The sequence below is a fragment of the Vipera ursinii genome (assembly GCF_947247035.1).
Source record: "Vipera ursinii genome assembly, chromosome: 9".
NCBI lineage: Eukaryota > Metazoa > Chordata > Lepidosauria > Squamata > Viperidae > Vipera > Vipera ursinii.
The window spans coordinates 1027446-1098270 of NC_139523.1; the positions used below are offsets into that span (position 1 = coordinate 1027446).

The following is a 70825-nucleotide window of genomic DNA, read 5'->3' on the forward strand; positions in this document are numbered from 1 at the left end:
GGAAAAGTTGGATTGTGCAAAAGGAAGCTTAGAAGACAACTTCAAAATGTAGAGCAAATAAATGGGAATTCATAATGGGTATAAATGGGTTTTCAAATCTTTTATTTTAAGAGTTTTATGCTGTTTTCAGAACCAAAGTGCACTAGTCCCCCAAAGCAGTTTGTATCCATTTGTAATTTTGTCAAGTGCAGATAGGTCCTCTGTAGAGCAGGGCTTTTCAACTGGTGGTACTCTGGCACCTGGCAGGTGGTATGCGGCCCTGTCCAGCCTATCCAAGTGTAGCGGGGGAGATAACGAGCCAAAGCAGCGCAGTGCAGGACTTGCCACGAGAGAGTCCTCAGGAACTGCAGGGGCGAGACAAAGGCCCCAGTATCAGCACTTCCGGCTCACTAGGAAGAAAAAGGAGGGGGTTGGAAGGGATATAAAAGGAGGCAGTTTTGGCGGGAGAGGAAAAGAAATAGACGCTGGAGAAAGGCAGAAAAGAAAAGGCTTTTGTCAGAGAAGTGGGATATGTGTGTGTGTGAGAGAGAGAAAGAGAGGGCTTTTGGAGGGATGTGTGCATGAGAATGGGAAAGTTTTTGGAGGGACATGTGCATGAGAATGGGGAGGATTTTGCAGGGATGTGTGTGAGAAAGAGAGAAAAGGCGTTTTGTGAGAGAAGCCACGAGAAGAGAAGGAGAAGAGAAGGAAGGAGATGCGAATGAGAAAGGGGGAGGGGGGAGGGAAGGAGACGTTCCCTGACCTGAGTGATGACCTGAGCAACATAGAGCTGGCCACCCAGCCCTACTCTCCCCCCACAATACTGATGTGGCCCTCAATGAAATCAAGTTTGACACCCTGATGTAAAAGGACAAAGGGGGGAGAGGAGAGAATATAAAAAGAGGGGGAGAGAGGAGAGGATATAAAAGAAGCAGTGAGAAATTTGTTAAATGAGATTTCTCCCATTTTACGACTTTTCTTGCCACATTTGTTAAGTGAATCACTGCAGTTGTTAAATTAGTAACACGGTTGTTAAATGAATCTGGCTTTCCCTATCAACTTTGCTTGTCAAAAGGTTGCATGATCCCAGGACACTGCAATCGTCATAAATATGAATCAGTTGCCAAGGATGCAAATGTAAATCACATTACCCTGGGGATGCTGCAATGGTCATAAATGTGAAAAATGGTCATAAGTCACTTTTTCCAGTGCCGTTGTAACTTCGAACAGTCATTAAGTGACTGTTGTAAGTTGAGTACTACCTGTACTTTATCACTTTTTTCCTTTTTTTTCCGGCAATCAAGTTTTTGACACCTTACTGGGCGGCTGGCGGTACTCGGATATTGCCACATCTTAAAAGTGAATGGGTGAAAAGGCTGAAAAGCCCTGCTGTAGAGGATGGGAAGGACATTCCTGCAGACTCCCTTTCCAGCCCCCATCCTGCTTGCTTACTCTTCAGTGCTCTTTGAATTTAAATAAAACAAGTTGCAAGAGAATAGCAGGATCTTTCCATTATCATTGTTTAAAATGTAACTCACGAGCACTGTATTTGGGTCCTGAGAGTGAGAAATAAGGTTCATCCAAGCATCTTTAAAATGCCTTGGTAAGACCACACTTGCAGTACTGCATCCAGTTTTTGTCATCACAATATAAAAATGATGATACTCTGGAAAGAAGGCAGAGAAGAGCAACAAAAATGATTAGGAGACTGGAGGCTAAAACATACAAAGAACAGTTGCAATAATTGGGTATGTCTAGTCTAGTGAAAAGGAGGACTAGGGACGACAGGATAGAAGTGTTCCAACATCTGAGGGGCTGCTACAAAGAAGAAGAGATCAGCCTGTTTTCCAAAGCACCAGAAGACAAGAGAAGAAATAATGGTTGGAAACTAATCAAGAAGAGAAGCAACCTGGAACTAAGAAGAAATTTCCTGCTAATGAGAATAATTATCCAGTGGAGCAGCTTGCCCTCAGAAGATGTGCTCCATCACTGGAGGTTTTTCAGAAGCGATTAGACAGCTACTTGTCAGCTTACTGTGTAGTGGGTTGGACTAGAAGACCTTTAAGGTCCCTGCCAACTCTGTTATTCTGTTATTTTGTCTTTCACATTAAAGACCCTCCCCGTGGGCTCCTCTGTTTCTTCTCAGTCCCCTTAGCAAAGAAGAGGAAAGCTGAACCAGAGGGTGGAGTTTAATGAAAGGCGAGTTTAGACAGGTGGTGGCCTTGCCCGGAAAAGGTTTCCTTCCCTTCCGAGAGCCCGGCCAGTTTGTCTGAGGAAGAAGGAGGGTTTCTGTCGAAGTTGACTTAACGCTTCTCAACTCCTCACTCTCTTTTTTGTGAGCTGCTGGGCAGAAGGTTCTATGTCCCTTTTTGTGCCTCTGGAGGTGGGGAAAGGCCCTATAGATTTTGTGAAGTGGCAAGTCAAAGGGACAAAAACCAGCTCTCCTCCTCCTGCCCCCCACCCCCACCCCAGGCCTGGGCTTCATTTAGAATTCCAATGAGCTATGAAAGAACAGGGTAAAGATGGGTGGTGGATTTAACCAACAAACTTTGTTCCAATCGTGCCTCCCAACCAGATACAATTAGAGCTTGTTCTCTTGTTGTCCCTGCAATTGTCTTCAGTAGAGATTTCTTCCTCTCCTTCCAGAGTACCAGAAAACACACCTTGTTTGGCTGCAGTTCTAAACAGACTGAATTTGGAGGGCAGAAATGTCCCCCTCCCAATTCTCAGATGGTTGCTTTGGTGCAAGTCAGATTGCTGGAGTCTGGACCGGTCTGAGTTGCACAGGAAAGGAGGCTAAGTGTGTACTAAGTTTCCAGAATAATGTGGCTACATTGCCCTGGTCACTCTTGAGGCTGAGAAGCAATTTCTCAGACATGCCCCAGTTTGCTCTCTCAGGAAAGTAGGACTCGTGACTCCATTTAATTGAAGCAAAGGAACTTTTACCGAAAGAAACTGGTTGCAGCAAAGTCAAGCGGAATCTGGTGTTCCTGCGGAAAATACAAAGCTATTCTTTTCCTTTCCCACTCCCTCCCACCCTAACCCTACCTCCCCCCACCCAGCCAGCCAATGTGATGCCGGTATCATGTTTTGAGAAACTCTTGTGTTATCAAACTGGTAACATTCCATTCTCAGGGCAAACAGCCTTGAAGATCCTGGTACAAGCCAGTTTGGTGATCTGGTCTTCTTCTGTTGTCATTTCCCCATCCCCATCCCCCCACCACCACCTCCCCATTTATTTATTTTTATTTATTTTATTACATTTATATACCGCCCTTTCCCGGAGGACTCAGGACTCAGAAATCCTCCTTTCCCGGAGGATTTCCCACCATTAGATACACAGGTGTGGATTCCTCCCTACCCCTTTGATGGCAGGAGCCCAGCAAGGTGCCAGCAAGATCCTGTCATGCTGCCCTCCTTGACAGGGACATTGGTCCTGTAAAAGAAGAGACAGAGAGAGAACAAGGATAACCAGGCTTAGATAATTGTGTTTGTCATTTTGTTCGTTGTTTGTAGAACCGCTTAAGGCAGACTTCCCCAACCTTTCCAGCTTGGCAGCCCAGAAGGAAAGGGAGCAGCAGGGAAATGTGGGCCACACACACCCACGGCGCATGGGCTCATGCATGTGCATGCACAAATGGGCCACATGCGCCCATGGCATACCCACTGGTGCCCGCTCTCATGTGCAAATGACCTGCAGGCACCCACGTGATGGTGCTTGCATCCCAGTGCATGCACAAATGGGGCCAACTAGTGCCTGTAGAATGGTGCTACCAGGGCTCACCAGCTATTGCCGGGGCCCAATGGCCAACAGACTGTGGCCCGGTACTGGGCTGTGAACCATACGTTGGGTGCCCCTGGATTAAGGAGTTTGGCGGCTTTAGCATGTTTGAGGTCCACCCTCAAGTCTTTCCATGCCACAGGATTTTCCTGTAGTGTTTGCGGGAATCCAGGATGTTTTTTACTTCCAAGTGCTGCTCCCCTTCAATTGTGAGGGGCTCAGGGGGAGGGGGTGGCATCAGGCGCAAGGGGAAGGGCATCTCAGGTTTCAGCAGACTGCAGTGGAAGACTGGGTGTATGCACCTGAGTGATTTGGGGAGTTCGAATTCTACTGGACTGGGTTAATCAGGCATTTAATGGGAAATGGTCCAACATACTTGGGCCCCAGGTTTTTTTTGGGGGGGGGGTTGCCTGGATTGCAAATACTTGGTAGATAAATACACCCAATCCCCTACATTAAAGTCCTTAGGCTTCATGCAGTTTTTGTCTGCTTGCTTTTTATAGCGGTTTTCTAGCCACGGACCAGATGTTTTGTAATTGGGTCACTCAATCTTTGAGAGAGGAGACAGAGGGGGTGACCACAGGTAATTCAAGTAATGAGGCAAAGTCTTGGCCCATGGCCACTTTGAATGGGGTGAAGCCTGTGCTGCTATGGATGGAATTATTGTAAGTTACTTGGGCAAACAGGAGGAGCTCTATCTAGTTGTCTTGCTGGTTGTTTATATAACACCTGTTAAATAGCGGGTTATTTGGCGCAGGAAAGAAGATGCATAGCTGAATACAAGGTAACTCATAGTTTATTTCGTGCAGAAACTGTACTAGGGAAATGGCTGCAACTAACCGCAATATAAAGTCTAGCCCCTAGGCGGCAGCCAATAGGTTTGAATCAACCATTGCCGCCTGGAGATAGCCAATTGCAGCACAGGAGACTTGTAGTCTGCGTTCCTGGAGAGCCGTTAGCTGCTCTAGCAACCCATGTGTTATTCCTCAAGAGCCCAGTACATAACAACACCTGAGGTACTGCCTAGAACCCTATTGGCTCTTCCACATACTTCATTAGTTTGGGGGTGATGACCGGAGCTTAGTCCCAGAAATTCCTGCCAAAACCTCAAGGTGAATTGGACTCTGTAATCGGAGATTATCGTTGCGGAGCCCCATGCAGTCTATAGACATGTTGAATGAAAAGTTTAGCCAAGGCATGGGCAGACAGAATTTTTTGGCAGGGCACGAAATGTACTTGTTTGGAGAATAGGTCTGTTATGACCCAGATCACTGTATTTCCTGAGCTCTCAGGGAGTTCTACAATAAAGTCCATGGAGACTTCCTTCAGTGGAGCACTAGGCTCTCCAGTACTGTTTGAAGGAGCCCTGGTGCTTCCCCTTTCCGTCATTTGGCTGAGGCACATACTGGGCAGCTTGCCACATACCCTTCAATGTCCTTTTTCAGCGATGGCCACCAAAACTGTTATTTGACCAAATGGAGAATTTTAATGAACTTGAAATGTCCCACAGTTTTATAGTCATGGCTTTTCTCTAGAATTAACCGTTTGTGGCTTTGGAGAATATTAAAGGGGACAGTGAGGGCCTCTCTATAGGCACCTACCTGGTCAGTTTAAGGGTTTGGCTTTAACATCTGTGATCTTTTACTACTCAGTTATAGATTTGTAAGTTTGCGCTTTAAGGAGTTTTACTCTGTTACTGTGCTGCATTTGGTTACTTAAGTGCAATAAAGCTGTAATAGTCCTCAATAGTAGACTAATAACATCTGATGAAAAAGAGAAGAGGGAGAAGAGTATCAGACTAGAGGTCCAAATGCACAAATACTACCCAAAGGGGACATAGTATTTCTTAACTCACAGAGTGGCTCTAGAATTGGAACAGATCATAATTTTGCTCCTTTCAGTCACTCTTTTTGCATCTTGCTGTGCCTGTGTCAGGAGATCAGCAGGAAAACACATTCAGTGTTCCTGATGTTTGAGTTTGGAGATGCATTTCCTGTCTTATGAGCCATAAGCCATTCCAGAATTTGGTAAAGCCATCGACACATAACTTAGGGTCAGGAGCAGGTATGTAGAACCCCTTCTGGCAGTGCCAAGGTTGACTTTACAAGGCATCTGATGGCTACCAGGGAAAACTGAATCCAGCCTTAGGGTTGGATCAAGGCACTTTTCAGCAGTTGTAGAAGTTAATATCTGGTTTGGGATGCTCACATGCCTTGAAGAAAGAGGTCACAAGCTTCCACCTACTTCTTCTGGGACCCTTGGTTCATACAAGTTGAGACATGTTTTGTTCAGCTATGGTTTACTGAAAATCACAATTAGCTGGATTTACATAATATGCAAACCAAAACCAAGCTCACCACAGTACATCTTAAACCCAGCCTTGAGCTGTCTCTTGGCTCAAGTGAAGTGCTGACCATTCTACTTGAGTATTCAAGTTTCTGCACACAGTTGCACACTCTGTTCAGCTCATTTAATTAGTTGTTTGCCACTGCTTGAATCACAGAAACAGATCTTGATACCTGTTGATTCCTCCATCTTTTTTTTTTGTTTGCAGAAGGAGAAGAAATCGATGTGGTGACCGTTGAAAAGAGGCAGGCTTTGGGGACAAGGAAGCCAGTCACCATCACAGTGCGGGATGACCCCCTGGATCCCTGCACAAAGCACTTCCACATCGCCATCCATCAACAGCAGCACAACTATGCTGCCCGCTCCCCACCTGAGGCTCATTCCATTGAGGGGCCTCTGGAGAAGAGCAGCCCTGATGCTGGGGACAATGAGCCACAGTTGCCTGGGCAAGGGGTGGAACGTTTCCCTCCTGCGGCTTCCCTCCCCAAGGCTGGGAGCGCTCCTGGCTCAGACAGTGAGGATGTGACCAAGAGGAAAAACCACAACTACTTGGAGCGCAAGAGGCGGAATGACCTTCGTTCGCGTTTCCTGGCACTGAGGGACCAGTTGCCTGGACTCGCATCTCACCCCAAAACCCCCAAAGTGGTGGTCCTGAGCAAAGCCTCCGAGTATCTGCAGCTGCTTCTCAGCACTGAGCAGCAAATGGTGGCTGAGAAGAAGCTGCTGAAACTGCACCAGCTTCAGCTACGGAAACAGATTTCATACCTGCAGGGCACACAGTAGCTGGGTTTTCGGTCGCATCAGCACTTTTTGGTTGGTTTTGGGTTGCAGGCTGCTAATGGACTGTCATTCCCAGCATGCACTGCCACTGCACATCACACAAGGCTTGTCCTTATTCTGCTACTCCCATCTGATTTCTGTTCCTCCTTCCAGGTGAGGGAGGGGGGCTCCAGCTACCAAAATGCGGCTTTTGCTGCACAATGTTGGATTATGGCAAAGACCCACAGCTGTCCCCTTCTTGGTGGGCCCTGCTTGACCCAGACTGCTGTTTCTCCAGAGGGACCCTGGAACATACCAGACAAGACCCTCATCACAATTGGTGGGTGTTTTCAAGAGGGCCCTGAGCAGCATTTCTCAGTGGAGGTCAGGGGTGCATGGTGCATTTGTCATTTGTGGAGCTCCTTAGGAGGGTGGATCTTTCTGCTATTTGTTGCTTTTTCATCATGTGATGGTAGTTGAATCCTTTGTCTCATCCCCTTGCTCACAGTCCAAGACTTGGTTAGAATTGGCTTTTTCTGTTTCGGCAACAAATTGTGGATGGGTCCTTTGCACAAAGTGTTATTTCACAACTGGAGTTCAGGAGCTGAGACCTCCCTGGGAAGGCAGCAAGGAGCAGCCTGCAGGGAAGCTTCTGGTTGGAAGGAAACCTAATTTCAATGGAGTCCACCTGCCCAGGAGGAAGTCCATATATCAAGGGCTTGGTGCAAAAGGCACTTCTGCTACGATACCATCTGTCCTTTCAGAGTTTTTCCAATTCACATGGGGGTTGGGGCTTAAAAAAAAAACCACACACCCTTACCCCATCACTAGAACAGCACTGCAATCACCTTGAATTTGATTTACCTCATTCTTTTTCCATTTAATGACAAACCAGGGCTTATCTTGGTGTTTGTATAACTTGGAACCTAATGTAGTGACTGCCTGATTCTTTGTACTGGACTGCTTTTTAAAGATTTATACTGTATTTTTGTACTTTTTTTTGTTTTTGTAAAATGCTGGCTCTTCCCCCTTCCCTTTGTTTCTATATCCAAATATGCTGCCTGCAGTCAGGGCGGTGGGCCACCTCCGTGGTTTGCAAGGGAGTGATTCAGATTGACTCCCTTGGGAACAGGCTTCTTTCCAAAAACTGGGATGACTGGAAATTCTTCTCGCAGGGAAGAGGCTGGTTCCAGCTTGCAAGTGCCAACAGCAGATGTCCCAGGGGCCTGTCTGGTGGAAAACAGAGCCGACCCTGCATGCTCAAGCCAATTCCAAAATGGGGTTTGTTTCCCAGGTGTAGCAGGAAAGGGCTGCTTTTGTACTGGGCTTATATGGGCTATTAGCCCACCTGTGGGGCAGATCTTCAGGGCAGCAAAGCAGATGGGGTGCAACTTGTGGCTTGTAGAAGCATTGAGAACATCTTGGTGACAACAAGGAGGCTGGCGAGTCTCATGAAAGGGCAGGGGGCACGGCAGGTGAAAGAAAGCTGTGCGCTTGCTTTTCATGTGCTGCATGAAACTCGCTGGGTGAGATGGATGCCTAAAGCAGGGGTCTCCAAACTTGACAACTTTTATGACTTCTGAACTTCATCTCCCAGAGTTCCTCAACCAGCATGAGGAAGTTAAAAGTTCTGGGAGTTGAAGTTCAGAAGTCTGTCCTTCTGCACAAGGCCACTGCGCTGGCTCCCTTTCCTCTTCAGTGAAAGAGCCACCCTAAGATCCTTGCTGGTGGGAAAGATGTTTATCCACTGCAATTATTTGTCGTATTTTCTTCTAGGATGGGAAGGCAGCCTTTGCTAACAGGGGGGCTGAGCAGCATCTCCCTCTGCTTTTGTTGAGCTTCCCCAGAGCTGCTCCCTCCTTCTGCAAACTCCCATCCATCCTCCCCCATCTCGGGAGGAGCCAGAGTGATGGGCCTCCTTGCTGGCATAGTGCAAAGTCCACCATGCAGAGACAGCCGGGACCTTCCTCAGCCAGCCCCAGCAAGGCTTCCAGGTTGGGTGGGTCAGACCTAGCACTTTGTTATCTCACATTTCTGAAATAAATTAATGGCAAATGGGCAAACCAATGTGGTGTCTTTTTCTCTTGGGGGGGGCAGATGCTTACCTGGGGGGAAGGCTTCATGTTGTGTTGAATCTAGCTGAAAATTAAATGGCTGTTGGTAGTGAGAGCAGAAATTACTTCTGTGCTATAATGGAAATTCCTCAAGACCGGCCATCTTGAACTGTGCAGCACCTTCCTTTGAACTCCTGAAGTGCCCGGACACTTGTGGGCAGCATCTGACCAATTTGGGGTATTGTGATGATTGTCACCCCATTCCACCCCCTCTGCAAATGGAGACGTATTCTAATTCGGGAGGAGCAACCTCAAAGTTATGCAGCCAAGTTGATTCTTTGTAGGATAAGGACTTATTTTTGGCTTTTTGGCATCCAAAAAAAATCCAGAGCTGCCTTCTTAATCCAACAAAGTGCTTCAGGATTTTGCTTGTTCTGAGTGAGGAGTGGCCAAGGGCTTGTACTCCAACTTGACAGATGCAAGAAAAAGATGAGCTGGTTTTCCCAACACTAGAACTGGATTTGCATTGAAATTCAAAGGTAATTAAAGTGTTTGATTCAAGAGGTTTTATCAGACCAACAAGATGACCAGGATGGAAGATACTGGTTAGGCCCACCCTCATTGTGACTGTGGTACATGATATCAAAAGAGAAGCATGAAATCCCTCTGGGGCAGAGACATAAGGCTCTGCCAAGCCCAATTAAGTATTTCTGTGCTCAAGAGAGAGGCCTCTTTAGCTTGGGGCATGAATGTGAAATGCTAGCAGTTGTACAAATGCACTGGATTCACACAACATATTAAACCCATGTTAACAGTGCAATTTGGTTTTCACATGTCTGAAGACAAACATATGACTTGCAAAGCAAGTCTGTGGCTGCTCCATGGTTCCAGAACAAGGGATGAGCAGTCCCCTAGCCTGTCTATATCATCAGGAGCTGTCTCCCTAGTCACGCTGCTGTAAATAGTTTATAAACCATTTGATTTTTCCACTTTACATGAAGAAACTAACATAGATGTGCTAAGACTTCACTCCAAAGGGTTCCCAAAATAGGCCCAAATCTCAGTCCTACCTATAGACTGTCATTCGCAGACCATCTGATGTAACTTGTATAGGCTTCAAAGATTAAAATAGCAATAAATGACAATTGCAGCTATAAGGCAAAAATGCACCATCTGTTCTGCAAAATGATGCCCTTAAAACCCCTTCCAAAGTGTAAGCTTTTATTTGGAGAGGTTAATCTTGCAGTGGCATGCTCAGTCTTTTCTGCATAATAAAAGGAAAGTTGGCAACTGCAGAAATGCTTCGGGCAGCGTCATGAAAGTTACAGCTGGCAGTAGAATCTCTGGCCTCCTGACTCGCAATCGGGCCCCAGAACTGGGACTCAGTGGGCATTCCTCAGGACTCAGCCAGGCCCACTGTGTAGATGAGGGATGGAAATGCCCTCCTAAGATGCCAGGTAAGGAACAGCAGGCACAGGACTCTTCTCCAAACTTAACCTGGGAGTTTCTACACCTCCAGTTTGTGATCTGCCCATCTTCCCCTGCCATGTGTCTTCTGTGCTGCTATCCCACACAGTCCTTTGGTTGTATTCATGTGATACGCTTATCCTGGTCAGTTGCAAATATAGTTGCTGCATTCCACAGCCTCCCAACCTTGGTTAGTTTTAATAATTTTCATTCTTGGGAGGAAGAGTTTTGTTTGTAGCATGAGGACAGGCTCATGCTTTGGGTGCAGCATGAATCAATGTATTGTGCAAATCCTGAAAACTGATCAACTTACTTGTTGGGTTAAGCATCCTATGTAGATACATTTTCTGTACAGGTAGTCCTTGACCCCTGACCATAATTGTGACCAGAACTTTGATTGCTAATGCAGTTGTTAAGTAAGTTATGCCTGATTTTAGGACCCTTTTTGCTATGATCATTAAACAAATCACATGGTCATTAAGTGAATATGGCTTCGTCCATTAACTTTGCTTGTTGGATGCCCCCTGGGAAAGTTGCAAATGGTGATTACTTGATCCCAGGACAGTGCAATAGTTGTAAATACAAACTGGTTACTAAGAAGCTGAATTTTGAACATGTGACCATGGAGATGCTGTGATGGTCATAAGTGTGAGGACTGATTGTAAGTCATTTCTTTCAGCAATGGGATAACTTTGGATGGTCATTAAAAGAAAGGTGGTACTACCTCTATATGTGCATGTGTGTGGCTAGGTATGCCTACAAAATTGAATTCGAATTTTCCCCCCACAACATTTGACCATGTAAGGAAAAGAAACAAGCTCTCTCTTTTTCAACAAGAGTGCAGGTATGCTACTTTCAACTATGAAGAGTATAACAAAGTATTGACATTGAGACTGAGATTGACCAAAACATGTTTATGGAACACTCTTTTACTTTGAATGCATCGTCTCCATATTTGGTAAGTATTTTTCTTACCTTTTCATCTGATAAAAAATAACAAATGTAGCAGAGGACCCAGGACTGACCCTGGTAGCACTTCACATAATACTTTCATGAGAAACCAATGATAAGCAAGCACAATTTGCAACCTAGCTGGCTATTTCCCTAATATTCATGCTCACAGGTAACTACAGTAGCTTGCTAAACCACATATCATGGGGTTTTTTAACAAATGTTTTGCTGAAATCAAAATATATTGTGTCTGTAGCATTACCACAAACTATTAAGGACTTCTCTGATAAAAAAGAAATAAGTTTATTAATACTGCAAATGACATAAAAGTTGACTAAGTTTGCTAACGGTGTAAAAATCAAGGAATCCTTCAGAGGTTATAGACAACTAGGTTAAAATAACTTTTTTTAAACAGAGTTAAACTAAGAACAGAAGTCAAATGTAGAAGTAGAAGATGGTGTTCATCTAGCTTGGTAACATTGTAATAAAAAAGATCCTTGTAAGTCCTTGTCACCTAAGTAGGAGTCAGCAGCAGGCAAAAAGTGTAAATGCAATTTTTGGTTGCTTCAACAGTATATTTCCAAATCACTGAAAATAATTATTTCCCCCTTTTTTGTATATTGGTCAGACCCCACCTCAAATATTATGTCCAGTTCTAGAAACCACACCTTTAAAATGCATTTGGGGACATCAGAAACAGCTCAACGAAATCCAGTGAGAATTCTGAAGAGTTCCAAATACAAATCCAGAATTCAAGGGAGTTGAAGTCCACAAGTCTTAAGGTTGCCAAGTTTGGAGAACCCTGCTATAGAGAGACTGGAAGGGCAGGGATGTTAAGTGTTGGGAAAAGAGAATTGTTCTCCATTACTCAAAAGGCTCTGGCAGAGACCTCTCCTGGGTCTCCCAGGACATGAAGTTGCAGATCTAGATCTCAAAAGGCAGAGGCCAGGTGAAGGTGGCTGAGGTTTCTTTTCAACTGGAAGAACAGCTGGACTGGAACTGATCACGGAGGGAGATGGGCTTTACTCTGAGCAGAAGTACGGATTAAAGTCTAGGCATCACAGCTTTTTGCTCTATTTTGCTTATCAAGCATTTCCTCTTATGCTACAATGTAGCCTTGTGGGGCTTTTTTGTTTGTTTTTAATCTAGTTTTGTAAAAGTTCCATGGGTGAAGGACGGTTAGTTCATGGCTGGGTTAGTAAAGCCTCCTTTAATCCCATCTCCTCCAATTATATTGCCTACTCTCCCTGTTGCTATGGCAGGAGATGTGAGTTGCTAGGGGAAAAGACATCTCCCCCTCCCTTTGTTGCTATGGCAGAACATTGCTGATCCGTTCTGCTACCTTGGCAATAGCTTCCATCTCCTTGGTAACTGTCTCTCCATCCTTTTTCTTCTCTTTTTGTTGCTACGGCAACAATCCTTTTCTCTTGTCTTTGGTCACAAGATCATCTCTTTATCCATCCCTAGGGCATCTGCTCCTCCAAATGGTTGCTATGGCAATCTCCCTCTCCCAACTTTGCTCACCCAATATTTTTTCTTCTTCTCCCGTGTGCTTGGCTCTCCCCCCATGTACATCAGCCCTGGCACCAGATGTGACATGGTAAGGGAAGACCCCTAGTCCAAGGGCCAGCCTCTTCTTAACCTGTAGCTTCTTGATGGGTGAAGACTCCAGCTCCCATCATTCTTGACTTGGAGGGCCCTAGCTGTGGCAAGTTGGAGGGACTGTCACAGATATCCAGCAAACCCAGGTGATTTACCATGGCTTCAGAGCTAACTGAATGACACAGAACATACTGTACATTGCATCTGACTGTTGCTCTAATTAAGCAAACCATAGTTATTGGATTTGCATAAGACTGATCCCAAACCAATCATGATGTAGCAATACAATATGCAAATTCCCTGATATTAGGGTCAGAGAGAGGCAAATGGCCAAGATGCAAGTTAGCGGAAGACTGGGATCCCAAATACTGTGGTACACCTTCTATTCAATGTAATATGTAGCTAACCAACTATGGTGTAATTAAAGCATCCAAGATAAACCATGAGTTGGAAGAATTGGAAGGGACCTTGGAGGTCTTCTAGTCCAATCCCCTGCACGAGCAGGAAACCCTATACTATTCTGGACAAATGGCTGTCCAGTCTCTTCTTAAAAAAACCTCCAGTGATGGAGTACCCACAACTTCTTGAGGGAAGCCATTCCACTGGTTAATTGTTCTCACTGTCAGGAAGTTTCTTCTTAGTTCCAGGTTGCTTCTCTCCTTGATGAGTTTCCATCTGTTGCTTCTTGTCCTGCCTTCAGATGCTTTGGAGAATAGCTTGACTCCCTCTTCTATGTGGCAGCCCCTGAGATATTGGAAGACTGCTATCATGTCACCCCTTGTCCTTCTCTTCATTAAGAAGAGGGGTTGTTCCTCTGTCCTAGTCCTATTAGACCTCTCAGCGGCTTTTGATACCATCGACCATGGTATCCTACTGCGGCGTCTCAGGGGGTTGGGAGTGGGGGGCACTGTTTTACAGTGGTTCTCCTCCTACCTCCTGGGCCGCTCGCAGTCGGTGTTGACGAGAGGGCAGAGGTCCGCCCCGAGGCCTCTCGTTTGTGGAGTTCCTCAGGGGATGGTCCTCGCTCCCCTCTTGTTCAACATCTATATGAAGCTGCTGGGTGAGCTCATTCGTGGTTTCGGGGTGGGGTATCATCAGTATGCTGATGATACCCAGCTTTTTCTTTCCACCCCGAACCAACCCAGTGATGCCCTCGATGTGATGTCCCGTTGCCTGGAGGCGGTCCGGGTTTGGATGGGGAGAAACAGGCTTCGTCTCAATCCTGCCAAGACTGAGTGGCTGTGCATACCGGCATCTCAGACTAACCAATCTTTTCCATCGTTAACTATGGGGGGTGAGGTGTTACCCCCCGTTCATAGGGCCTGCAACTTGGGCGTCCTCCTGGATTCACGGCTCAGTTTGGAAGATCATATAGGAGCCGTGGCCAGCGGAGCTTTTGCCCAGGTTTGCCTGGTGCGCCAGTTACGGCCCTATCTGGACCGAGATGCCCTACGCACAGTCACCCATGCGCTCGTGACCTCCCGGCTAGACTACTGCAATGCTCTCTACATGGGGCTGCCCCTGAGGACCACTCGGAGGCTTCAGCTGGTGCAGAATGCAGCCGCGCAAGTTGTGATGGGAGTCTCCCGATATTCCCATGTAACACCTCTTTTCCGCGAGCTGCATTGGCTCCCAGTTGCCCTCCGGGTGAGATTCAAGGTGCTGGTGATGACCTATAAAGCCCTAAATGGCATGGGCCCGGATTATCTGAGGGAGCACCTGCTGCCAGCATCAATTTCCCATCGTCCTGTGCGCTCCCACAGGGAGGGCCTCCTCCGGGCGATCCCCAGGGGGAGGGCGTTCTCTGTGGGGCGCCTGCCCTATTGAATCAACTGCCAACGGAACTCCGGACTGCCCCCGACCTTCGTTCATTTCGCCGGGACCTAAAAATCTGGCTCTTTGAGCTATCTGGTCTGGACTGAGGGGTTTAATGTTTTTAAATTGTGATTTTATTTTTTGCGGCTAGACTTAATTTAATTTAATTTTAATTTTATATTGTATTGTTTTTAAATTTTGCCTTGTAAACCGCCCTGAGTCCTTTGGGAGTAGGGCGGTATATAAACCGAATTAATAAATAATAATAATAAATAAATTAGACATACCCAGTTCCAGCAGCCGTTGTTCTTTGCATGCTTTAGCTTCCAGGCCCCCCCCATCAGTCTTGTTGCTCTTCTGTGCACTCTTGCCAGAATCTCAACATCTTTTTATAATATGGTGACTAAAACGATGCAATATTCCAAGTTTGGTCTTACCAAGGCCTAACAGTACTTCACCTGATCTTGATTCTATCCACAATGTTTAATTGCAGAGGGAATATCAGAAATCTCAGGCAACTCCAGGGGATTTCACAGGTCTAATCCTGGGAAACTATTATTCCAAAGTGAGAATGAGAATCCAAGTTTGGGACCCTGAAAAAGAAAAGCCTAAGATCAGGGAGACGCTCTAAAAGCAGAAGTAGGAGAGATGCTGGAATCCAAGTCTTGGTCTGACTTTCTTGCCAAGCCAAGATTTCCTGAAAAGGGCTAAGTTGTACTTTGACAATAAAGGTTTATTATTATTAAGCCATGAATCAGTGCCCGAGCGCTCACACCTTGGGACCCCAGCACGCCTTGTGCAATCTTGGCCCAAACCCCGAAAGCGGCAAATTGCTGCGGCCCGTAAGGAATTTTGGGCTCCCGGGACCGCCGGCGCCGCGCGCGCGCTCTCCCCCACCGCCCAGCGCGCGCCCCCGCGGCGGCCCCGCCTCCCGCCCCCTCTCCGGCCCGCCCGGCGGGCTTCCCCTCCTCTTCCTCCTCCTCTTCCTCTGGCCGGCTATGGCGCGCTCGGCGGCGGCGGCGGCGGGGCGGCTGCCCTTGGTGGTGGTGGTGCTGGGCGCGACGGGCACCGGCAAGTCGCGGCTGGCGCTGCAGCTCGGGCTGCGCTTCGGCGGCGAGATCGTCAGCGCCGACTCCATGCAGGTGCGCGGTCCCCGCGGGGGAAGCCGGGCAGAGGCCGGGCGCGCAGCGGCTCCGCTTCCCGCAGGCCCGGCTGTCCAGGGCGGCCGAGGGCGGGCGCCGCGTCAAGCGGGCTGGGCTGCTCGTGGCGCGGGCCCTCGCCCTTCGCCGGGCCTTCCGCCGCGGACCTTCCCGGCCTGGCCTCTCCACGCCCGCCGCTCGGCCGGCCCGGGAAGCTTCCGGCCAGCCCTTCTGAGTATTGGCGGCCGCCCCGATGGCTCTGGCTTTTATCGTTTTAGGTTGCATGTCTCGTTTATATGTAAAATGGACTTTTAAAAAGGAGGCATGGCATCTGTCGATCAGTCGGTCATTCTGGGGGGGGAGGCTGTCCTCAACCCACGATGGTAAAGTGGCTTTTTGCCAACTATTTGGTAGCCTGGGGTGCGTCTGTATGTCTGCACGTGTGTGAAAATACAAAATAATATCACAATAAGGCTTTGTTCTTTCTTGTCTAACTTAAGTTGCAACAAGAAGGGGATTGCCCATTGCAGGTTGGGCTTGCTCTCTAGGACGGGGTCTAAACAGCCTCTTCGTGTTTTTTGTGCAACAGTTTTTCCCTCTAGGAACCCTTCAGACCTGTTGAACTAGCAGTCCCATCTTCTCCAATCAGCATGACCAGAGTGGACAATGCTCTTGTTGGGCAGGTGTCATCTCCTCCACCCCAGGATGATGGCATTTTAACCACCAATTTTGCCTAACAAAAGTTTTGCTTGGTGCCTGAATGCTGCATCTGTTCAGATTAGGAGTGAGAGGCCTAGAGAAGAATCTGTTTCTTAGATTGGGCATCTTCCTCACACCAATATAAGGAACATCTAGATCAGTGTTTCTCAGTCTTGGCAGTTTGAAGATGTGTGGACTTCAACTTCCACTGGCTTGGAGTTCAAATCCATTCATTTTCAATTTGCCAAGGTTGAGAAACCTGGCTTGAGCTGACAGGCACGCATGGAGCTGAGACTCTGGTAGCCTTGATAGATGATCTGGGCTATCACTTGGCTGGGAGGGTGCCCCACAGAGTTCCATATTGTCCCTCTTGAGATGACCCTGGCTGCCAGGAAAGGATCACCAGGCCGAGAGCTGCAACCACCAGGCTTGGCTTTGTTCCCTATTTTCTCTTCCTTCAGCAGAGCAGCCAGGATGCCTCTCTGTCATCAGAGTTTTAATTGCTGCTGATGTCTAGCCTTTAAACTCTCCTTGTATTCTTGTATTTTATTGAGTGATTACTGTCTTGGGTCCCCTCCTTGAGCAGACCAACAGAGTTGCTTTGTTCTTGCGATTTCTGCCTGACCAGAAAGTCCTGGCCAAATTGGGTTTCTCCAGGTTTCATGAAGCAAGCAAAGGTGCGGAATGGATTTCTAGAAAACATTTCAGACTACAGGAACCATTTGCACTTCAGTTTGAGATTCAGATCACACAGACTCATCCCCAACAGCCTGCGCCTGTCTTCAACCGTTTAGGGACCCAGGTGTTCTGTACCAGCCTGCTACTGGCCCTGCAGAAAAGGCAGGGACAACCCCTTTTACAAGAAGGCAAGAGGCTGGAATTACGCCTGCCAAATTTATTGCTACAAAAACAAACGGAACAAGACAAACCAAGAAACAGGAGCTTTAAGAAACAGGAACTATCCAAGCGGTTGCCTTCAGCAAACCAACCCTCCCACACATTCCCCTTATATAGAGTTCAGGGCGTGGCTTCTCTCTGCCTCCTTTCGAGGAGCCCCATTGCCTTCCTCTGTTTACTCCTAATTGACTGCCTCCTGCGTCGGGCGTCCTTGAACAGGGCCAGCTGTGGGTCATCTTCATCCACGATGTCAGGCTCACACAGCTGGGTCTCTGTGGTGACCACGTGGGAGGGGCCTGGCTGAGGGCTCTCATCAGCAAGATCTTCAACCCCCTCAGCAAGGTCTTCAACACCCCCCTCCTCCTCCTCTGAGTCGTCTGACCCAACTGCCGAACCCACAGGCTGACCCTGAATCACAACACCAGGGCAGAAAACGTCCTGCAGCCAAGAAGGCTCCACACCCATTTGCACTGCTCAGGTGACCCTGAGGACACAGGTAAACCTCCAAATGGCCCCAAGGACTCTCTAAAATCCTTCCATTCCCCACCATCCAGTCAGAGCTGAAGAAACTTTTTGGAGGAGAATCAGAACGTCTTCAAAGAAAAACAAAAAAGTCCACTTGCCTCTTGGAAAAGCATCTTTGGGACCTGGATGACTGAGAATCTCCATAGAAAGAACTTTTATTTTCACTGGTATAAGGTAGACATTTCTTCCAAAGATATCCAGAAAGTAACAAGTGATTTATGTTCAGGTACTGTGTCCAAGCAACATGCTTAATGAGCTGTCCAGTTTCCAAATCCAGTTGCCTCCTGAAAAAGCACCTTTGGAGCAAGCAGTGACATCTTGTGAGATAAAATAGAATAGAATAGATTACCTTATTTGGCCAGGTGTGATTAGACACACAAGGAATTTGTCTCCAGTGCAGCATGTCTCGATGTACATGCAAAGCAAAACAACAACAACAACAATATAATATCAATAAGAGAGTGGTAAAGATAAGGCTAATAACAATGCTACAGCAGTACGAAAACACTCTCTGGTTGTTTTGGCCTGCAATGCCCTGTAGCAGCGTCCTGAGGGGAGGAGTTGAAACAGTTCCATGTTCAGGATGGGAGTGATATTTTCTCAGCTCCACCTTCTGACCCGTGCAATATACAGGTCCTTCATGGAAGGCAGGCTGGTGGCAGTTGTTCTTTCCACAGTCCTAACTATCTGTTGAAGTCTGCACCTGTCCTGTTTGGTTGATTTACCAAACCAGACAGTTATTGAAGTACAGATGACAGACTCAATAATTCCTGCATAGAGCTGAATCAGCAGCTCCTGGAAGCAGTCTGAACTACTCGAGTTGCTGCAGGGAGAACATTTTTTGTTGTGCTTTGTTAATGATGGTTCTAATGTCAAGTATCCATTTCAAGTCCTGGGAGATTGTAGAACCCCAAAACTTGAAGGATTTGATTTCTGATGCCGTGCCGTTGAATAGAGTAAGGAGTTCTGCTTGTTTTGTGTCCTATGAAACAGCCTTCCCCTAGAAATGGATATGGCCCAGGCCCTGCGGGAATCTTGCAGAGTTCCAGGGAAATTGGAGCAGCCACTCCCCAGTTTTGGATTTATATTGTTTGATTGTGTCTTGTTTTGATTTGTTCTTTTTCCCACTCTGCCTTTGTATATCACTGGGGGGTCTCTGTTTTTTCTCATCTCATTTTAATCCTTCTATGTGAGCCAGCTGGAGGAACAGTGCTTCTGTCCCAGGCCCTGCCCTTCTCAGCTCTTGCCTTGCCTCCTTCCTTTCAGGCAAGAAAGATGCTGTGGCGGCTGAGGCAGCATGGCGCCTCTAGCCCAAGACTGGGACCTTCGTTTGTGAGCATCCTTCTGCTGAGGCTGCCTCCAAGGCAAGGCTGTCTGGTAGTTCTGCCAGCTGGGATTTCTGAACATTGAAGCTGCCAGTTAGGAACAAGATCATGCAAAACCCAGACCAGTCTGTGCTGTCTCCTGGCATTCAGTACCAAATTCCAGATTTGAATGGAGATAGGAAGGTGATGATAATGGAGAATTACTTTGCATATTCAAAGGTGCAGATCTTTCTGTAATAATATGTACCAAAGCAATCCTAAAAGGAAAGCCGACTCTCCTGGTCCTTGTGGTCTCATGACTGGCTGCCCTGAAGGATGGGTTGAGCAGATGATGTGTCTGTGTCAGGTGTGTGTAATTCAGTTGTGGCTCCTCAGTGCTGAGCAACAAGCAATCAATACATGCTTAGTGTTTGTGTCTTTGTGTTCTTTCAAATGTTCCGTGGCTACATCTAAAGCTGAACTATTCTCTGGACAAAGTGAGCAGGTCCTAGATGGGCGTGCCAAAACACCCAGTGAGTTGAGATGGCTCTGATGAGAGGAGCTTGCTTGTAGGTCCCAGCTCCGCAGACTCCCCTTTTCCCAGCCTGAGAAGGAATGTGGCTCCTCCCCGCCCCATAGGGAGTGGTGCGCCCTGCTGCTTAGGAAGAGAATGCTGGAGAGCCTTCTGGTAGCCAAATGCTCCAAGTGAACTGTTTCATTGGTGCACTATTTCATTAGGACATGTTGATGCAGGCAGACACACATTCTTTGCACAGTGCTGTACTCAAGCAGTCCTGAACCAGCATGTACATTCTAAGGGCGGGGGTGACATTCTCATCCTCAGCAGTGCCTTAAGAGTGACCCTTTGGTGGCTCTGAGACCTCCTGTGTCTTGAAGTGGTGAGCCAGCTGAGGTACAGGCTGGCCACCAGCATGAAGACTAGCACCGGCTGAATTTAATGCTTCATCTGTTTGTCTCTTCCCTGTCTCAGGTATATCAGGGCTTGGACATCATCACCAACAAAGTTTCTGCCCAAGAGCAGAAGCTGTGCAAGCATCACATGATCAGCTTTGTGGATCCCTTGGTCACCAATTACACAGTGCTGGACTTCCAGAAGAAGGCCACCGCCATCATATCCTTTCCCAGAGACTGTTGGGACATGGGTGGGTTAAGTGCTGTGGGAGAAAACCACAAACAAGGGCTTATAAACCACATTATATCCAATTTGAGAATATGTTGGGGAGGATGAAAATGAAGGTGCTTCTGGCTGTTAGGAGAATTAGTAAAGAAATATGTTTGTGACCCAGGCAAAGAACGTGCAAATTGTGTCCTGCAGAATCCATACTTTTGTGATGCTGTTAGTGCATCAACGTTTCAAGAATAAACAATGCTAATTGAGAAGAAGGGGAAAATAGAGAAGAAAAGTAGGTCTTTCAAAATGTATTATTCTAAAGTTGTCAGGTATATACGTACGTACGTATATACATACATACATACATATATTTAAATGAGGCTCAGCTTCAAAGTTTTTCCATGTGTTCCTCAACTTTTTACATTGATGAGATTCTTGCCTCCCAGAAGATCCCAATTGTGGTTGGTGGAACAAATTATTACATTGAATCTTTGCTCTGGAAGATTTTATTTGACACCAAGGTAAGTCTCACTTTGTGACAAGTAGAAATTAATCCTTTGGTAGGAGGGATTTTGACTGACAGATGGAGACACAGAGTTTCATTAAGGTTATGTTAGTTTTTTGCCTTCCTATTGCTTGGCTGATTTCTGTGAGTTGTAAAGTCTTCCTTCCTTCCTTCCTTCCTTCCTTCCTTCCTTCCTTCCTTCCTTCCTTCCTTCCTTCCTTCCTTTTTCTTATAGAGCTGAAAGGGACCTTGGAAATCTTCTAGTCCAGTCCCCTGCTCAAGCATCTCAGACAGGTGAATGTCCAGTCTCTTTTTAAAAATCTCCAGTGATGGAGCACCCACGATTTCTGGGGCTGTTCCACTGGTTGATTGACCTCACTGTCAGGAAGTTTCGCCTTAATTACAGGTTGCTTCTCTCTTTGTTCAATTTCCAACCACTGTTTCTTGTCCTGCCCTCTGATGCTTTGGTGAACAACCTGGCCCCCTCTGCCCTGTGGCAGCCCCTCAGACACTGGAATACTGCTATCATGTCTCCCCTATTCCTTCTTTTCTTTAGACTAGCCAAATCCGAGTTCCACAGCCGTTCTTCGCATGTTTTGGTCTCCAGGCCTTTGATCATCTTAGTTGCTCTTCTCTGAATTTTTTTCGAAACTCTCAACATCTTTTTTGTGATAAGGTGACCAAAATTGGGTGCAGTATTCCAGGTGTGGTCTTAACTAGGGTTTTATAAAATGGTAATAATACTTTGCATGATCTTGATTATATGCCTCTGTTTATGCAATCCAGGATTGTATTAGCTTTTTTGGTTGCTGCTGCACACTGCTGGCTCATAGTCAAGTGATTGTCTACTAGGACTCCAAGGTCTCTCTCATATAAATCTAAATAAATAAATAAATAAACAAATAAATAATTACTGTTTTTGAACCAGGTCTCGCCCAATCTGTACTTTAGCTTTGATTTTTCCTGCCTAAATGTAAAATTTTGGTTTTCTCCACATTGAAACTCATTTTGTTGGACAGGGCCCATTGTTCAAGTTTGTCAAGATCTTTTTGGATCCTGAGTTTGTCTTCTGGGGTGTTGGCTACTCCTGTCAGTTTGATATCATTTGCAAATTTGATGAGTTCCCCTTCAATTCCCTCATCTAAGTCATTGATGAAGATATTGAAGAGTACTGCGCCTACTGCGCCTAAAACAGAACCTTGTGGTACCCCACTGCTTACTTGTGGATGTAGTGCCATTGAGTACTACTCATTGAGTGTAGTTTGTTAGCTGCAGATCCATCTGGTGGTGATGTTGTCTATTCCACCTTTTCCTAGCTTACCAAGGAGAAGATTGTGATCTACCTCAGACATGTCAAACTTGCGATGTCATGTGACATTGCACAATGTATCAGGACTGTTTTGCCATTGCTGGCAATGGGGTGGGCGCAGCTTCTACGTGACATGTCCGGCCCGTGGGCTGGCAGATTGACACCCCTTATCTACCTTGTCAAAGCCTTACTGATACTATGTCCACTGCATTTCGCTGGTCTTTCTTTCTTTCTTTCTTTCTTTCTTTCTTTCTTTCTTTCTTTCTTTCTTTCTTTCTCTCTCTCTCTCTCTCTCTCTCTCTCTCTCTCTCTCTCTTTCTTTCTTTCTTTCTTTCTTTCTTTCTTTCTTTCTTTCTTTCCCAAACAGTTGCAGGGTTCTGAATGCCTTCAAAAATGTTTGGTTACAAAAATGTCACACATCGATGGCATAATATTTCTCCCCACGCTGCCTAATAGCCTGATATTTTTCATATGCTGCATGATTTGTTCCATTTTCCCTGCCTGGGTTTGACATCTGGTGTTCTGCCTGCAAGCAAGCTGTCTTCCTGAGAGGTGGGCAGTACTGGGATGATGGAGGGTGGGTGGATGCAAGGCCTCCATTTTGAGTCTGATGTCCTTCTTGGACCCTTGCTAAGATCAGAAAAAGAGGATTTGCTAGCCTAGCTGCAGGTTGTCTCCCTTCAGCAGTTGTGTCATACTTTGGGGGAATCTGTTCTGTACCAGCCTGCTACCGGCCTTGCAGAAAAGGCAACCCCTTTACAGACGGCAAGAGGCTGGAATACGTCTGCCAAATTTATTACAAAAACAAACAAGACATGAACCAAGATACCGGAGCTTTGAAACACTATCTGAGCGGTTGCTTTCAGCAAACCAGCCCTCCCCACACAAGTCCTTTATAAAGAGTTCAGGGCGTGGCTTCTCTCTCCCTCCTTCCGAGAAGCCCCATTGCCTTCCTCTGTTTACTCCTACTTGACTGCCTCCTGCGTCGGGCGTCCTTGAACAGGGCCAGCTGTGGGTCATCTTCATCCACGCTGTCAGGCTCACACAGCTGGGTCTCCACCAGGTGGGAAGGGCCTGGCTGGGGGCTCTGCAGAGCCTCAAAGCCATCATCAGCAAGTTCTTCAACACCCCCCTGATCCCCCTCATCTGAGTCATCCGACCCAACTGCCGAACCCACAGGCTGACCCTGAATCACAACACTATCCCGCACCGCAGGGCCCTTCCCCCGGGTCTGCGGATCCGGATGCGGTCGAGATGGAAATTGTTCATGAAAAGCGGTCACCAACGCCGGGGCATGAACGGTGGTCGCGTCTTCCCAGGTGAAGTCCTCTGGTCCGTAACCTTTCCATTCAATCAGGTACTGGAAACGACCTTTCAGCCAACGGGAATCCCTGATGCTGGCGACCTCATACTCGGGGGTGCTGCCTCCATCACGAGGTCCTGATGGGGGAGGTTCCGCTCGGCGGAGTGGACAGGCCGGTTGCTCGGGGACCAACAGAGACCGATGAAAGACTGGGTGCACGTGCAGGGAACGTGGCAGAGTTAAGCGATAGGCGACTGGATTGATGACAGCCTCGACTGGGAACGGTCCTAAATATCGGTGATCTAACTTTCTCACCGGCCGTGTTGACGGTAGGTTCCTGGTGGACAACCAGACCCGATCTCCCACCGATAGTGGAGGCGTATCCCGTCTTGACCGATCAGCAAACCTTTTGTAATCGGCCTTGGCCTTCTCTAACTGACATCGCACCAATCGATGGATCGCCTGTAACTCTGCCATGAAGTCGTTCGCTGCCGGCTCCGGTGAGTCCATGGGAGAAAGGGGGAAAAACCGGGGGTGATATCCCACATTGGCCAAGAACGGTGTCATCTGTGTGGAGGTGTGCTGCGAATTGTTAAATGCAAACTCAGCTATGGCCAGATAGTCCACCCAATTGTTTTGCTGCAGATTGACGTAGCAGCGCAGATATTGTTCCAGGATACCAATGACCTTCTCGGTTCCCCCGTCAGTTTGAGGATGATGCACGGACGAGAGGCAAATCTTGATATCCAACGCATGCATCAACTCCTGCCAGAAGCGGGCTGTAAACTGGGCCCCCCTATCAGAGACGACTCTATCAGAGAGGCCGTGCAGCCGAAACACCTGCTGAATGAACATACGACTAGTGGCGCGGGCTGACGGTAAGCCGCGACAGGGGATGAAGTGTGCCATCTTGGTCAGCATGTCCACCACCACATACACTGTCATAAAACCAGAGGATGGGGGTAAATCCGTCAGAAAGTCCATGGACACAGCCCCCCAGGGTCTTTTGGGTGTCGGCAAGGGCTGCAGTAATCCAGGCGGGGCCCCTGTCGCTGACTTGGCCAGCCTGCATGGGATGCAGGAAGTGACATAGGACTGGACGTCGTGTCGGACTCGGGGCCACCAGAAGGTACGGGAGACCAGGTTCAGGGTCTTGAACAGGCCAAAATGCCCCGCCGCCGGGTTATCGTGACACTGGCTGAGGATGAGTCCCCTGAGTGGCCCTCCCGGAACGTAGAGCCGGTCACGATAATACAAGAGTCCATCCGTGACCGTCCAAGGAGAATCTGGCCCCACCTCCTCCTTCCGCTGAGCCACCCACACCTCCTGCTGCTGTGCCTCCCGGATCCGAGCCCGCATATCAACCGGCTCCCGCACCGCAGCAAAAGACTCGACGGGCATCACTGTCCTGGGCAGAAGCTTGTCTTCCACTCGGGAATATTCGGGCTTCCTGGACAGAGCATCCGCTCTTTGATTGTGCCCGCTAGGTATGTACCGAACCCGGAAGTCAAACCTCGCAAAGAAAAGAGACCACCGGATCTGGCGTTGGTTCAAATTCCGAGTGGTCTGCAGGCTTTCCAAATTCTTATGGTCCATCCGGACCTCGATTTGATGCCGCGCTCCCTCCAGATGATGCCTCCAGGCCTCGAACGCCGCTTTGATGGCCAGCAGCTCCTTCTCCCAGATTGTATAATTGCGCTCCGAAGGGTTCAGTTTTCGCGAATGGTACGCGCAAGGGAAGAGGGTACCGCTGGGCGTCGTTGCCTGGAGTAACACCGTCCCAATGGCAATGTCGGAGGCGTCCACCTCCACAACAAACGGCCGTTGCGGGTCAGGATGCTTCAAGATGGGCTCCTTCATGAAGGCTTCCTTCAAAATCTGGAAAGCCTGTTGTTCTGGAGCGTTCCACTGGAACCGAGTCTTCTGCAGGAGCCGGGTGAGGGGGGCTGTCAAGGCAGCAAACCCAGGGATGAAAGTTCGGTAATAGTTGGCGAACCCAAGAAGTCGCTGAACATCCTTCACGCGACGCGGGGGTTGCCAACTCTGCAAAGACTCAACCTTACTTGGCTCCATGGCGATGCCCTCAGGAGAAATGCGGTGACCCAGGAAATCGATGGTCACCCGGTAGAACTGGCACTTCTCCAACTTGGCAAACAGCCGATGTTCTCGGAGTCGCTGCAGGACCTGATGGAGATGCTGATGGTGCACCTCACGCGACGGGGAGTAGATCAGGATGTCATCCAAGTAGATCATGACAAACTGATCCAACAAATCCCGGAAAATGTCATTCATGAAATGCTGAAACACAGCGGGGGCGTTGGTCAGGCCAAATGGCATCACCGTGTACTCAAAATGTCCATAGCGAGTACCAAACGCCGTCTTCTACTCATCACCCGGCCGAACCCTGACGAGGTTGTAAGCTCCACGCAGATCCAGTTTCGTGAAGATCTTAGCCTCCCGGAGTCGGTCCAAGAGTTCGGGGATGAGGGGCAGCGGGTAACGGTTGCGCACCGTGATTTAATAATTTAATTTAATTTAATAATTTGATTTCTATACCGCCCTTCTCCCGAAGGACTCAGGGCGGTGAACAGGGCAATACACAATAAAAATCGAATACAAAAATTAAAAAGCCATTAAACATCATGCCCATAAAATCAATCCATATTAAAATTAAAACTAGTTTTAAAAACCCAACCCCATCTCGTCAGACCAGGCCAGCTTGTTCAAAAAAGAATGTTTTGAGATCGTGCCGGAAGGAGCGAAGGTCGGGGGCCATCCGGAGCTCAACCGGTAAGCGGTTCCAAAGGTCTGGCGCGCCCACAGAGAACGCTCTCCCCCTGGGGGTCACCAATCGGCATTCTTTGATCGGCGGCACCCTGAGGAGGCCCTCTCTGTGGGAGCGCACTGGACGGAGGGAAGTTGACGCCGGCCGCAGGTGTTGCCGTAGGTAATCCGGACCCATGCCATGAAGGGCTTTGTAAGTCATAACTAACACCTTGAACCTCACCCGGAGAGCAACCGGTAGCCAATGCAGCTCGCGGAGCAAAGGTGTAACATGGGAGTATCGGGAAGCTCCCAAGACAACTCGCGCGGCTGCATTCTGCACAAGTTGGAATCTCCGGGTAGACCTCAAGGGCAGCCCCATGTAGAGAGCATTACAGTAGTCTAGACGAGAGGTCACGAGCGCATGAGTGACTGTGCGGAAGGCATCCTGGTCTAGATAGGGCCGCAACTGGCGCACCAGGCGAACCTGGGCAAAGGCCCCCCTAGTCACAGCTCCAATATGCTTTTCCAAAGAGAGCTGTGAGTCTAGAAGGACCCCCAAGTTGCGGGCTCTATCTACCCCCCGTAGATAATAGCTCACCCCCCATGGCCAATGATGGAATAATCGGAATTTCCCGGGATGCCGGCACGAATAGCCACTCAGTCTTGTCAGGGTTGAGTTGAAGCCTGTTCCTCCCCATCCAGACCCGGACCGCCTCCAGGCAATGGGACATCACGTCGAGGGCATCGCTGGGGTGGTTTGGGGTAGAAATAAAAAGTTGGGTATCATCAGCATATTGGTGATACCCAACTCCAAAACCACGAATGATCTCACCCAGCGGCTTCATATAGATGTTGAACAGGAGAGGCGAGAGAACCGATCCCTGAGGGACTCTACAAATGAGAGGTCTCAAGGTCGATCTCTGCCCCCCTGCCAACACCGACTGCGAACGTCCCAGAAGGTAAGAGGAGAACCACTGGAGAACTGTGCCTCCCACTCCTAACCCTCTGAGACGTCGCAGCAGGATACCATGGTCGATGGTATCAAAAGCCGCTGAGAGGTCTAAAAGGACTAGGACAGAGGAGCAACCTCTGTCCCGAGCCCGCCAGAGATCATTCACCAGCGCGACCAATGCCGTCTCCATGCTGTACCTGGGCCTGAAACCCGATTGGTACGGGTCTAGGTAATCAGCTTCATCCAAGAACAAAGGGAGCTGCTGCGCCACCACGCTCTCAACAACCTTCGCCAAAAAGCGAAGGTTGGAGACCGGACGATAGTTGTTTAAAATTGCTGGGTCCAAGGCAGGCTTCTTGAGGAGGGGTCTCACCACCGCCTCCTTCAAGGCGGCGGGAAAGCTACCCTCACTCAAAGAAGCAGTTATCACTGCCTGGAGCCAGCCTCGTGTCCCATCCCGGGCCGCATAAATCAGCCAGGAGGGACACGGGTCCAACAAACACGTGGTGGAGCTCAGCTTCCCCATGATCCTGTCCACAGGATCGAACTCCTCCCAGATAACATCGACAAGACTGCCTGTATCCTCATCATCAGACTCTGCCCAGTCGGAGTCCAGACCAGTCCGGATCCGAGCGATTTTGTCCAACAGATATCGACTAAACTCCTCGGCACGACCCTGCAAGGGCTCCTCCCTCACCTCCTGATTAAGAAGGGAGCGAGTTACCCTAAACAGGGCGGCCGGGCGATTATCTGCGGACGCGATGAGGGTGGCAAAGTGGTTAGACCTAGCCACCCTCAACGCTGCGAGATAAGTTCTCGTAAACGACCTTAGTCGTAAACGGTCGGATTCGGATCGGCTGGACCTCCAACAGCTCTCTAGGCCCCGTCTCCGACGCTTCATCTCGCGGAGCTCCATGGAGAACCATGGGGCCCGTTGAGATCTGCGTCGGGTCAAGGGCCGCATGGGTACAACTTGGTCGAGTGCCTCTGTGGCTGCCCTTTCCCAGGCTTCCACTAGGGCATCGACCGAGCTGTGAGCAAAGGAGGCACGTGGGGGCCCAAGCGCCGTTTGGAACCGCTCAGGGTCCATAAGGCGTCTAGGGCGGAACCATCTTGTTGGCTCAGCAACCCCACGACAGGGAGTGGCAAAACGGAAGACCATCCGCAGGAGATGATGATCGGTCCATGACAGGGGTGAATTAATTGGAGAAACCCCCCCCCCCAAGATCATCTAACCACCGTCCGGATAGAAAAACCAGATCGAGCGTGTGACCCCCCCCGTGAGTTGGGCCCAGAATAACCTGCTTCAGGTCCATGGCCGTCATGGAAGCCATGAACTCCCGAGCTAACTCAGATGATCCCCCCAAGGATGGTAGGTTGAAGTCACCCAAAACTATAAGTTTGGGGAACTCAACCACCAACCCTGAGAGGATATCGAGAAGCTCAGGCAGGGCTGCTGCCACGTGTCTAGGTGAAACATACACCAGCAGCAAGCCCAACTGAGCTCTGGGACCACATCTCAGGAGGAGGGACTCACACCCGACTATCTGGACCATGGTGGCCTCCCGCGGACATAAGGTCTCCCTTGCAACTACTGCCACTCCACCACCCCTACCCTGAGCCCGAGGCTGGTGCAGCACCCGGAAGCCTGATGGGCAAAGATCAACCAGGGGGACCCCGCCCTCTGGGTCCAACCAGGTCTCCGTAATGCAAGCCAGGTCCGCATGCTCCTCCTCAATCAACTCCTGAATGAGAGGAGCCTTATTCATTATGGACCTGGCATTAAAATACACGAGCCTGAGCTCAGGTGGCTGCTCATCCTCGCTCCCGGTACCACGAGCCGAAATCAGAGGGTCGGAGCGCATCACCGCTTGAAGACAGCGGGGACGCACTCCCGGGTATTGATACGGCCCTCTGTTCATACATCTGCGGCCATTCCCTACCGCCGTGGGAATAGGCAATCCCACACCCCGCTCCGGGGCCCCGTAGGCTCCCAACCCAAGCCCCACCACGGCGCGAGCAATCCCTGGCCTGGTCTGAGAAACGGTTGGTGGAACCCCCCCAGTCTCCAACCGAACCTTTTTAGAACCCTCCCCTCTCCCTAACCCCATAAAAAATTGAGATAAAAAATGCACCAGGGGCCTCTTATTAAATTTGTGATGGAGGCTCCTGTCCTTGCCCTTGCCCAACCATCTCTCAGGGTCCCAGTAATTGGGCCCGTCATCAAAAGGATAGGTTGAAATGAAGGCGGGTCGCACCCAGGAAGGGGGGGCACCCCTGAGCGTGAGTAAGTCCGTGTCAGAATAACGTAAGCGTGCCATAACTGGCCATGTGAGTTCGGGAAGTGGCAGTCAGATGTTGAAAGATGATGTCATATCAGGAGGAGTACATGAGTCTAAAAACCGCCAGTCCAGCACCACTCTCACTTGTGCCGGGTACCCCAGAAACAGTCAGCAGTCGATCTCTCACCCCGACCTCGAGGCTGATCTGGGAGGCAGATGGAAACCCCATCCAGGGAGAGAGAACATACCCCTCACGGATCTCTCACATCTGGAGAGGTTGTAGATGAAAAGAAACTGAGCCGCCCTCTCACAGCGACTCTTCACCCCGGGTCCTCCTAAGTCTATGGGGGATGAGAGGGATAGCATACAAGAGTCCATCTCCATATGGGTGATAGGCAAGCCCAGCTCAACTTGGAAGCCGTAACTCCAGGCCATGATTGAAAGCTGCCTCAGGTCTCTTAAGGCAGCAAGTCTTAATCAACATAGGAGATCAACACCGTCCTGATCTTTCCCTCGATAATCTCCAATGGCTGCTTTAAACCAGCGGTGGGTAGATAGCAGCAGGTAGCAGCTAGGAGCAAGCTAGGAGCAAGGAGCAAGCGAGGAATCGATGGAATTATCCAGCTCCTCCAACAGCATTCACCCGTGCCGCGGTTTCTCGCCATGGCTCTATCTGCCCCAAAACTGGGGCGTTTCAAGCCGTGGCTCCTCCGGCAACAGTCACTTAAGCTACAGTTCATCTGGTTCCCCCAGCCTTTCCAAATATTCCAGGCTGGAGCATTCACTCCCTCCGCAGTTCCTCCAGCCATTACGAGCCGTTTCTGGTTAAGTTCAAACAAATACAAGCAGATTCAAGCCGTGGCTCTTTCCGCCCCGAAAATCAGCTGATCGGGCGTTTCAAGCCGCGGCGTTTCAAACGGCTACAATCTCCCGGCCAGACCTCCAGCTGCTTCTTGCCGATATGGAGGGCACCAACGCCCCCAGAAACAGGGATGACAAAGCAGTCTGATCATCCAGCCCTAACATGGAGGCATTATGCACTCCAAGGGCGCCCCCAAGACCACCAAACCACACCAAACTCACGGAGCTCACAGAGCTCAGCTCGACACGTCCGCCATCTTAGTTGAGCACCGGAATGGCGTTGAGTTTCCTATAATCGCAGCAAAGCCGCAATTCACCTGACTTCTTTTTGACGAAGAGCACGGGTGCAGACACTGGCGAGGACGAGGGCCGGATGAAACCGCGGGCCAAATTCTTCTCCAGAAAGTCCCGCAATGCAGCCAACTCGGGGTCCGACATGGAGTACAAACGCCCCACTGGGAGAGGCGCATCAGGAACTAAATCAATGGGGCAGTCATAGGGCCTGTGCGGGGGTAATTGATCCGCCTCTGTCTCGCTGAACACATCAGCAAAGTCAGACAGTTCGGGAGGCAAGGAATCCCCTGGGAAACCCTCCACCTGGCCGGCACAGATATGGCGGGAGTGGTCCACGCACTGCGAGCTTGGGAAGGTGACCAAGTTCTGTGACCAATAGATCTGTGGGTCATGCGCCCGGAGCCACGCCAGTCCCAAGACCACGGGGAAGTGCAGGTCTGAGGTGATATAGAACTGGATGGCCTCCACATGGGAACTGATGGCCATACATAATGGTTGCGTGGCGGCCGTAATAGGCCCATGCACATGCACTCGACCATCAATAGTCTCCACTAACATGGGCGGATCCACCGGGCACTGAGGAACAGCCCATTTGGCCACAAATACTGAGTCCATAAAATTTGTGGTGGCCCCAGAGTCAATTAAGGCATGGACTGGAATCCCCTCTGGCTTGCCAGGAAGGATCAGACATGCCTCCAATATCAGATGCCGTGGAGGTCCACAGGCAGCATCAGAAAGACGTCGCTCAGTGTTGTTGTGGGACGCCCGATCTATCACACCATCTAGATCGGGCTCGGGGCGTTTCCCGACAGAAAAGTAGGGGACTTTCTCGGGGCAGACTCGATCACTGATGCCCGCTGTCGCTTCTTTGGGCAACAAGCAGTCAAATGTCCAGGGTCCCCACAGTAAAAACACAACCCCCCCAATCGTCGTCTGTTCATTTCAGTCACCGATAGACGAGACCTGGCGGCACCCAGCTCCATTGGCTCCTCCCTTTGAACTGGGGGCTCACGCACAACGGGCTGCAGGGGTCTGTGGGGTGGCACAGCGACTCCTTCGCTGCTGCAACCGAGCATCGATCCGCAGGCAGAGATGGATCAGCCCATTCAGGTCCGAGGGAATATCCACACGGGCCAGCTCTTCCAACATCTCCTCCGACAATCCATCCTGGAAGGCATCCACGAGCGCAGCCTCATTCCAGGCGGAATCCTGGCTAAGCAGCCGGAAATCGCTGATATAGCCCTGTAGGGGGCGTTGACCCTGCCTCAGAGCTTTCAGACGTCGAGTAGCAGTCTGCGCCTTAATAGGGTCCTCATACATCAGACACATATGATCTGGCCATCTGTCCCAGGAGCCTGGCAGCGACGGTGGCGGTGGCGGCGAGGCGTCTCCGGCCCGCCCCTGGGCCACTGCAACCATTGCAACCATCCAGGAGGGGCCGGCGGCTCTGCTCTGCCCCGGCCCCCTGATCGACTCCCGGGCAGCGGCGGCGTCTCCAAGCGATCAACGGAGGCGCCGCGGACCAGCTGGGTGGCTGAGGCAGCGGCATCTTCAGCAACGGCGGCGGTGAGAGCTCCGCGGGCCCTAGTCTGCCGTCTCCCACAGTCCTGATCACCGGGCAAGGGCGGCGTCTCCGCAGATCAGCTGTGCGGCGGAGGCGCCGACAACGAAGACAACAGCAGCAGCGGCGACAGCTCTCCAGCCCCCAGTCTGACCGTCTGTCCCAGGAGCCTAACAGCGTCGGTGGCAGTGGCGGCGAGGCATCTCCGGCCCGCCCCTAAGCCACTACAACCATTGCAGCCATCCAAGAGGGGCCGGCAGCTCTGCTCTGCCCCGGCCCCCTGATCGACTCCTGGGCAGCGGCGGCGTCTCCGAGCGATCAACGGAGGCGCCGCGGACCAGCTGGGTGGTGGAGGCAGCGGCATTGTCAGCAACGGCGGTGGTGAGAGCTCCGCGGGGCCCTAGTCTGTCGTCTCCCCACGGGCCTGAACACCGGCGGAGGCAGTGGCGGTGTGGCGCCTCCGACCCGCCCCTGAGCCGCTGCAGCTGCTGCAGCCATCCGGAGTGGGGCCGGCGTCTCCGCCCTTCCTCGGCTCCCTGTTATGCCCCCCTGGGCAATGGCGGCATCTGCGAAGATCAGGAAAGACGCCGCGGATCAGATGGATCAGCTAGGTGGCGGAAGAGGCAGCCGCTGCAACCACCCTGAGCAGGACCGGAGTCGCTGCTCTGCCTCGACCTCCTGGCCTGCTCCTGAATAGCGGCGGCGTCTCCATGGGATCAAGGAGACGCCGCAGACCGGCTATGCGGGCCCAATCGACCACCTCCGAGGGGCCTTTGACAGCAGCGCTAGCAGCAACGGCCTGGCATCTCCAGCCCACCCCCAGAACCGCTGCAGCCGTCTTGAGTGAGGGCCAGCGCCTCGTCCTTCCTCGACCACCTTGACCTAGCCCTAGGCGGCGGCACTTCCGATCCACATCAGGGAGACGCCGTGGACCAGCGGATCCGGGGAGCAGCTATGCAGCGGAGCAGCAGTGAAAGCGTCAGCAGTGTAAGCTTCTCCAGACCCCGGTCGACCACCTTTACCAAGAACCCTCGACGGCAGCACTACTAGACGTGGCGTGGCGTCTCCGGCCTGCACCCTGGGTGCCGACGGTGTCTCCGTGCCGATCTACAACCTAAAGACGCCACGATGCAGCTGACCAGTGGAGATAGCGGCGACTAGACCACCGAGGCCATCATCATCTTGCCTCCACCAGCTCTCAACCCCCCTGCCCTCCCTCGCCCCACAGGACATGATGGGCCTGGGTGCAAGCCACGGTGGCAGAGTGGCTTGACCTTACACCTGCAGCCCCATAGAAGTGAGAGCTCTATGGGGTATGCTTCACCCAGAGTGGGTCCTGGACCACCCCCGGAAGCAGAGTCACAACCCATCGTGAGAGGATGGGGAGTGGCCTGCTTCTGGGGTTCACCCAGCCAAGTGGCAGTGTATGGGTGACGGTCCAGATACCCACCTACCCAACTCGACCCTCCTTCCAATTCTCCACCCAGGGGACCGCCTTCCCAATGCTTCCCAATGCTTCCTATGCTTCTCCAATATTCGAGCATAGACCTACTTGCCCTCAGGAGTTCCCCCCTCTCCTGGGTGCGTCCCGCCTACAATACATCGAATCTCGATGACGGGCCCAACCATTGGGCCTCTGAGAGATGGCCAGGCAGGGTCAGGGGCCTCTATCACAAGTCCAACAAGAGGCCCCTGGCTAAGTTCCTAGTCAAGTTCTTTGTCAGGTTAGGGAGGGGGGCGGGAAAAGACTATGGTTGTTCGGGGAAGGCAGGCCTTCCAGCTACCATAGCGCAGGCCAGGCCTACGACCATTCGCGAAGGTGGAGAACGAGGACCAGTCGCCGACAAAGCCCAGTGGCGAGCTGACGAACAGCCAATTCCCAGGATGGTGGGGAACGGCAGAAGGTGCTCAAGCAGAGGGCCGTATCGTCACCGGGAGAGTCATCTCCGCTCTGTACAAGCGGTGAGACGCTCCAACCCTCTGTACTTCCCCCGAGGACCCGGGAGCGAAGGTGTGCAGCCTCCTATGCTCAGGCTGGTCTACCTAAATGCCAGATCCGTAGCTAACAAGGCTCACCTCGTTCGTGACCTAGTGGAGAGCGAGCACGCGGACCTGGCTTGCATCACGGAAACCTGTCTGGGCCCAGAGGGTGATGTCCCTCTGGTTGACCTCTGCCCGCCAGGTTTCCAGGTGCTGCACCAGCCTCGGGCCCATGGGAGGGGCGGGGGGGTGGCAGTTATCATCAGGGAATCCCTTAGCCCGCGAGAGACCACCGTCCCTCAGATAGTCGGGTGTGAGTCTCTCCTTCTGAGATACGGCCCGGGGGCGCAGTTGGGCCTGCTGCTGGCGTACCTACCACCTAATCGTGCAGCGGCAGCCCTGCCCTAGCTACTCGATGTCCTCTCAGGGTTGGTGGTTGAATTCCCAAAACTCATGGTCTTGGGCGACTTTAACCTACCGTCCCTGGGAGGATCGTCCGAACTAGCTCGGGAGTTCATGGCTTCCATGGCGGCCATGGACCTGTCGCAAATAATTTCTGGACCACTCATGAGGGAGGCCACACCCCAGACTTGGTGTTCTTGTCTGGACGGTGGCGTGATGATATCGGTGGGGGTGCCACGACCGTTACGCCCCTGTCATGGACCGATCATCACCTCCTACGGCTAGACTTCCCCTTTGCCACCCCCCGCCGTGGGTGCACGGTGCCAACCAGATGGTACCGCCCTAGGCGCCTAATGGACCCTGATAGGTTCCAGGCAGCGCTTGGGGGCGCACATGCACTCCCTGCTCACAGCTCGGCGGATGCCTTAGTGGAAGCCTGGGAAAAGGCAGCCACGGAGGCTCTGGACCGAGTTGTACCCCTGTGGCCTCTGACCCGGCGCAGATCCCAGCGAGCCCCATGGTTCACCGCAGAGCTCCGGGAGATGAAGCGTCGGAGACGGGGCCTAGAGAGCCGTTGGAGATCCAGTCGATCCGAATCCGACCGATTGCGATTAAGAATCCTCACCAGGTCTTATCTCGCAGCAATAAGGGTGGCAAAATCCAACTACTTTTCCACCCTCATCGCGTCCGCAGATAATCGCCCGGCTGCCTTGTTCAGAGTGACTCGCTCCCTACTGAACCGAGAGGTGAGGGAGGAACCCTTGCAGGGTCGAGCCGAGGAATTCGGTCAATATCTGTTGGATAAAATCGCTCGGATTCGAACCGGCCTGGACTCCAACTGGGCAGAGTTGGAAGAACAGGACATGGACAGTCTTGTCGACGTCATCTGGGAGGAATTTGATCCTGTGACTCCTAAGGAAGTGGACAGGATTATGAGGAGGTTGAGCTCCTCCACATGCTTACTGGACCCGTGCCCTTCCTGGCTGGCTTATGTGGCTCGAGAGGGGACACGAGGCTGGTTTCTGGCGGTCATCTCTGCTTCTCTGAGTGAGGGTCACTTCCCCACCGCCTTGAAGGAGGCGGTGGTGAGACCTCTCCTCAAGAAGCCCACCTTGGACCCATCCTCATTGAATAACTTTCGTCCAGTCTCCAATCTTCGCTTCCTTGCGAAGGTTGTTGAGAGCGTGGTGGCGCATCAACTTCCTCAGGTCCTGGATGAAGCGGTTTATCTAGACCCGTGCCAATCGGGCTTCAGGCCGGGCTATAGCACGGAGACGGCATTGGTTGCTCTGATGAATGATCTCTGGAGAGCCCGGGACAGGGGCCATTCCTCTGTCCTAGTCTTATTAGACCTTTCGGCGGCTTTCGATACCATCGACCATGGTATCTTGCTGCGGCGCCTCAGGGGACTGGGAGTGGGAGGCACGGTTCTGTGTTGGTTCTCCTCCTTTCTCCAGGGTTGCTCGCAGTCGGTGCTGGCAGGGGGACAGAGGTCGACCCCGAGGCCTCTCGTTTGCGGAGTCCCTCAGGGGTCGGTCCTCTCGCCTCTCCTGTTCAACATCTACATGAAACCGCTGGGTGAGATCATTCGTAGCTTTGGAGTAGGGTACCATCAGTATGCTGATGACACCCAGCTTTTCATCTCAACTCCAAACAGCATCAGTGATGCCCTCGACGTGATGTCCCGCTGCCTGAAAGCGGTCCGGGAATGGATGGGGAGGAACAGGCTTCAACTCAACCCAGACAAGACTGAATGGCTGTACGTACCGGCAAGCCAGGATACTCAGATCATCCCACCCCTTAACATCGGGGATGAGTTACTACCCCCTGTTGATAGGGCCCGCAACCTGGGTGTCCTCCTAGACTCGCAGCTATCCCTGGAAGATCACATAGGAGCTGTGACCAAGGGGGCCTTCTCCCGGGTTCGACTGGTGCGCCAACTACGACCTTATCTGGACCTGGATGCCTTACGTACAGTCACCCATGCCCTTGTGACCTCTTGCCTAGACTACTGTAATGCTCTCTACATGGGGCTGCCCTTGAGATCCACTCGGAAGCTTCAACTGGTGCAAAGTGCAGCGGCACTGACACTTTTGGGGGCCTCCCGATACTCCCATATCACACCTCTCCTCCGTGAGCTGCACTGGCTTCCGGTTGCCTTCCGAGTGAAATTCAAGGTGCTAACAATGACATACAAAGCCCTACATGGCATGGGTCCGGACTACCTACGGGAGCACCTTCTGCCAATGTCAACACCCCACCGTCCTGTGCGCTCCCACAGAGAGGGCCTCCTCAGGGTGCCACCGCTCAAGGAATGTCGGCTGGTGGCCCCCAGGGGGAGGGCATTCTCAGTGGGTGCGCCAGCCCTCTGGAACTGCTTGCCAACTGAAATCCGGATGGCCCCCGACCTCCGCACCTTCCGGCGCGACTTAAAAACTTAACTGTTCCAGCAGTCCGGCCTGGCCTGATAGCTCTAATTGGGGTCCCAGTTTGTTTTTACTATTGTTTTTCACTATTGTTCAATCTGTATACCTACCTTACTCTGTACACCGCCCCGAGTCCCTCGGGAGAAGGGCGGTTTATAAAAACAAACAAACAAATAAATAAATAAATAAATAAAACCCCACAAAGTTGTCCAACAATGGGCTAGGTTGAGCCAGCAGAGGCATGCCCCAATGAGCTGCATCACCCGAAAGAAGGCTTAACACAAACCCCACCTTATCCCGGTCAGTGGGGAAATCAGCTGCTCTCACGCTGATAAAGAGCTGGCATTGTCCCAGGAAAACAGGAAACAATTCTGGAGTGCCTGTAAATTTATCCGGCATTGCAACTTGGCATTTTCTCCTGGGTGGGGGTGATGGTGGGGGTGCAGCATGAACCTGAGCTTGCAGTTGAGCCACCTGAGCTGCCAGCAAAGTGAGTTGCTGGGTGAGCTGGGCATTCTCAGCACGTAGCTGCTCCATAATATTAGTAAGGGGTGGGAGGCTGAAAGCAAACTGTTCTCTACCAGCCTGCTACCGGCCTTGCAGAAAAGGCAACCCCTTTACAGACAGCAAGGGGCTGGAATACGTCTGCCAAATTTATTACAAAAACAAACAAGACACGAACCAAGATACCGGAGCTTTGAAACACTATCTGAGCGGTTGCTTTCAGCAAACCAGCCCTCCCCACACAAGTCCTTTATAAAGAGTTCAGGGCGTGGCTTCTCTCTCCCTCCTTCCGAGTAGCCCCATTGCCTTCCTCTGTTTACTCCTACTTGACTGCCTCCTGCGTCAGGCGTCCTTGAACAGGGCCAGCTGTGGGTCATCTTCATCCACGCTGTCAGGCTCACACAGCTGGGTCTCCACCAGGTGGGAGGGGCCTGGCTGGGGGCTCTGCAGAGCCTCAAAGCCATCATCGGCAAGTTCTTCAACACCCCCCTCCTCCCCCTCATCTGAGTCATCCGACCCAACTGCCGAACCCACAGGCTGACCCTGAATCACAACAGAATCTGTCTTGTGTGTAATCATCCCTGTCTTTTCAGGGGGAGGCCAGGGGTCAAACAGTGACAACAGAAGAGTGGAAAGCTGGGCTGGAGGCTCTGGAGAGTCAGGAGCTACACCGTCGGCTGAGTCTGGTGGACCCTAACATGGCAACCAGATTGCACCCCCATAATAAGCGCAAAATAATCAGGTCAGTCGAATGGAGCCTGCAACAGGGACAGCATTGGCCCCTGAAAATTAGAGGCTAATACCTACAGGTTCCTCTAGAGGTGTGTTTTGTTCCCCAGATGCCCACTGCACCCAGAGGCTGGGTAGAGGTAGTCTCATTTTTTCCTTGCAGAATTGTAGAGTTCCTCCATTAATCGAGATTCTGTTTAATTGCTATGGGTCGTAGACTTGGAAGAATTCATTTTCCATTTTAGTTCACACTTTCTAGGTCAGGAGGGTACCTGTTGGCTGTGTGGCCCTGCCAGCCCTTTAATTTTCAGCCCTATAAGTCCACCTCAGTTGCCCTCTGATACGTGGTAACAGATGGCGAGTAACAGCAAAGCAATTTCTCTCAAAAATGGGAAGTTGTGGTTTTTATCTGTTGCAGGCAAGCAAAATCCTTCAGCTTCTGTTACAGATGACAAGGAGACAAGAAGGTCAAACGACTCCACCTCCCTGGGAGAAGGGACTGTCAAACACCTTGTGGTTGCTAGCTGCTGAAAAGATGCCCTCCCTTACAATGAACCGGGGCTCTTGAAACTTGGTTGTTTTAAGACTTGTGGACTCCGAGAATTCCTCAGCCAGCATGAGCCCTGCAATAAACAAAGTGCCCACCTTGTTCTAAAGTCACCCAAGCCATTGACCATACAGGGAGGGTCTGCAGGACATGGTCCACGAAGTCACCATGGCAGCCACATACGTAAAAAATGGGTGGACCTTTGGTTTCTCCTTGACCACAGCCTGCAGACATCCACCCACCCCAATCATGTATTCTTGAACTCTGCCAGGAGCTTCTCAGACCCTTTGACACCCCAGACCAGTAATCCTCAACAGCTGTGATTGCAAGAGATCCCTCACAAGAAAGTCCAGGTGGCAACAGCATACTAATGGGACAAGGTTTCAATTAGGTCAGGGATGGGCAACTGCGGCCCCTTTAAGACCTGTGGACTTCAACTCCCAGAATTCTGGGAGTTGAAGTCCACAGGTCATAAAGGGGACATAGTTGCCATTCCTGAATTAGGTGATTACAGCCACCATCTTGATTTTTAGACATGGTTCCCTGTTCCCTGAGGAAGCACCCACATGACCATGAAGCAGCAAGGTCGGAGCTGATCTCAGAATAACAGAGTTGGAAGACCTTGGAAGTCGTCTAGTCCAGCCTCCTGCTCAAGCAGCCTATACCGTTCCAGTCTCTTCTTAAATGTCTCCAGTGATGGAGCATCCACAACTTTTGACGTTGAGCTGTTCCACTGTTCTCACTGTCAAGAAAATTGTTCAGAGCCTCCTCTCTGGCCAGGCCATCAGCAGGCAGCACCCTCTGCCCTGAGGGCAGCAGCTCCATCACGCACAGCTGCCTGAAAGGCACGTCTTGGGCTGTGCTGGGTGGGGTGGCTGCTCTGGGATTTGCACAAGTTGTGCAAACTGGGGTTGCCCTACCAGACAGGCAGCTTTACAGCCGTGTGGGAAACAGGCTGTGGCTGGCCCTGGCTTGTCCTTCTGCTCAAATTTCCCAACCTTACCCCACCCAGGAGATGGAGGAGGAGCCCCCCCCCCGCTCACTTAGAGTGGGGCCGAGGCCAGACTTTCCTCAGTAGTCCTGGGATTTTGTTTGCATTTGCTCTGCGATGGAGTGGTGGTGGTCAGAACTGGCACACAGCAGCCTGAAGAAGGATCTTAGGAGGTTGGCACTGTAGCCAGCCTCTCTGCTCTAGCCTCTCCTCACATCTCTATGGGCATCCTGTAGATGCATTGTGATGGAGCTCTTTTAATTTATTTAATTTTTATGCCACCCATATCCCTTAATTTCTCCTGAGATTCTGGAGGCACTGGAAGGCTGGGCAGCTCTGCTAGGACAGCCTGAGGCAGACCCATGGCCTCTCTAGCTGAGCATGCAGTTCTAGGCAGATCCCTGGGCTGGAATAGTTGCCATCCTAAATTATTGTAAGACACCCCCCCCCCATTGCAGCTTTCCAACCCTGAGCTTCTGCCCCAGTGGGAATAAGGAACTAACTTCATACGCATCCCAAGGCTAGGGAATGCCGCATGATTTGGAGAGAGTGGGAGACCTAACATCTGACCAGGCCCAGTTAATGGCATGTTGCTTTTGTGGTGCGACAGCCGTGAAAGCTATTCTAGAGAGCCCCTGGCCTGGGTCACATTTCTAAAGTGGGTTGATCCACATCTGATCTGCTCATCGCCCCAGTTGCTAGGATTGATGGCCGCCTCTTTGGAGCTTCTGCAGGGCTTGGTGAAAACATTGCTGTGGTTCCAGCTTCCCTGCTTGCTCCAGATGGTTTGAAGGGATTCCCATTGCCGGACATCGCACAATGTTGTCCTTTTCAGCAAGGGGCAAGTCTGGCCTTGTTGCTTGTGCAAGCATGTTTTTTCCTGTTGTTTCTTTCCTCCTGGGTTTGGGTCTAGTGCCATCCTTTGCTCTGTGGCTGTAGCTGAGTACCCTCCAAGCCAACCCGCCCTGAAACTCTCTCTCCTGCAGGAGCTTGCAGCTGTTTGAACAAACTGGCATCCCCCACAGTGAGTTGCTGCGACGGCAGCATGAGGAAAAAGGGGGAGGACCCTTGGGGGGTCCTCTGAAGTATCCCAATTCTTGCATCTTCTGGCTTCATGCAGAACAGGCAGGTAAACAACAGGGAGGGTCTGATGACTAAGGCCAGCCTTCCTCTCTCAGGGTGAGGAGCAGGACCCTTCTGGCTTTGGCAGCTCCTTTTGGAAACGTGCCGTTTTATTCTCTGGTCATGCTGTGTGGTTGGCAGACGTTCTCTGGCATTTGCTGCTGAACTGACTTTGGAGCAGACACCCCATCGTTTTCCAGAGCTTTTGTGTTATGTAGCCTGACTTTTTTGTCTGCTGGGTTTCCCTCAGTTCTGGAGGTGCGACTGGACCAGCGGGTGGATGTAATGATGGAGGCTGGACTGCTGGAGGAGCTGCAGAATTTTCACCAGCAATACAACAAAGAGAAAGTGGCTGACAAGAGGTGAGGCCTTGGTCCTGCTTGGAGATGGACATTGGCAAGGGAGGATGTGAATGGCAGAGCTGGCTTGGGAGGCCAGAGGGATCAACTACCTGAGGGATCAACCGCTGGAATGCTGGCAATGTTGGCCACCTGCTTCTCATCCCTTCCCCAGCCAGGATTATCAGCAGGGCATTTTCCAGTCTATCGGCTTCAAGGAATTCCACCAGTTCTTGATTTCTGAGGACAAGAGTCCAGAGGAGGACAGGCACCAGTTGCTGGACCAAGGTGAGGACTTGCTTGGGGAGAACCCTTCTGGAGAGCAGGCTGTGGTTTGCTTGATTGGCAGGCCTTTGGCGTAACAAGTGGGTCCATGTTCTGGGAGATGGAACACATTTTCTGGCATACTAAACTGCAGCTGGTCCAGAGGAAGTAAACAGGTTGTTGAGTAAAGAATTTGTGGTGCCTTCCTCTCATTAGTGTTTGTATTGGCCTGACTGGGCCAGGGCCAGCATCTCCTGGCTCTGCCAACTCTTACCCTGAACTCTTCCAGCCCTTCAGGCCTTCAAGACAGTGACCAAGAGGTATGCTCGGAAGCAGAACAAGTGGGTCCAGAACCGATTCCTGAGACGTAAGTCTTTCCTCCCTGTTGCTCTTTTGCTCATCTGGCACCCTAATCTGAACCAAAACTCACTCTAATGCGAGGGGTCTTTCCTGGGATATGGACAATAATTGTAAGGGCTTGAACTCTTAAGCATGTGCAGAGTGCGTTCCTCTAGGGAAGATTTTATTCTGGAGAAGAGCACTTTGAGACCAGCTGTGCCTGAGGGGCTGCCCTTTTGCAGCCCCTTAAAACCACCCCTTAAGGCACCAGGAAGGGGGCCTCCTGCTCACAGTCTTTTTCCCAGATGGAGAGGCCCCAACTGACAGCTGTCCTCCCTGATCCAGTTAGCAGTGCCGGGGGGGGGGGAAATGAGACAATCCCCCCAGCCACTGGACCGTACCACCTTGCCTCAGGCTCGGGGTGGTGGGGGTGGTAGTTGAAAGGCTGCCGGTGGGTTCAGGAGAAGGGCATGAAACCTGAGAAGTGGGTGGAGAGGAAGTGGGCCATGGCAAGGCCTTTTCCTGGCCAGGTGCTGAGCAGCCCATGCTCACTTCTCTGCCAGGCAGCCGACAGGTGTGGCAGGAGCCGGGCTTTGTGGTCAGGGAAATCAAAGGCATCACCTGCTCAGATTTTAGCATTGGGAGGCCTATTGTCCTGCTACTGTTTGACTCAGCCTGCCTGGCAGACATGGGGCACCGCCTTGAGAGAGGCTGCCCTCTCCTGTGATCTGTACTCTGGACAGGCGCACGTGGCCTTGCATCAGGCAAGACTGGGAGGACCAGTGGTCTGGCTCTCCTCCACCTGGTGTCTTGTTTTAAGCAGAAAGTTACCTCCTTGAGATGCCACCGTGCCTAGCTCACTGTAATCCTTCTCAAAACTCTTCTCTTATCAGTTCCCGCCCCCCCCCCCCCGCCCTTGGATAGCCCCAACCCCAGGAAACTGTGCATCAGAAACAATATAATATCAGCAAACCAATTAGCCATACAGAGCAATAAAGCAGAATGAAAAAGTAAAAAGCTTGAAAGAGAGACCCATTCAGGAAAAATAGCTACCAGGAGGAGGGTCCAGTCCTCTTATGGCCGAAGAAACGGTGCCCATGCCCTGTGAGTGAGTTACCCAGGGGCCGATTGGCTTAGATCCTTGGTGGAGCAGTGGGCTAATGCCTCCTTAAGTAACACCAGCTGCCTGCAATTAGTGCAGGTTCGCATCCCACCAGGCTCAAGGTTGACTCAGCCTTCCATCCTTCCGAGGTAGGTAAAATGAGGACCCAAATTGTTGGGGGCAATTAAGCTGACTTTGTAATAATGCCGCTTGGGGTGTGTGTGAAAGCCCTAATAAGCAGGCATATACATAGAATGAAGGCTACTGCTAAGCTTGTAAGCCGCCCTGAGTCTTCAGAGAAGGGCGGGATATAAATGGAATTAAAAAAAATAATAAAAAAAATGAAGAGCAGAGAGAAACCAGGTTGGGGTCGGGGCAAGGTATCCCTCCACCAGCTTCTCCTTTGGGGTAGATTGAATTTGTTGGAGGACAGCCCAGCAACAGCTCTCACCTCAAAGGAATTAGCAGTGTCTGCAAGTTCTATGAAATACAGCAAAGTCTTTCAGTATATCCTTAGCGCCTCCCGCAAACATTATGCCTTACTGGCTGTCCCTACTCATTTTACTGGGAGAGGAGCCTCCAGTCACAAGGATAAAGCCAATGATGCTCTTTTTTATGGATCCCCCCAGGTCCTGGTTCAAATGTGCCCCCTGTCTATGGCTTGGACGTCTCCGATCTCTCTCAGTGGGACAAAAGTGTGTTGGAACCAGCCATTCAGATTGTGGAAAGCTTCTTGAAGGTAACCACAAGCTTGCCCTGGAGAAGATTTTTCTCTGGTACACTCTGAGCCTGCCGATGATTGCTGTTCTGACTGGCTGCTGCCCTCTTGGGTCTGCAGCCTGGCCCCCTGGGACCCTTAGTCTGGAGCAGAGAGCCCCTTGTGCTCATTGTGGAGGCCTAGGAGACGGGGAGTAGACAGCTCTGGGGAACCAGAAAAACCCAGCAGAGTTTTTTCTTTACCTACCCTAGTCAAGGTATTGTCCCATCCCTAGATTCAGGCCTCTGGCACGCTAAATTGAAAGATAAGTTCTCCTGCCCAGAGGAAACCATGATGAAGGCGCCAAATGTTAAAAGAGCTGCCATCCCAGAGCATTACTGACATCTGGGAGGAGTTCGACCCTGTGACTCCAGAAGAGGTGGACAGCATTATGAGGAGGCTGAGCTCCACCACCTGTTTATTGGACCCGTGTCCCTCCTGGCTGGTTTATTCGGCTTGGGAGGGGACACGAGGCTGGCTCCAGGCAGTGATAACTGCTTCTCTGAATGAGGGTAGTTTTCCTGCCGCCTTGAAGGAGGCGGTGGTGAGACCCCTCCTCAAGAAGCCTGCCCTGGACCCAGCTGTTTTAAACAACTTTCAACCAGTCTCCAACCTTCGCTTTCTTGCGAAGGTTGTTGAGAGTGTGGTGGCGCAGCAGCTCCCTCTGTTCCTGGAGGAAGCTGATTATCTAGACCCGTACCAATCGGGCTTCAGGCACAGAGATGGCATTGGTCGCGCTGGTGAATGATCTCTGGCGGGCTTGGGACAGGGGTTGTTCCTCTGTCCTAGTCCTATTAGACCTCTCAGCGGCTTTTGATACCATTGACCATGGTATCTTACTGCAGCGTCTTCGGGGGTTGGGAGTGGGAGGCACCATTTTACGGTGGTTCTCCTACCTCCTGGGACGTTCGCAGTCGGTGTTGGCAGGAGGGCAGAGGTCGGCCTCGAGGCCTCTTGTTTGTGGAGTGCCTCAGGGGTCGGTCCTCTCGCCTCTCCTGTTCAACATCTATGAAGCCGCTGGGTGAGATCATTCGTAGTTTTGGGGTTGGGTATCATCAATATGCTGATGATACCCAGCTTTTTATCTCCACCCCAAACCACCCCAGTGATGCCCTCTCCGTGATGTCCCGTTGCCTGGAGGCGGTCCGGGTCTGGATGGGGAGGAACAGGCTTCGGCTCAACCCTGACAAGACTGAGTGGCTGTGTATACCGGCATCTCGGGAAAACCAGTTTTGTCCATCGTTAACTATGGGGGGGTGAGGTGTTACCCCCCGTTCATAGGGCTCGCAACTTGGGCGTCCTCCTGGATTCACGGCTCAGTTTAGAAGATCATATAGGAGCCGTGACTAGGGGGGCTTTTGCCCAGGTTTGCTTGGTGCGCCACTTGCGACCCTATCTGGACCAAGATGCCCTATGCACAGTCACTCATGCGCTTGTGACCTCCCATTTAGACTAGTGCAACGCTCTCTACATGGGGCTGCCCTTGAGGAATTACTCGGAGGCTCCAGCTGATGCAGAATGCAGCCGCGCGAGTGGTGGTGGGGGCTTCCTGATACTCCCATGTAACACCTCTACTCCGTGAGCTGCATTGGCTTCCGGTTGTCCTCCGGGTAAGATTCAAGGTGCTGGTTACGACCTATAAAGCCCTAAATGGCATGGGTCTGGGTTACGTACGGGAGCATCTGCTGCCGGTATCAACTTCCCTTCGTCCAGTGCGCTCCCACAGAGAGGGCCACCTTAGGGTGCCGTCGGTCAAAGAGTGTCGACTGGCGGCCCCCAGGGGGAGGGCGTTCTCTGTGGGCACGCCAGACCTTTGGAACCGTTTACCGGTGGAGCTTCGGACGGCTCCTGACCTTCCCTCCTTCCGACGTGAACTAAAAACATATTTATTTGAACAAGCCGGCCTGGTCTGATGGGTTTAGGGGTATTTTAACATTTTGTATTAATCTATTGAATTGGGCTATTGTATTTAATATTTCTTTTAATTTTTATATATTGTATTTTATTGTATTGCCCTGTACACCGCCCTGAGTCCTTCGGGAGAAGGGCGGTATAAAAATTAAATTATTATTATTATTATTATTATTATTATTATTATTATTATTATTATTATTATTATTATTATTATTATTACTGCAACGCTCTCTACATGGGGCTGCCCTTGAGGACCACCCGGAAGCTCCAACTGGTACAGAATGCAGCCGCGAGAGTGGTGTTGGGAGTCTCCCGATACTCCCACGTTACACCTCTGCTCCGTGAGCTGCATTGGTTGCCAGTTGTCTTCCGGGTGAGATTCAAGGTACTGGTAACGGTGTTTAAAGCCCTACATGGCATGGGGCCGGAGTACCTCAGGGAACATCTGCTGCCGGCATCAAGCTCCCTGCGCCCTGTGCGTTCCCACAGAGAGGGCCTCCTCAGGGTGCCACCGATCAGAGAACGTCGATTGGTGGCCCCCAGGGGGAGATCCTTCTCTGTGGGCGCTCCGGAGCTGTGGAATCAGCTACCGGTAGAGCTCCGGATGGCGCCCGATCTTCGCTCCTTTCGTCGCGATCTCAAGACATTTTTGTTTGTACAAGCTGGCCTAGCCTGATGGGGATCGGTGGGGTTGTTTTATCTTTGGTCTCTTAATTTTATCTTGGGGTTTTTAGAATTGTACTTCTATTGTTTTAACTAGGGCAACTGTTTAATCTCTTTTTAATGTTTGTATTTGGTATTTTATTCTGCCCTGTGAACCGCCCTGAGTCCTCAGGGAGAAGGGCGGTATATAAATGTTATTAAATTAAATTAAATTAAATTATTTGTAATGGCATGGTTGGTCTCTGAATCACGAAACTTGGAATTCTTCTCTTTGGGGGTGGGGGCTTAGCTTCTGGGTCTTCAGCCTTGCTGCCTTCAAGGGACAGGGAAGACAAGTTGAAGTCCTCTTTGCCTCCGGAATGCTTCTCTCCCTGCTCCTCCCTGCCCCAGGGCCAGAAGCCTCCAATGGAGCCCCTCAAGCTGGAGCCGGTGCCAGCAAAGGACAAGCAGAGTTGCCGGTTGTGTGAGCTGTGCAGCCGAGTCATCATTGGGGACAGAGAATGGAGAGGTAAGGCTTATGGGGGTGGGGGAAGAGGAAGGATCTCGTTTCCCAAAGACCATTCCCACCTTTGCCTGAGTGGCTTTTGCAGGATCGTCTCCCCTCAGCTTGTCTAGCCAGGCAGGTGCTTGATAAGCCATGCTGCGAAGGACCGTTTGTCATGGGCCCCTGGCCAATCCCTTGCTTCCTCTTTGCTGGCAGAAAGCCAAGCCAATCCCCTTCCTGAACAAAGGAAGGGTAGAGAGCAGTGGGGAAGGCTTTTTAACTTTTTAAAAGTTAAAAAAAGAACATAAAGTTGATTTATTTGATCATGGCTAACATAGATCTGTTGTTATCTTTGGCAAGCCTTAAAAGATGTTTGCTGATCAGGACTGAAATGACCAGATTTTTTAGGATTTGTTTAGAGATAAGAGATGGGATATGGGAAGAAGAGAATTTATTGTATTTTAAGAGGTGAAAAGTTTACACTTTTCTGATACAGGGGGAAGTCATTTCTTTATATATTTCTTTTCTTTTTCTCTACATATTTTTTCTTTCTATTTTCTTTTTGTTTCCTGCACCTTCTATTTTTATTTTTTTTAGTTCATATTAGTTTTTTATCTTTATAGTTATAACTTTTATAACTTTACTGTTAATTATTTTTTAAAAATTAAACAACAGTCACAGATCTGGTTTTAACTATTCCATGCTAATGAAGTGGCAGTTCATAAATCCTTTTACCTTTTAATAAAATGTATTAGTCTGAATGGGTACTAACCGATTCCGCATGATAGTTGTTTTAAGTTTTTTAAATGTAAGTCTAAATGGAATTCAGTTGTGGTTAGAAAACAGAGCAGAAGGAGATGACGAGGTAGGTACGAATCATATTTGTAAAGTGTCCCTGTAGTAGAATGCTTACAGGGACTGTGCTGGGTCTTTTCTTCTATGGCAGGGCTTCTCAACATTGGTGACTAAGATATATGGACTCAACTCCCAGAATTCCTCAGCCAGCTTGGAATTCTGGGAGTTGAAGTCCACACATCTTAAAAGTCACCAAGGTTGAGAAGACCTGTTCTAAGGACTTGAGTGTTATTTATGAGTGTTCAGAAATGGTGTTCTCATATTCAACCCACTTTCTTCTGTGTTGCATCAACCTTTTCACTTAATTCAGCCTTACCTTAGGAGTCCAGGCCATATAATTCCCAATAGCTGTTGCTTGGGACATACTGTGCTATGTGTCAGTTTTCTAATTGCAAGAAACTGAGTGGTTTTGGTGGAAAATACTTGACATTTTAAAATAGGGTAGTTCAACCTGCCTTCTCAAGATTCTTCTGCCCAAAACCAAGCTCACCGCGAAGTGGTTTCATGTGGCCCGTGAAGCCATCCTGGAAACAGTGAGGGAACGGCCCCCACTGCCTTGGCCCTGGCCCAGAGACCCTCCTTCTGTCAGAGACCCTCAGATCTGTCCCACTCCTGCCCAGGCCCCCATAGGCACCCTTGATGCCAACCATGTAGAGCTGGCCACGCCCACCCAGTAGGCCATACGCACTCTGGCCACGCCCACCCAGTAGGCCACGCCCACCCTGGCCATACCCACCCGGCCCCTTGAGGGCAACCGCAATGCTGATGCAGCCCTCAATGAAATTGAGTTTGACACCCCTGGTGTAGCAGGTTTTGGATATTAGCCATTCTCTCTGGATCAGCTTAAGTTTAGAATGAATGATTTGCAGATTGACATCTTGTTTTGGGTAGTTGGGCCACAGGCAGAACATTTTCTCAGCTCAGAACCATACTACGGGTAGTCCTTGACTTACAACCACAATTGAGCCCAAAATTTCTGTTGCTAAGCAAGACAGTTTTAAGTGAATTTTGCCCCATTTTATGACCTTTCTTGCCACTGTTGTTAACTGTAAACTGTCCCACTGGTTGAGACAGCAAAGGAAACTCCTGGGATATCTTTTTACCAAGAGTAAAACTTTACTGAAAATTCCATGTGGGTACAGAAGTAGAAAAGCCAATTCTAACATTTTTGCGCATAAACAGCATAGGAAAACTTTTCCCCTGGTCCTCCCACTGTCCATTTGTCTAGCCAATTGGTTACGCTCGCGTTGTTTTGGGAGTGGTCTCTCTGTCCCACCTTGCGTTACTAGATCTGTCTTAGGCTCCCCTCCCATTACTGATTAGCCAACCATGACATTAAGTGAATCCCTGTAGTTGTTAGGTTAGTAACACAGTTAAGTGAATCTGGTTTCTCCATTGAGTTTGATTGCCAGAAGGTTACAAAAGGTGGTCACATGACCCCGAGACACTGCAACTGTCATAAATGTGAGTCAGTTGCCAAGCATCTGAATTTTGATCAAGTGACCACGGGGATGCTGTGAGAGTTGTAAGTTGAAAAACAGTCATAAGTCAATAGGGACCACTACGGTGGGAAGGTAACGGCGTTCTGTGCGCCTTTGGCGTCTAGTCATGCCGGCCACATGACCATGGAGATGTCCTTGGACAAGCGCTGGCTCTTCGGCTTTGAAACGGAGATGAGCACCGGCCCCTAGAGTTGGAAACGACTAGCACACGTGTGCGGGGGAACCTTTACCTTTACTTACCTGTGTTATGCATAATTATGCACTCCTATGTTAAAAGAGTTGTACAGTTTTATTTAGAAAAACAAGGTGGTTTGTCATTTCTGGAGCAAATGACTGACTGAATGACTCTCGTTGACAGCTCACTTGAAGTCTTGCTGCCACCGCTCCCACCTGAAGAAGTCCCAGCGCTCAGCCTTGGCCTCCCTCTCTGACGAGGGTTGCGGCGGCGGCAGCAGCAACTCAGAAACTCCTGCAGAGAAGACAGACCGACAGATGGATGGAGGCCAGTGAATCCTAGGCCCAGTCCTGCGTCTGAGGCACAGAGGATCCGGATCCCATCCCCTTCTGGCAGAACGGGCCGAGAGGAATGGCTTTTGTGGCATTTCCCATGAACTCTAGTCTGCAAAATGCAAGGCTTTCATCCACCAGCAGCAAACTGTCCATGGCACTCCTCTCTTTAAAATCCTCTTTTCTCCTAAATGAAGGCAATATTTTTATATTTTGATACTGTGGGTGCCGGTGCCTTTTTCTTCATTACCAGGATCACAGCTCTCACTGGTCTTGAGGGAGGCAAAATGGAGCTGGGGGGGGTCTGCATGTAGCAGCCTTTGCTGCTGGTTCTGCTGCTGCTCTCAAAGTTGGTTGCATTTATTCCTGCCCAGGATCTGCTTCTCTGAGCCGGGTTGTCTGCAGACAAGTCAAAAAGACAAGACCGGAGTTGTAACTAGACAATTAAAACCCTTCCCCCTTTTGTTGCAAAATAATAAATTGGGGATTTCAATTTCAATTCAGTCAAGGTTACCATCTTGACTTCTTTTATGACCCCATGGATGCTTTTGACTCACATGAGCGACAAATAAAAAAATATCCAGGCCAGAAAGGACCTTGGAGGTCTTCTAGTCCAACCCCCTGCTCAGGCTGGAACCCTATACCAGTTCAGACAGGTAGTTGTCCAATAAAATACTTTGGAGAAAATCACAGGAACATATAATTCTCATGTCAACGCTGCTAACATTGGGTGTTCATGCTTTGACAACAGATAGAAATGCAGCCATCTTTTCTCTTTTGCTTTTAGAGTTAAATGATGCTGGGAGGGAGGATGTGGATGAGAGTCCAGCTGGTCATAACAATAATAACTCAGCCTGGGAATTCAAGGTTGTTGCGCCCAGAGTTGATAAAGATTTGGCGGGCTGGATTTGGCGGGCACTTCAAGCTAATTGGGGAATGTGATTTATGACTGTTAATTGGAGGAGGGAATTGTGCTTTGCGGGGGGGGGGATGGGATTCAGTTTTTGGCTTTAGCTATGTAGTGCCGATACTTTGTTTCTCAAATAAAAGACTTTTTAAGGTAAACAATTCCTTGAAGTTCTTTTGAAGAGTTATCTGTCGGAACCAGTTGTCTTCCGGGTGAGATTCAAGGTACTAGTAATGGTGTTTAAAGCCCTACATGGCAGGGGTCCGGAGTACCTTAGGGAACACCTGCTGCCGGCGTCAGCTTCCCTCCGCCCTGTGTGTTCCCACAGAGAGGGCCTCCTCAGGGTGCCACCGGTCAGAGAATGTAGATTGGTGGCCCCCAGGGGGAGATCTTTCTCTGTGGGCGCCCCGGAGCTATGGAACCAATTACCGGTTGAGCTCCGGACAGCGCCCGATCTTCGCTCCTTTCGCCGCGATCTGAAAACATACCTGTTCGAACAAGCCGGCCTGGCCTGAGGGGGGATTGGTGGGGTTTTTACTATCATTTTATTGGGGTTTTTATTATGTATCAACTGTTTTTATGGGCATGTATTTAATTCCTTTTAATTTTTGTAATTCTGTGTTTTATTCTTGTCCTGTACACCGCCCTGAGTCCTTCGGGAGAAGGGCGGTATAGAAATATTAATAAATTAAATTAAATTAAATTAAACCATGACATCTCAATAAAAATCAGATAAAAATTCATTTGTTGGAAGTAAAGTCAGACAAAGAGTGCTGTAGCACCTTCAGGAGAAAGGGATTTATTTATGGCAAGAGGTTTTTGATATTAGAAAGCACCCCAGCAATCAGATGAACCTGAAACTTCAACTGGCAGGAGTGCTGAGGCAGGATGAAATTAAGACCCAAATGCAGTATAGCAGCTGAGGCTGCTTAGACAGGATCCTTAAGCCCAAAAGTGTATCTGAATTTCTGAGAAAGGGACAGGAGGAACCAAGGAGGGAATCTTGCCTGGGGGAGGGGGGGGAAGAGGTCCCTAAGAAGCAGGTCTTTCCTGAGTAGGAAAGATGGAGAGGCCCTCCCGTTTGGTCCTGAGAATGTGCAAGAGGCTGCTTTTTCATCCTGCACATCATGTGCTCTTATGGGTGGGCATGGAATACGGAACTCTTTCTTTTCTTTCTTTCTTTCTTTCTTTCTTTCTTTCTTTATTTATTTATTTATTTATTTATTTATTTATTTATTTATTTATTTATTTCTCTCTCCTTCCTTCCTTCCTTCCTTCTTTCTTTTCTTTTCTTTTCTTTTCTTTTCTTTTCTTTTCTTTTCTTTTCTTTTCTTTTCTTTTCTTTTCTTTTCTTTTCTTTTCTTTTCTTTTCTTTTCTTTTCTTTTCTTTTCTTTTCTTTTCTTTTTCTTACAATGGTTTCATTCCAAACATTAAGAGGAGAGAGGGAAGACTTGTTATAATTGAAGAAAAGGGAGACTTTAGTGTTGCAATCTATCTGCAGATAGGAAGTAGCTAGGGAGGGGTATGTTCCAAAGGAAAAGAGCAAGTTGACTTTGTGCAGATGGAAAGCAGAACCCCAAACCCAGAGGAGGTGGGGGAGGGGCAGGATGGGTACCTGCAGGAGGAAGAAACCATCCAGCCACAGCCATTGTTGGCCCAGTGTGGAACTGGAACTTGGATGGTGTATTCTGGTTGATTCCTGAAGACATGACCCCCGAGCTGCCATATACATCTGGGGGACCCGGGAGCAGCCCCTCTGAGGGTGGATTGCAGAACTTTGCAGCTGCCGTGATTGCTGACACCAGCAAACTCCCTCCTCAACATTCCCCCCCCCCCCCTGGCACAACCCAGAGTAAACAAGAGGTCCAATGCAAAGAATGGAAGAGATTCAAGTGAACCTGGGAAGCAAGTAAAGGCAGTGTGTGTGTGGGGGGGGGGTTGGCCTCAGCCAGAAGGCGGCTGGTCTCTCTGTAGCCCAGAGGGGGTTGGGTGGGGGTGAGTCTTTACAGGGGGAGGAAAACTGACCTGAGGATGAAGAGCTGACATTTGGGAAAGTCTGGGAGGATGACTGCATTTCTTGGGATTGGGTGCCTCCTCCCTTGTTCAGCAAGAAAACAATCAGTAGAACAAAACAACCATTAACAGGATTATAAAAAGCTCCAGCATCCACGACATCAACTTTTAATCTTTATTTTTAAAAATAACTTTATTAGCATTCACCGTCCAAAAAAGGGTCCTGCTGCTCACACTGTCTTCACTGTCAGGTCTGACTTCAAAAGCCAGATTTGAACTCCTTTCTTGAAGCTCCATAGGGTGGGGAGTTCATCTGATCTTGGAAGGTAAGTTGTGCCAGAGAAAAGGGGCTGCAACTGAGCAGGCTTAACTTGGGGGGGGGGGCTCTGAAGTTGGCCATTCCTAAGAGCAGAGCCTTGGAGCCAGCCTGTCCTTCCAAATCCTCTGGGCACCCAAAAGTCACCAGAACCAGGTAGTCCTCTGGATCAGTGTTTCTCAGCTTCTGCAATGCTGAGATGTGTGGACCTCAACTCCCAGAATTCCCAGCCCATGTGTCTTAAAAGTTTTTAAGAAGAGATTGGACAACCGCTTGTCTGGAAAGGTTAGGGTCTCCTGTTTGGCAGGGGGCTGGACTAGGAGACCTCCAAGGTCCAAAGTCCCTTCCTGTTCTGTTGCTCTGAAAACATTGTTGAGGTAGAGACACCCTGCAGTCCTGAGCCATGTAGGGCTTTAAAGGCCATTTGAACCTGTTCAACTTCTCTAATTGCTTCTGTGCCATTTTTGGCACTTTGGTTTGGTTTCCCACCAAGATGGACAGGAAATTGCATCATTTTTTGTTCAACGGTTTGCCACTGAATTTCAGAAGTGTGTTTTGTTGGGGGATGGAGTGAGGTGGCAGTTGTTAAGCATCTTCCAGTCTACTGCAATTCTTAATATATATGTGGTCACAGAGAATGTTAAAGAATGTCAAAAACTTTTCCTTTTCCCATGCACAACATACTATGTCCTGGTCCTCATGGAGACACTACAGCAGAGGTGGGCAACTATGGCCCCTTTACAACCTGTGGACTTCAATGACCAGAATTCCTGAGCCAGCCATAGCTGGTGAGCTAATAGCTAGATGATAGATAGCTAAATAGCTAGATACTGTAGCTAGATGATAGCTAGATAGATAGATAGATAGATAGATAGATAGATAGATAGATAGATAGATAGATAGATAGATAGATAGATAGATGGATGATAGGTAAATGATAGAGATAGGTAGATAGAGAGATAGATGGATAGATGGATAGACGGATGGATAGATGAAAGATGGATAGATAATAGACAGGCAGACAGGCATGATAGATAGATAGATAGATAGATAGATAGATAGATAGATAGATAGATAGATAGATAGATAGATAGATAGATAGATGGATGATAGGTAAATGATAGAGATAGGTAGATAGAGAGATAGATGGATAGATGGATAGACGGATGGATAGATGAAAGATGGATAGATAATAGACAGGCAGACAGGCATGATAGATAGATAGATAGATAGATAGATAGATAGATAGATAGATAGATAGATAGATGATAGATAGATAGATAGATAGATAGATAGATAGATAGATAGATAGATAGATAGATAGATAGATGGATGATAGGTAAATGATAGAGATAGGTAGATAGAGAGATAGATGGATAGATGGATAGACGGATGGATAGATGAAAGATGGATAGATAATAGACAGGCAGACAGGCATGATAGATAGATAGATAGATAGATAGATAGATAGATAGATAGATAGATAGATAGATAGATAGATAGATAGATAGATGTGTGTGTGTGTGTGTTTGTGTGTGTGTGTCAATGCTGCTAATATTGGATGTTCTTGCTTTGACAACATAGGTAGATGCAGACTTTTTCTTTCTATGCTTTACTCTTAGAATTAGATGATACTCGAAAAGGAAGAGGAATGTGATGGGAGTTAATTAGACATAACAATTCTGGGGCTTTTGAAATAAGAGATGATAAGAAATGGCAGGTTGGAAACAGGAGGAAAGCTTGCATTCCAAACTAATTGGAGAATGTGATTTATGACTGCTAATTGGAGGTGGGAATGGTGCTTTGATACTATGTGTTTAGAGAAGGGGAATTCAGATTTCAGCTTCGACCATGTATGTGCCAAAGCTATGCTACTCGAATAAAGATTCTTTAAGGTAAACAATGCCTTGAAGTACTTTGAAGAGTTTCGTTTATCAGAACCATGACATTAAGCCGAAATCTACTAATTTTCCACTATCTAGGGCAGGGCTTTTCAACCGGTGGTATGTGTACCACCAGTGGTACGCGAACTCGTGGCTGGTGGTACACAAGCCCAGCCTAGCTAATTACAGTGGGGGAGGGAACGAGTCAAAACAGAGTCACACAGACCTGGAGACCAGCTGGAGCTGCAGAGCTTGCCAGAATCCCCAGGATCTGGTGACATGCTAATTGGAGCTTCCGGTGCACCCAGAAGAGAAAAGGAGAGGGTGGAGAGAAGAAAAAGTATAAAAGGGGCAGACCGGTCTGTTTTCAGAGGAACGGCGAGTGGAGTGGAAAGCAAGGAAGGGTGAGTGAGCAAGTGGTGTGTTTGGGGGGGAAGGGCTAGTAAGTGAATGGCTCCTGCCCAGCTCGCTTGCGGAAAACATTCTGCTCGCTAAGTGAAGCCCCAGGATCAGCATTGGGTAGCCCACTGATCCTGGGGCTTCACTTAGCAAGCAGCCTATTTTCCGCAAGCAAGTTTGCTGAGCAGAAGCCTGGGATTAGCTGAGCCATGCTCAGAAGTCGTGCTCAGAAATGCTGATCCCGTTCCTCCCCATCCCAAACATCAGGGCTTTTACTCTCTTTTCACGCTGCCGCGCTTTGCATGACACCCTTTCACAGCAAGAAAAGCGAGTAAAAGCCCTGATGTTTGGGGTGGGGAGACTCAGGCGCCATTCCTTGGGAATTCTCTCTCTCCACTCCTTTGCAAAACAGGCTTCAATTGAGCTGCGCTCTGACTTCAGGTGCTGTTCCTTGGAAATCCTCTCTCCCCACCCCAAAAAGCAGGGCTTTTACTCGCTTTTTGCACTGTCCCACTTTGCACAACTCACCCTGTTGCAGCGCGAAAAGCAAGCAAAAGCCCTGATTTTTGGGGTGGGGAGAGAGGATTTCCAAGGAACAGCACCCGAAGTCAGAGCGCAGCTCAATTGAAGCCTGTTTTGCAAAGGGGAAAAGTGAGACCTGGATCCACCCCCCACAGTGCTCTACACAACTGTTGCCGCCACCTTCCCCGCTTGCCCTCTCGCAGGACCCGGACTGCCAGGAAGGGAACCCCAGATGCGGGGCAAGCCAGGGAAAGTGTGTGTGTGTGTGTGTGTGTGTGTGTGTGTGTGAGAGAGAGAGAGAGAGAGAGAGAGAGAGAGAGAGAGAGAGAGAGAGAGAGAGAGAGAAATCCCCGGCTGCTATTTGCAAGATTTCCTGCTTGCAAAAGGAAGGGACAAAGAGGGAGGGAAGGAAGGAAGGAAAGAAGAAATGTAGGGACAATGGGAGAGAGAGAGGGAGGGAAGGAAGGCACCCACCCCCCTCCACCAGAGACCCATGGATTCCCCACACACAGGCACCCTGCAACCTAAGTGATGAGCTGCCCCCCCCCCAGCCACTGACTTCACTTGTCAAAAAGTTGATCACATGACCCTGGGACACAGAACGTCATAAGTATGAATCAGTTGCCAAGCATCCAAATGTAAATCACATAACCACGGGGATGCTGCAACAGTCATAAGTGTGAAAAATGGTCATAAGTCACTTTTTCCAGTGCTGTTGTAACTTCAAACAGTCACTAAGTGAATTGTTGTAAGTTGAGGACTACCTGCACTTTATCATTTTTTTTCTTTTTTTCTTTTTTGGTCACGTTTTTGACACCTTGCTGGGTGACTGGTGGTACTCGGATATTGCCTTATGCTAAAAGTGGTACAATGAGTGAAAAGGTTGAAAAGCCCTGGAATAGACTACCTGGGTAATCGCATATCCCCACAGGGCATTGAAATGGACCCAGAAAAAGTTAGAGCAGTATTAGAATGGTCACCACCTTGCACAAGAAAGCAACTGCAAAGTTTCCTGGGCTTTGTAAACTTTTACTGCTAATTCATCCCTTCATTTGCTCAGATCGCCCTGCCCCTCACTAAAACCTAGCCAGCCACTAAAATGGACAATGGAATGCCAAGTGGCATTTGAGAGATTAAAGAGACTCTTTTCTGCAGAGCCTATTCTGAAATACCCAGACATGGATAAGCCCTTTGTAATACAGGGGGGTGCAAGTGATGTGGCAGTGGGGGCTGTACTGTTACAAGAAAATGATGAAGGGATATTGCAACCCTGTACATATACATTCAAGAAACTCACCAAAACGGAACAGCGCTGGCCTGTGTGGAAGAAAGAGGCATACAGGATACGGTGGTCATTACTTACATGGCTTCAGTTCCTTGAAGGGAATAAAATTCCTTTTCAGGTGTGGACAGACCACAAAAATCTGGAAGCATTGAAAACACCCAGGAAACTCAGCCCCAAGCAAGCCCGCTGGTCCCAACATTTTCAACAATTCTGCTTTATACTCAAGCATTTGCTGGGGGGAAAGAACTTCCTGGCAGATGCACTATCTTGCATGCCCCAATATAACAGCACACGATCCAACTGGCAGCACCAGTAACTACCAGAGCCCAAGCTAAATTAAAACTGCAGCTGGATAGCCAAACCGGAATTGAATTCCGGAAAGCTTTGGAAACGGATGAATGGTTCCAGAAAAATAGAGGAAGCTAGGCAAGGACATAAAGCTCAAGGAGATAAAAAAAGAATTGAACCCACACCATTTATTATAGGTGAAATGGTATTTTTGTCTACAAAATACCTTGGTGGAGCAGTGGGCTAATGCCTCCTTAAGTAACACCAGCTGCCTGCAATTAGTGCAGGTTCGCGTCCCACCAGGCTCAAGGTTGACTCAGCCTTCCATCCTTCTGAGGTAGGTAAAATGAGGACCCAGATTGTTGGGGGCAATTAAGCTGACTTTGTAATAATGCCGCTTGGGGGGAGCGAAAGCCCTAATAAGCAGGCATATACATAGAATGAAGGCTATTGCTAAGCTTGTAAGCCGCCCTGAGTCTTCGGAAAAGGGCGGGATATAAATGGGATTAAAATAAAAAATAAATAAATAAATAAAATCCTTATAATTCTGTAAAAAATGTGGACCAAAATACATCGAACCTTTTCCAATTAAAAGAATCATAAACCCAGTAACAGTAGAATTAGAATTACCGAAAAATCTTAGACAGATACATCCAATCTTTCACTGCAGTTTGCTGAAAAGAGAACAACAGTCACCATTACAGCCAAAATTCCCCCCCCACACACACACACCCAATCATGGTGGAAGGAGAACAACACTTTGAAACAAAGGAAATCCTAGGCTCTAGAAGATACCATGGGACAACTCAATATCTAGTAGCATGGAAACACCTCCCGTACTCACAAAATGAGTGGTACCATAAATGTCATGTAAAAGCCCCGAAGCTTTTAAAGACGTTTCATTCAGAGTATCTTAACAAGCCAGACTAACTTTTATACCTGTTTTGTTTTCTTTCCAGGTGGATCTCTCTTATTTTTAAGGGGAGCTGGATGTCATATGAAAAAAGGGGAGGGGGAATGCATGGGGACTTTTGTTGCTTTCACTTCCTGTCTTCACTACAAAGTAACTGTCAGAACCCACCCCAATCCATGTCTTAGGAAAGAAGAACTCTTGGAGATAGGATTGTCCAAGAAGGAGCTTTTACTAAAACCAAGATTGTCAGTGGAAAAACTAGACAGGATCTGAAAACTGTGTTACAGATTGATACTTTTAAAGTGTCCCCAAGTGAAACCCCCTCCCCTCAGTCCATTTGGTCAGTCCCGGATCAATTAAGGTTCAGGTGTCAAAACCTTCCAAGTGAAGAGATATCTTCCATGCCTTTACGACATTTCCTTCCTCCCTTTCAGATTCTAATCTTTCTTTGTTCTTCTCAGTTCAAAGGTTCTTCCCCTGGACTGATGACGGCCTCCAGGCAGTCTGAATAAACAACCTTACTGTCACTGCACGTTTTTTATGTTCGTCAGAAAAGTTCATTTCTAACTGTACATTTCCCCTGCTCTCTGCACCTGTTGTGATAACTTATCTGGTAACCATAGTGAATCCCATATGACTAGCTATGTTATGGTTTCAGTCTGTTTATTGCGCATGTCTAGAGAAAGTTCTGAGCTATTATCTGTATTGTTTTTTCACTTTGCTGTTACTGACTGTTACGTTAGGATGTAGTGAGCTAGCTCTGTATAATATATATTTAGTAAAAGGTATTTAGTAAGATTATGCGTCGTGTTTTTCTTGCCTTCCTGCAAGTGTATCATGCATTCTCTGAAGCACGGTCCTTTGCCCTCTACAAAGGTGTTTTTTTACCTTGACACTTACATCAAGATGCAACTGCCCAACAAATTTGGACTCAGTTAGAGGCATGTTATCGGCCTACATCAATTGAGTCTACATGTTTGCTTTTGTCTGAGTTCCATGGTTCCAGATTAAAACCTGGTGAACATATTGGAGCACATTTGACTAAAATGAAAGGTATTAGAAAAGAACTGGGTGAACAAGGCTATCCTATTGATGATTTTCAAATGATCAGCATTATCATTAACTCTTTGAATCATGAGTGGAAAGATGCTATTTCCAAGATCAATCAAGTGCCTATTGCTCAACGCACAGTGGATCATGTATGCAGAATTTTAGCCGAAGAAGAGGCACTTATGCAAGCTGCGCCACATTTAAGGGAACCACCTGCATCAAGAGCTTCAGCGAGGCGTGCCTTCCGTGGAAGGACCTACGTTCCAAGAATGCCAAGATGCTACATCTGCAATCGTGTGGGACATGCCACCCGGGATTGTCCCCAACGAGTTCCAGCGCCCGTCACATACCAGCCCAGAGGAACAGATTCCAGAGGAGGCAGAGGTAGAGGCGGACGACAAGGTCGTGGTCGTGGTTCCAAGCGTGATCCACAAGCTCCACTTGTCACATTGGTTGTGACCAACGATCCACAGCCTCAACCAGAGTACGACAGACGACTTCTTTGGACTTTGGACAGTGGAGCAGCATTACATGTTACCTACAGAAAAGAGCTTTACACTGAGATGCACGAGCCTGAACCTGAACTTCGTGAACTTTACTCTTTTTCCAATCTTCCTGTTCAGGTTATGGGAAAAGGAACTGTTTATATTGAAGAGCTCGGTGCTCTCATTCCAAATGTTTACTATGTTCCGTCTGCCAGTAGTAATTTGCTTAGTCAGAGTCATTTGTCTAGGTTTTCTCATTTTCAGGTCCACCATCTTGAAAAAGCAAGTTATATAGTCAAAGACGGAGATATTGTTGCTGAAACCATGTTGATTGGTGGTGTTTATTACTTAAAACCAAAGTCTAAGCAGCAAGAGCAGGCAAGTATACACGTTCCAAAAAGCACAGGCCCAGAGAGAGACGTCCCAGAGAGAGATCCTGTTGCTACTCCAAAGGTTCCTAATAATGATAAAAATACAAAAAAGACACAGGTTGCTCACAGCAAGCCTGGGGTTCCTAACAAAAATGCTACTGTTGAGAATGCACTAACAGGTAAACCTTTGCATTCCAGGTGTATCCATAAGTGGCACAGAAGATTGGGTCATGCCAGTTTCCGTGTTGGTCAACATTGCCAGAATCCAGAGTGATCGCGGTGCTGAATTCATGTCTCAGCGTTTCCAGGACTGGATGCGTGAGAATGGGATAGTACATCAGACATCTGCTCCTTATACTCCAGCTGAAAATGGAGTGACAGAACGCAGAAATGGGGTTTTGCAAACCATGATGCGTTGCCTCCTTGAAGATGCTAACCTCAGTCTTCCATACTGGGGTGAAGCTATCAAATATGCTAACCATATCGTCAACCGTACTTGGAGTAGTGTGATAAATCAGACCCCTTATTTCATGTTGTATGGACACAAGCCTCATCTCTCACATCTCCATATTTTTGGTTCCTATGCTATGGTCAATATTCCTTTAGCCCAAAGAAAGAAAGGGGGTCCTGCAGCAAAAAGGATGAGATTTATGGGCATTGATGATAATTCAAAATGGAGCAAATACATTGACTCTCATCATGTTATTGTGGTTTCACAATCTGCGACTTTTGAGGAAGATGCTGACTGGTCCAGGATTCATTCTAACGATCCTGGAGTTTATTTTCCTAGAGATGATGTTGCTGATGCCACGCAACCTGATCAAGAATCACAGGAGAATGTTCCTTCCACGAGTTCTTCTCAACCTACTGTTCCGTCTTCGCAAGCCGCTGATGTTGCTGCTGGCGACGATGATGAAGACGAGGACGACATGGAAGAAGAATGGACGGTTGGCCCGAGACGTTCCAAGAGGTCCACAAAGGGAATCCCTCCAAAACGGTATTCGTGGCAAGTAACAAAAACACCTGTACCTTTGATTTGTAATGTTACACTTCCACCTGAGAAGTTCACACAGATCAAACATCTTCCTGAATCAGAACAAGATAAATGGTTTGAGGCAATGCAGGCTGAAATGGACAGTCTAAAGAAACTCCAAGTGTTTACGCCTGCAAGCCCTCCAGCAAACAAGAAAGTTATTGGTACTCGATGGGTCTACAGGATCAAAAAGAAGCCGAATGGTGAGTCGTTGTACAAGGCCAGACTCGTAGCCCAGGGTTTCGCTCAACGTTATCCTGAGGACTATACAAATACATACTCACCCACAGTGCGGACTGAAAGTGTGAAAATTGCTTTAGCCACTGCAACTATCCTTGGCCTGGAAGTTTTCCAGTTCGATGTTGAAACGGCTTATCTACACGGTGATCTTGATGAAGAAATCTATGTCAAAGGTCCTCCAGGTTTCCGACAGCAAGAAGGGGATACCTGGTTTCTACACAAAAGTCTTTATGGTCTGAAACAGTCTGGTTTAATGTGGTACTTATGTCTTTCTGACAAACTAAATTCAATGGGCTTTTATTAAGTCTGAAACAGATGAATGCGTGTTTACTAAAAGATCCGGTAATAGGTATGAGATAATTCTTGTTTATGTTGATGACATTGTTTATATTGGTCCGAATAAGCAGATGAGTGAGGTTTTTGCTAAAGCTTTACAAAAGTTTTTCACGTTGAAGTGTTTAGGGTGTATTAACACTTATTTAGGTGTTCAAATTGCCAAAACTCAGAAGGGGTTTAGTCTCACACAAGAAGAGAAGATTGAACAACTGTTACATCACTGTAACATGGAGGATGCTAAGCCTGTGAGTATACCCATGCAAACTGACTTTCACATTTTGGCACATGAACCAAGTCCTGAGTTCGAAGATCAAACACTCTATCGCTCAGTCATTGGGTTGCTGCTATATATTAGTAGTTGGACTAGACCCGACATTGCACTTAGTGCAGACATGTCAAACACAAGGCCCGGGGGCCGGATCCGGCCCACAAAGTGGTTTCATGCGGCCCGCGAAGCCATCCTGGAAACAGTGAGGGAACGGCCCCCACTGCCTTGGCCCTGGCCCAGAGACCCTCCTTCTGCCAGAGATGCTCAGATCTCTCCCACTCCTGCCCAGGCCCCCATAGGCACCCTTGATGCCAACGATGTAGAGCTGGCCACGCCCACTCTAGCACTCTAGAGTGGGCACTCTAGCCATGCCCACCCAGTAGGCCACGCCCACCCTGGCCATACCCACCCGGCCCCCTGAGGGCAACCGCAATGCTGATGCGGCCCTCCATGAAATTGAGTTTGACACCCCTGACTTAGTGTTAATCTTTTATCACGACACGTAGGCAAGGCAAAACAGTTTCATTGGACATGTGTTAAAAAGTTATTGAGGTATCTAAAACACACCAAAGACATGAAGTTGTTGTTGGAACCCACACATACTGACTATGCAGAGTTATGTTGTTTTGCAGATTCAGATTGGGCGAGTGATAAGAAGTCACGGAAAAGTACTTCAGGTTACATGATGTTCTTAAATGGATGTCCTGTTTACTGGCATGTGCGTAAACAGAATTTTGTTTCTTGTTCCTCTACAGAAGCTGAGTATGCTTGTGTGTCTGATGCATGCAATTCTTTAACCTGGTTTGATGCTTTAGTCACAGATATCTGGACACATCCGATTCGACCGATCACAATAATGGAAGATAATGAATCTGTGGTTTATATTTCTGAAACACGTTTTACAGGTTCAAGGTCCAGACACATTGACATCCGATATCAAAACATAAGGTAACTGGTTAAACAAGGTTTTGTGACATTACAGTATGTGCCTACACATGATCAAATTGCTGACATGCTGAACAAACCACTTCCTACAGCCCAGCATGAGTATCTGCGTGAGAAGATGTGCCTTACTTGAGTCTTCACTTTGCTAACGAAAGAAGGGGAATGTCACTGCACGTTTTTTATGTTCGTCAGAAAAGTTCATTTCTAACTGTACATTTCCCCTGCTCTCTGCACCTGTTGTGATAACTTATCTGGTAACCATAGTGAATCCCATATGACTAGCTATGTTATGGTTTCAGTCTGTTTATTGCGCATGTCTAGAGAAAGTTCTGAGCTGTTATCTGTATTGTTTTTTTCACTTTGCTGTTACTGACTGTTACGTTAGGATGTAGTGAGCTAGCTCTGTATAATATATATTTAGTAAAAGGTATTTAGTAAGATTATGCGTCGTGTTTTTCTTGCCTTCCTGCAAGTGTATCATGCATTCTCTGAAGCACGGTCCTTCACCCTCTACAAAGGTGTTTTTTTACCTTGACACTTACATCAAATGGATAGGGATAGCCAATTAACATCTTCTCTTCTCCTCCTTGGGAATGGCAGAATCCAGTGAGGGGTGAAAGATTTTAGAACATACAGATAGGGATTTATGAATGGGATATAAATAGATTCTGACAATCTGCCCTCCTTAAAAGAAAGATAGGTTCATCTGTAGAGGAAATAAAATATAAATGTTAGCCGGGTTTGTTCCGATATTCTGTATGAAACCTCTTAAGCAACTTTGGTGCTTTAACATGGTGTTTATTGACCCACTAATTTTCTGATGAGGGGAGGTGTTTTCAAGCTACTAGATACTAAATTGCTCCATGGTGTTTCCTGGAATCTAGGATTTCCTTCACCTCAAAGTGTGGTTCTCCTTCCACCATGATGGGAGGTGGTGATGGTGGGGGTTTTGTTCGTAGGGGCGACTGTTGTTCTCTTTTTAGCAAACAGCAGTGAAAAATTGGGTGTATTTGTCTAAGAGTCCTAATTCAACTGTTACTGGGTTTATGATTCTTTTAATGGGAAAAGGACCAATATATTTTGGTCTGAGTTTTTTACAGGGTTGTAGTGATTTAAGGTATTTTGTGGATAAATATACCATCTCTCCCACCCTGAATGGTATGGGATCGACTCTATTTTTGTCCGCCTGTGTCTTGTATGCTTGTCTAGCTTCATCTAAAGCTTTCCTAACAATTGGCCAGATGTTTTGTAATTGAGCAATCCATTCCTTCAGTTCGGGAATTACCGGTTCGGTTGGGGTTAGTTCTGTCATGGGGTTGAAACTTTGACCGGTAGCTACTTGAAAAGGAGTGTAACCTGTGCTGGAGTGGACTGCATTATTATATGCTACTTCTGCAAAAGGCAGTAGGTCCATCCAGTTTGTTTGCTGGAAATTAATAAAGCATCTTAAATATTGCTCAAGTACCGAGTTAGACTTTTCACATTGACCGTTCGATTGAGGGTGATGACTAGATTTCAGTCCTTGGGTGGTTCCTAAAAGGGATAAAAAAAATTCCAAAATGCCGACGTAAATTGCACCTCTATCAGATATGATGTGTTGTGGTGCCCCATGCAATCTGTAAATATGCTGTACAAAAAGTTTTGCTAAGGCTTTTGCGGTAGGGATTTTTTGGCAAGGTATGAAATGCACTTGTTTAGCATGAGCTTGCTTAGGAGTGAGTTTCCTTGGTGTTTTTAGTGCTTCCAAATTTTTGTGGTCTGTTCAGACCTGGAAGGGGATTTTATTTCCTTCCAGGAACTGGCGCCATGTAAGTAATGACCAACTCACAGAATATGCCTCCTTTTCCCATGCGGGCCAACGTTGTTCTGTTTCTGTGAGTTTCCTGGATGTATATGCACATGGTTGCAACGCCCCCTCATCATTTTCCTGTAATAATATGGCTCCCATCACTACATCACTAGCAGATCCATGGTGAACAAAGCTCCCCTCGTCCGAGATTTGATCAAGGAGGAACGCGTGGATCTGGTATGCATTACGGAAACCTGGTTGGGCCCAGAGGGAGGTGTCCCTCTGACTGATCTTTGCCCTCCAGGTTTCTGTGTGCTACACCAGCCTCGGGCTCAGGGTAGGGACGGGGGTGTGGCAGTGGTTATACGGGAGACCTTATATCCGCGGGAGACCACTGTCGTACAGATTGGTGGGAGTGAGTCGCTCCTCCTGAGGTTTGGCTCTGGGGTTCAGTTGGGCTTGTTGCTGACATACCTGGCGCCCAGCTGTGTTGCAACGGCCCTGCCCGGGCTTCTCGACACCCTTTCAGGGCTGGTGGTTGAATTCCCCAGACTTATGGTTCTGGGTGATTTCAACCTTCCATCCCTGGGCGGGTCATCAGAGTTAGCTCGAGAGTTCATGGCCTCCATGACGGCCATGGACCTGACCCAGATAATTCAGAGTCCAACCCATGGAGGGGGGGTCACACTCTCGACCTGGTTTTCCTGGTTTGATGATCTGGGAGGGGGCTGGCCAAATATTGTCCCCCTGTCGTGGTCCGATCATCACCTCCTGCGGCTGGTCTTCCAATACACTACCCCTTGCTGCTGGGCTGCAGAGCTGACCAGGTGGTTCCGCCCCAGGCGCCTGATGGATCCAGAACGGTTCCAGACGGCGCTTGTGTCTATACCTATCTCCCTCACTCACAGCCAGGCCGATGCCTTGGTGGAGGCTTGGGAGAGGGCCGCCACCGAGGCACTTGACCGTGTTGTACCCTTGCAACCCCTGACCCGGCGCAGATCTTGTTGGGCTCCATGGTTTTCTATGGAGCTACGGGAGATGAAGCGTTGGAGACGGAGTCTGGAGAGCTGTTGGAGATCCAGCCGATCTGAATCTGACCGATTGTGGCTAAGATCTTTTATTGGGTCTTATCTCGCGGCGATGAGGACAGCGAAGTCTAATTACTTCGCGGCCCTCATCGCGTCTGCAGATAATCGCCTGGCCGCCCTGTTTCGGGTAACTCATTCCCTCCTTAATCAGGAGGTGAGGGAGGAGCCCTTACAGGGGTGGGCCGAGGAGTTCAGCCAGCATCTGGTGGACAAATTTGCTCAGATTCGGCCCGGGTTGGACGCTGACTGGGCAGAGTCTGATGGGGAGGAATCGAGCGGTCTTGAGAGTAGTATTATCTGGACTGAGTTTGATCCTGTGACTCCCGAGGAGGTGGACAGGATTATGGGGATGCTGAGCTCTACCACCTGTTTATTGGACCTGTGCCCCTCCTGGCTGGTTTATTCAGCTCGGGAGGAGACACGAGGCTGGTTCCAGGCAGTGATATCTGCCTCTTTGAGTGAGGGTGTCTTTCCTGCCGCCTTGAAGGAGGAGGTGGTGACACCCCTTCTCAAGAAGCCTGCCCTGGACCCGGCTGTTTTAAATAACTACCGTCTGGTCTCCAACCTTCGCTTTTTGGTGAAGGTTGTTGAGAGTGTGGTGGTGCATCAGCTTCCTCTGTTCCTGGAGGAAACTGATTATCTGGACCCGTACCAATTGGGTTTCAGGCCTGGGTACAGCACGGAGACGGCATTGGTCACGCTGATGAATGATCTCTGGCGGGTCGGGACAGGGGCTGCTCCTCTGTCCTAGTCCTTTTAGATCTCTGAGCGGCTTTTGATACCATCGACCATGGTATCCTGCTGCGACGTCTCGGGGGGTTGGGAGTGGGGGGGCACTGTTTTACGGTGGTTCTCCTCCTACCTCCTGGGCCGTTTGCAGTCAGTGTTGACGGGAGGGCAGAGGTCCGCCCCGAGGCCTCTCGTTTGTGGAGTTCCTCAGGGGTTGATCCTCTCTCCCCTCCTGTTCAACATCTATATGAAGCCACTGGGTGAGATCATTCATGGCTTTGGGGTGGGGTATCATCAGTACGCTGATGATACCCAACTTTTTCTTTCCACCCCGAACCAACTCAGTGATGCCCTCAACGTGATGTCCCATTGCCTTGAGGCGGTTCAGGTCTGGATGGGGAGAAACAGGCTCCGACTCAATCCTGCCAAGACTGAATGGCTGTGTATACCGGCATCTCGGGAAAACCAGTTTTGTCCATCGTTAACTATGGGGGGTGAGGTGTTACTCCCCGTTGATAGGGCTCGCAACTTGGGCGTCCTCCTGGATTCACGGCTCAGTTTAGAAGATCATATAGGAGCCGTGACTAGGGGGGCTTTTGCCCAGGTTCGCTTGGTGCGCCACTTGCAGCCCTATCTGGACCAAGATGCCCTATGCACAGTCACTCATGTGCTCGTGACCTCCCATTTAGACTACTGCAACGCTCTCTACATGGGGATGCCCTTGAGGACCACTCGGAGGCTTCAACTGGTGCAGAATGCAGCCGCGCGAGTTGTGATGGGGGCTTCCCAATACTCCCATGTAACACCTCTACTCTGCGAGCTGCATTGGCTTCCGGTTGCCCTTCAGGTGAGATTCAAGGTGCTGGTGATGACCTACAAAGTCCTTAATGGCTTGGGTCCGGGTTATCTGAGGGAACACCTGCTGCCGGCATCAAGCTCCCTTCGTCCCGTGCGCTCCCACAGGGAGGGCCTTCTCAGGATACCGCCGGTTAGGGAATGCCGGCGGGTTATTCCTAGGGGAAGAGCGTTCTCTGTGGGCGCGCCTGCCCTCTGGAATGATTTACCTGTAGAACTTAGGACCGCCCCCGATCTGCGTTGGTTTCGCCGGGACCTGAAAACCTGGTTTTTCGATCCATCAGGCCTGGACTGAAGGGGTTTTAGCTTTTTTAAATGTTGTTTTAATTGGGCTTAATTAATTTAATGTATTTTAATTATATATTATTTTTAAATTGTATTTTATGCTGCCCTGTAAACCGCCCTGAGTCCTTCGGGAATAGGGCGGTATAGAAATTTAATTAAATCAATAAAAATAAATAAATCTGCCTGTATTACAAAAGGTTTATCGGGATCTGGGTGTCTCAGGACAGTTCAGCAGAAAAAAGTCTCTTTAGCCTCTCAAATGCTTCTTGACATTCTGTTGTCCACTTCAGAGGCTGACTGGGTTTCACTGGGGACCCCCCCCTTCGTTTTCAACATGTTTGTGAGGGGCAGGGCTATTTGGGCAAATGAAGGGATGAATTGGCAATAGAAATTTGCAAACCCCAGGAAACTTTACAATTGCTTCCGTGTGCGGGGTGTGTGTGCCCATTCTAATACTTCCCTGACTTTCCCAGGGTCCATCTCGATGCCCTCTGGGGATGTGCGATACCCCAGATAGTCTATTCTTTCCTGGTGGAACTCACACTTCGATAATTTAGCGTATAGGTGGGCAGCCCGCAACTTTTTCAGGATTGCTCTGACTAGGTTGATATGTTCCTCTTTGGTCTCAGTGAATATCAGGATGTCATCTAGGTAAACCAGGACCCCTTTATATAGGTGCTCTCTTAGCATGTCATTAATTAATTGCATAAAGACTGCGGGGGGCCCATGTAGTCCAAATGGCAGTACTTTGAACTGGTAGCAACCCATTGGGCAGTTGAATGCAGTCTTCCATTCATCTCCTTCCTTAATCCTAATGCAGTAATATGCTTCTCTCAGGTCTAGTTTGGTAAAAATCCTTCCTTTTGATAGATGGGATAGCATATCCTTCATTAGGGGTAGGGGATACAGATTTCATTCACTAATTGCGTTTAGAGACCTATAGTCCACGCATAAACAATAAGAACCATCCTTCTTCTCCCTGAACAGAACCGGGGTGGCCACTTTGGGTTTGGCAGGCTCAATAAATCCTCTTTCTAAGTTTTTCTTTATGAATCTTTCCATCTTCACTGTTTCCTTTGGGCTCATGGCATACATCCTGGGCTTTGGGAGCTTTGCCCCGGGTTTGAATTCTATAGCGCAGTCTGTGGGGTGGTGGTGGGGAAGCTCATCTGCCCATTCCTCAATGAAAACCTCAGCAAGGTCCCTGTATTCCTCCAGTATTTCTGGTAACCCCTTCTCTTGCCCCACTGATGCTGACTCCTCTCTTTGGGTTGAGGGGGTGCTTTGGGGTTTTAAGCTCCTAGGCTCCCCCTCTGGGAAGTTGAGTTCTGCTGTCCTCCAATTTATCCCGGGGTTCCATTTCTTCAGCCATTCCAGTCCTAAAATCATTGGGCATTCCATGTCTGGGGCCACTACAAATGTTATGTCTTCCTCATGAGTCCCCAGGGACAGGTGAATTGGTTGTTGTGACTCAGGGCCAGCCTGTGGGTCCGACAGCCGGCTCCGATGTATCGGATGACTCAGATGAGGGGGAGGGAAACGAACCGGCTGATGATGGTTTGGAGGCTTTGCAGAGCCCTCAGCCGGGGACCTCTTCTCAGCTGCGTGAGCCCGAGAGTGCGGAGGAAGATGACCCACAGCTGGCCCTGTTCAAGGACGCCCGATGCAGGAGGCAGTCGAGCAGGAACAAACAAAGAAAGGCTGTGGGACTCCTCGGGAGGAGGCACAGGGAGACCACGCCCTGAGCTCTCTATAAAAGGAGTGTTTGGGGAGGGGCTGGTTGCTGAAAGCAACTTTTCCGCTTGAGAAGACAAGCTCTTGTGTTTTTGTTAACTGCGTAATTAAATCTTGGCAGATGCCTTTTAGCCTTGGACGCTCTCCAGTCTCTTCTTTCTGAATAGGGGTTTGCCTTACTACAAGGCCAGAAGAGGGCTGGTTCAGAACAGTTTGCTTTCAGCCACCCACCCCTTATTACTACGATGGAGCAGCTTCTTGCCGAGAATGCCCAGCTCACCCAGCAACTCACTTTGCTGGCAGCTCAGGTGGCTCAACTGCAAGCTCAGGTACATGCTGCACCCCCACCCAGGAGGAAATGTCAGATAGCTATGCCGGATAAATTTGCTGGTACTCCAGAACTGTTTCCTGCCTTCTTGGGACAATGCCAGCTTTTTATCAGCGTGAGAGCAGCTGATTTCCCCACTGACCGAGATAAGGTGGGATTCGTGTTGAGTCTTCTGTCGGGAGATGCAGCTCGTTGGGGCACGCCTTTGCTGGCACAGCCTAGCCCTTTGTTGGATAACTTTGGGGGGTTTTGTGACCATATGCGCCTCATGTACGAGGACCCAATTAAGGCGCAGACCGCCACCCGACGCCTGAAAGCTTTGAGGCAGGGTCAGCGCCCCCTACAGGCCTATATCAGCGATTTCCGGCTGCTTAGCCAGGATTCCGCCTGGAATGAGGCTGCGCTCGTGGATGCCTTCCAGGATGGCTTGTCGGAGGAGGTGTTGGATGAGCTGGCCTGCGTGGACATTCCCTCAGACCTGAATGGGCTGATCCATCTTTGTCTGCGGATCGATGCCCGGCTGCAGCAGCGAAAGAGTCGCTGTGCCACCCCACAGACCCCTGCCGCTCCTGTTGTGCATGAGCCCCCAGTCCAGAGGGAGGAGCCAATGGAGCTGGGTGCCGCCAGGTCCCGTCTCTCGGTGACGGAAATGGACAGACGACGATCGGGGGGGTTGTGTTTTTACTGTGGGGACCCTGGACATTTGGCTGCTTCCTGCCCGAGGAAGCGTCAGCGGGCATCAGTGACCAAGCCTGCCCCGAGAAAGTCTTCTACTTTGCTGTCGGGAAACGGCCCGAGCCCGATCTAGACGGTGTGATAGATCGGGCGACCCACAACGACCACGCCGAGCGACGCCGTTCTGACGGTGCCTGTGAACCTCCACGGCATTTGATTTTGGAGGCACGTCTGATCCTTCCTGGCAAGCCAGAGGGGATTCCGGTCCATGCCTTAATTGACTCTGGGGCTACCACTAACTTTATGGACTCGGCCTTCGTGGCCAAATGGGCTGTTCCCCAGTGTCCGGTGGATCCGCCCATGCTTGTGGAGACCATC

At 49.3% G+C, this 70825-nt stretch overlaps 2 protein-coding genes across 6 annotated transcripts in view; both read left to right on the top strand.

Moving 5' to 3' along the window:
* Nucleotides 1-6889, top strand: part of MYCL (MYCL proto-oncogene, bHLH transcription factor) — a gene marked incomplete at both ends in the record, with an annotated part of 9703 nt that extends 2814 nt beyond the window's left edge. Inside the window, one exon of the mRNA XM_083370075.1 lies at nt 6315-6889. Coding sequence (XP_083226201.1) covers nt 6315-6889 — 575 coding nt within the window. The remainder of the gene's footprint in view (nt 1-6314) is intronic.
* Nucleotides 6890-15742: 8853 nt separating this feature from the next.
* Nucleotides 15743-50940, top strand: TRIT1 (tRNA isopentenyltransferase 1). Of its 5 annotated transcripts, none has more exons than XR_014493235.1 (11): nt 15743-15896; nt 20310-20449; nt 20872-20971; nt 38189-38337; nt 40849-40991; nt 41235-41346; nt 41498-41610; nt 41876-41953; nt 43657-43766; nt 46651-46869; nt 49561-49687. XR_014493235.1 is itself a non-coding variant. In XM_083368974.1 (11 exons), exons 1-10 carry the CDS (start codon nt 15753-15755, stop codon nt 46826-46828), a joined length of 1281 nt encoding a protein of 426 aa, XP_083225100.1. In that variant the 5' UTR covers nt 15743-15752; the 3' UTR covers nt 46829-46869; nt 49561-50940. The 5 variants fall into 5 exon arrangements, 4 of the variants coding, with proteins under 4 accessions (XP_083225100.1, XP_083225098.1, XP_083225099.1 ...); XM_083368974.1 differs by having other exon boundaries at nt 43657-43765; nt 46636-46869; nt 49561-50940; XM_083368972.1 differs by having other exon boundaries at nt 46752-46869; nt 49561-50934.
* Nucleotides 50941-70825: the final 19885 nt, after the last annotated feature.

What these genes read in the sequence shown, in the direction of transcription:
- TRIT1 (XM_083368972.1), top strand. Translation starts at nt 15,753, where the DNA reads ATGGCGCGCTCGGCGGCGGCGGCGGCGGGGCGGCTGCCCTTGGTGGTG. An exon ending in GAGAAAGTGGCTGACAAGAG is followed by an intron (nt 41,347 to 41,497) that starts GTGAGGCCTTGG and finishes TCCCTTCCCCAG; the next exon opens with CCAGGATTATCAGCAGGGCA. An exon ending in TTGTGGAAAGCTTCTTGAAG is followed by an intron (nt 43,767 to 46,751) that starts GTAACCACAAGC and finishes TCCCTGCCCCAG; the next exon opens with GGCCAGAAGCCTCCAATGGA.